Source organism: Bos grunniens, chromosome 19 (genome assembly GCF_055505025.1).
Source record: "Bos grunniens cultivar Pamir isolate PY7600 chromosome 19, Bosgru_T2T1.0, whole genome shotgun sequence".
Classification (NCBI taxonomy): domain Eukaryota; kingdom Metazoa; phylum Chordata; class Mammalia; order Artiodactyla; family Bovidae; genus Bos; species Bos grunniens.
In genome coordinates, this window is record NC_141183.1 from 27,082,111 (window position 1) to 27,151,250 (window position 69,140).

The window sequence follows — 69,140 nt, forward strand, 5'->3', positions numbered from 1 at the left end:
GGGTAAGAGTGAGGTGAAGCCACTCATCGAGATCTAGGAACTGTGACAAGCACCCTGGACTCATAAGCTGGTGCACTGAACGATTCCCGGAAGTGTTTGTGTATATTTACAAATGTCGCTCGCTTCCAAGTTGGAATCAAGACTTATTTGGCAAAGAATGTTGTCTTGGGGAAGGAGACTGATTGCCCGGAGACAGGAACATGTAGGTAAATTCGTTTCTCAGAGCTCTCGAACGGCTTATTTGTCCGTGGCTCTGGTATTTTTCTAAGATAAGTAATTGAATTGTTGAAACTGTGCAAATGAGCACTTGTGTAAACTTTGGAAGACTCTTAATGCATAAGTCCGGGGGTTTGTGTCAGTTAGAGCTTGTGTATATATATCTAATTTTAAATGTGATAAAATTGGAGTTTACATAATTTCTGTGTGTGTGCCAAAAGATATTCTTTGCAGAAAATACAAATGTAGTCATGCAATATAATTTTTAATTGGAAGAGACTAGAAATATGACCTGTATTAATAGATTTGTTTTATTTTAATTAATTAATAAAGTATTTTTAGAGCAGTTTTAGATTTATAGTAACATTCAAGGGAAAGTACAGGAAGTCCTCACATGCCCTGCTCACTCCCCATGCCTGCAGTTTTCCTCTCGTTAGTATCTCGCATTATCAGGTGTATTTGTCACAACTGATCCAAAAATGGATGCATCATTATTCTCTGAAGGGTTCACATTATTTACATTAGGGTTCACTCTTTGTCATACATTCTATGGGTTTTGATGAATGTATAAAGACATGGATCCAACATTATGTTCTATACAGAATAATTTCACTGCCCTAAAAATCTGTGCTCCACCTATTGTACATAGATTTTTAAATGGAAGATTTTAGATTTAAGATATTTTCTCCTCCACTTTCTCCTAGAAAGTAGAAATTATATTGTGTCCCCTACCACGCCATGTCTACCCTCTCCCCATTCTATTAATAGGAAGCAGGACAAAGTGATTCCTCACCTCAGAAGAGGTGGCCAGGATATACTCAACCCCTCAATTTCATATGGCCACTTGGTGGACCCTGAGCATGAATACCGTCGGATATTGTAACGGAAGACAGTCACCCACAGTTTCAGCTCAGGGGCTCCTGGACGGATTTCACTCGGTTCATCCACATGCTGGTGTTGCTTTCGGTTGAAAGCCACAGAAATCCAACCCAAACTTCCTTTAGCAGAGAAGAAAGTTAAGTACAACACTGCAGCCTGGATTTAGAGCTGTCCTCTACCAGGTAAGTTCTCTGTGGAGCCTGGCACTTAGGGATGCCGCCCCCAGCAGCACCTTGATCTTGCTGAGGTGATAATGCCTTTCAGCTTTCATGAGCTGAGTGGTTTGACTTAATCTGGGAGAGCTGCATGCTCTCCAGCTGGGTTTGCCTCCTGGTAGCAAAGTCAGGTTCTCACGTCCCTCCTTCCTTCTGTACATTTCCTAGTTGAAACTGCAGTTCCCTCGCCTAATCTCTGTTAAATGGCAGTTGGGTTGTCTTGCAGGGAGGGGCTGGCTCAGTGTGCTATCTCCAAGAGCTCTGGTGGATTTTGACCTAACAGCCTCATACTTGCCACAAAGAAACATTTAACTGTCCCTGTTAAGCTGAAAAAGCAGGGCTCCTAATGAACAGTCATTCTAAAGCAGCTTAACTGTGGTTTCCTTTCAATCCTCCCACACTAGCTCTTCCCACCTTGGCTGAAAACCGACCCTGACAACTCTGGTCATCCTTTCTCCAGTCCCTTCAAGTCACAAAAAAGGTCACTTTAGTTATTAAAAGGTCAAATTCCATAAAATAGTGGAAACACCAATCTTTCTTTTAAGGAGACTTCTCTGCATGAGTGAAATCTGTGTCTGGAGAGAGGCAGGACCACTGGCTTCTGCTGCTTTAAGAAAAGACTTGTTGCCCCACCTGCTGGGCACCCCATCATCTCCTCAGGGTTTGTCTCGATGCCCACTGCAGCCTCACCAGGAGCAGGCCCCACAGCAGATGTCTATTGATGTGGGGGTTGAAGGACTGGCTGTGGGCACGCCAAGAGGTACCGCCCCTACCTGGCGCCTCTGCCCACCCCGGCTCCCTCCCCTGCCCTTATTCGTGTGTAGGCCAAAGTCCACTGCCCCCTCTGCTTCCACCCTGAGAAGCCTTTTCCCTCTCCCTCTTTGCTAACTGAGATTTCCTTTCCAACCCCTCCAAGGGGTGGAGCTCAAGGTGACCCCCAAACCTGGGTTGTACCTCAAGATGACCTCCTTAACCTTCTCACTGGGACTTACAAGGGTTTTTTGTGGTTGGGGCTCAACACCCTTCCCATCTAGGGGACTCTCCCACCTTAGTGGAGGGTCTGGCTCCCCAGCCTCATCCACACAAACTACTGATAAGACAAAGCTGAACTTACTGCTTCACCATGACCTGGTCAGTCACCACCTCGCACAAAATTATTGGAACCAATAAATTTAGCAAGGTAGCAGGATATAAGATTAATATACAGATATCTGTTGCACTTATTTATACTAACAGTGAGATATTAGAAAGAGAAAGTAAAAAAAAAAAAATCCCATTTAAAATCCCATCAAAAAACAAAGACTTCTCTGGTGTTTAAGAAGCTTGCCAAAAGTATCATGCATCTTTGGCTTCAGAGGCTCTGATCAAGAAGATCCCATGAATCCTGGGTCCAGACCTGAATAAGGCTGGCAAGTTCCTCCCTTGCTGACCCACAATGAGAATATTGTGGGTCAAAGTTGATGATGTCCACAGCCAAGTTCCAGATGAAGAGGGTGCTGTGTCTAGCACTGGTTCTTGGCCATGTGAAGATGACAGATGATGAGCTTGTGTACAACATCCACTTAGCTGTCAACTCACTGGTGTCATTGCCCAAGAGAAATTGGCAGAACCTGCAGGCTTTATTAAGAGCACCATGGAACTTTCCTGGTGGTCCACTGGTTAAAAATCTGCCTGCCAAGGGGGGGGCATGGGTTCAATCCCTGGTCCGGGAAGATTCCACATGCCACAGGGCAACCAAGCCTGTGCGCACAGCTACTGAGCCCACACTCTAGAGACTGCATATGGCAACAAGAAAAGCCACTTCAATGAGAAGCCTGAGCACTGCAGCTAGAGAGTAGCACCCACTCACTGCAACTAGAGAAAGTCTGTATGCAGCAATGAAGACCCAGCACAGCCAAAAATAGATAAATACATTGATTCATCAATTAAAAAAAGAAGACCACAAGAAAGCCCCAGCACCTGTACTAAGGCACAGCTCAATAAACCATACTGCCTCCATTACCCAAAAAAAAAAAAAAAAAACCCCTATAGAATGAAAGAAAATATTTGCAAATAATGCAACTGACAAGGGATTAATTTCTAAAATATATAAACAGCTCATACAGCTCAGTATCAAAAAAACACAAACAACCCAATCAAAAAATGGTCGGAAGACGTAAATAGACACTTCTCCAAAGAATACACCTAGTCAACAGGCATATGAAAAGATGCTCAACTTTGTTAATAATTAGGAAATTAAAACCACAATGAGGTATCACCTCACACCATTCTGACCATTATCAAAGTCTACAAGTAATAAATGCTGGAGAGGGTGTGGAGAAAAGGGAACCCTCCTACACTATTGGTGGGAATGTAAATTGGCATAGCCACTGTGGAGAACAGTATGGAGGTTCCTTAAGAAACTAAAATTAGAGTTACCATATGATCCAGCAATCCCACTCCTAGGTCTGTACCTGGAGAATACAAAAACTCTAATTCAAAAATACATACACCCTAGTGTTCATAGAGGCACTATTTACAACAGCCAAGACATGGAAACAGCCCACGTGCCCATCAACAGTTGATTTGTTTAAGAAGATGTGGTATACACATATTAATAGATATATGATGGAATATTACTCAGCTATAGAAAAGAATGAAATGTTACCATTTGCAGCAACATAGATGGATCCTAGAGAATATCATACTAAGTGATGACAGAGAAAGACAATATAATATGATATCACTTATATATGGAATTTAATACAAATTAATCGGTATACAAAATATAAACAGGCTCACAGACATAAAACAAACTTATGTTTACCAAAGGGGAAGGGAGGGGGGAGGGATAAATTAGGAGTAGGAGATAAACAGAAACAAATTACTACACATAAAATAGATAAGCAACAAGGATTTACTGTATAGCTCAAAGAACTGTGCTTTCAAACTGTGGTGCTGGAGAAGACTCTTGAGAATCCTTTGGACTGTAAGGAGATAAAACCAGTCAATCCTCAAGGAAATCAACCCTGAATACTCATTGGAAGGACTGAGGCTAAAACTGAAACGCCAATATTTTGGCCACTTGATGTAACAGCCAACTCATTGGAAAAGCCCCTGATGCTGGGAAAGATTGAAGGCAGAAGGAGAAGAGGGCAACAGAAGACGAGATGGTTGGATGGCATCACCGATTCAATAGACATGAACTTGGACAGACTCCGGGAGATGGTGGGGGACAGGGAGGCCTGGCGTGCTGCAGTCCGTGGAGTTGTAAAGAGCTGGACATGACTTGGGACTGAAGAACAACAGAGAACTATATTCAATACCTTATAGTAACCAAACGTGTATACACATATACACATACATTTGAATCATTTTGCTGTACACTTGAAATTAGCACAACATTGTAAATCAACTATACTTCAAAAAAATTCACTTGCAAGATTATTTGCTATGGCAGAAATAGGGGTGGGGCAGGGCAGGCAGTGGTAAATTACAAAGGGAAAAGTAGATAAAAGAGAATAAACAGATGATTAAGAACAGAAAAGGCGGGCTGGCATGGAATAATGATCATAGAGTGCCATGAACAGCAGTATATGATTAACTCAAATTTCTGCACCTAAAGCTTAAAAATGGGGGGAAATAAAAGCAAAGGAAGGAGGAAGGACACATGGAAGGAAGAAAGCTGGTGTAGGAAAGGAAATGTATGAATAGGGGCTGCCGAAGGGTGCCCAGCCTCTAGTCCAGACAGACCAAGCCTGTATGGGGAAGTCATTGTCTCAAGGAGTTCCTCAGAACCTTCTTCACATTTTTATGAAAATGAGAGACACGTCAAGAGATTGTACAAGGTCCTCATTTCCCAAAAGGATTCCAGAATTTTAAGGCCACTAAACTTGACACCTTTGATTTTGGGATGAATTCAAGTCCAAAGACCCAAATGGAGCCCTGACTTTGCATTCAGCCAGGCGTAAATCATCCAACAGATGGTGGGTGCACATTTAGAAATGAGCCCGGTGCACCCTTGGAGCTACCGAGGCTCCTAAGATGAGCCCTGCCAAGCTAAGCTGCCATCTTCGGGGAGTGGCTGGGGGACCAGGCAATGATTGAGTTCAAGTTTTCTGGCTGCAGGAAGATGTGATTCTGCAAATGCAAGTAATATTGGAGGAAGGGGCATTATGTGGCTACTGCCAGGAAATGAAAGCAGATACTGGGATCTAGCTCAGCTTCTCTTCCCCTTGCTGGGTCCCTCAAAGTCTTCCCAAGCACCTTCTTGTTGTCTCTCTGCTTCTCACCTTTGACCTTTTCAAAGACAGAGGCTTTCATTGGATTGTTCAGTTACCATCCACAACATGGTGACTTCTGACTGAATTAGCTTTTGGCTCAGTCATGTTGGCTCATCCAGGCAAACAGTCCTGCTGAAGCACAAGGCTATTTTCTTTTTTTAATATTATTGATTATTTCTGGCTGCACTGGGTCATTGTTTCTACGAGCGGGCGTTCTTTAGTCGCAGAGAGTGGGGCTACTCCCTAGCGGCAGTGCACGGGCTTCTCATTGCGGTGGTGTCTTTCGTTGCAGAGCACAGGCTATAGGGTGAGAGTCTCCATAGGTGTGACACATGGGCTCAGTTGGTCCAGGCATGTGGAATCTTCCCAGACCAGGGATCGAACTTGTGTCCCCTGCATTGCAAGGTGGATTCTTAACCACTGGACCACCAGGCCTTGTGGTGGTCATTTTCTTATGCATGGATGCCTGGAACTGGGGCTTTGTGGTCTGTCCAGGAGATATATGATGGAAATAGTGGTTCTTAATTTACTAAGTATAGCTCTGTATTGGTCCTGTGCCGGATGCTTGGACACGGCATAACTGGGTGCCCAGGCCACACACCTCTGGAACTCCAGTTAGTATGAAATGAATGCAAACCCTTGCCCCATGGCTCTGCCCCAAGTCAGCCATGTGTCATCACTTTCTGCCCCAAGGCCAAGTCTCAGAGGGGAAGGCTCACAAGCACATGTACTCCTGGTCCCCACTTGCGGACGGACCGTCAGTGGGTCAGGCCCTTCCACTTTAAAGCCTTCTGGGGACTTCCCTGGTGGTGCAGTGGATAAGAATCTGCCTGCCAGTGCAGGGGACACAGATTCAATCCCTGGTTTGGAAAGAGTCCATAAGCCATGGAGCAACTCAGCCCGGGAGCCACAACAGCTGCGCTTGTGTGCCACAGCTACTGAAGCCCAAGTGCTTCACCTACTGGAGCCCACACACCTAGAGCCTGTGCTCCACAAAAGAGAAACCACTGTGATGAGAAGTCCACGTGCTCTATGAAGAGTAGGCCCTGCTCACCACAGCTAGAGAAAACCTGCAAGCAGCAACGAAGACCTAGGACGGCTGATAAATAAATAAGAGTAAATTAACCCCCCCGGACGGAACTAGACTGTTCCATCTAACATCTCATATTAGTAAATGTTTGGGCTTCATTGACTTCAGATTCTCTCCTCTGAGCCCTTGAGAAAAGTAGAATAAGACACAGATGATGGAATCAGTGCTGGTGATAATTTTGCCCAACAAAGTCCAGAATAACTTGGCACAAAGTGAGCTTCTGACTGGTCTCCTTGGTGGGTACAAGCATGGGGGGAAAGGCAGACCCTCCCCAGAGGGGCATGGGGCTTGATGAGGTTCTGTAAGCCTGCTGACTGTGTCACCCTCCTAAGAACAGAGCATAGGGCTTCCAGGACTATATTAAATCACAACAGTGAAATGTCTCCTTTGAACAGGGTGTTCAAAGGGATGAGATTTAATTTAAAATTTTAAGGGGGGTGGATTTCTGTTTTTATTTGCCAGTGTTAGAGGTTACTGCATCCACGTCATCAGTCCTATGCGATCCGTGTTGCTGCCCCATACCAATCTTGCATTTTCTTGAATTAGTGGTCAGTGTAGAGGTTTTTACATCACTTGCTCCACAAGAAACTCTTCAGATTCTTCCTCTGCCATGTCTTCTTCCCAGGATCTTGGCAGGATTCCCTTTTGGGCCTTCTGAGGCAGTCTGCTGCAATGCTCAGCCCCCTACCCTTTGGCCTTGGTTCTGACTCTCACTGCATCTCCCCTGATTGATCCTCTTCCTTCTGTGAGATGGTTTGGCTTCTCTCTGGGCTTCTGACCACAGTCCTCTGCTTTCCATAGCAATGTTCAGGAAACCCCACCTACCAAGACTTACCCTCCTCTTGGAACAATCACTGGGTCCAGGAGGATATACTGCTAAGTCGGGTCTAGAGTCACATGGCCATGACCCACAGCATTCTCACCAGGACTACAGGGAATTGGGTACATTTGCTCCAAAAGAAAGGGGTACTGCTGGGCACACAAAATCAGTAGCTACCCCAGCCCTCAAGGGTCCCCTTGGGAGTGGGAATAGGATACAGGGAAGGGGGGAAAGAATTCCCTTTCTTATTTTGTACAAAAACAAACATTTTTGGTTATTTTAATCCTGCATTGCCCTCTATGCTGGATTTCTATCCCATGCCATCAAAAGAATCTCAACTGTTACAGAAGCATTGCATAAAAAAAAGCATTTTTACATTTATTTTTAATAAAGAAGGGCAATGCCAAAGAATGTTCAAACTACTGCACAACTGCGCTCATTTCACATGTAGGTAAAGTAATGCTCAAAATCCTTCAAGATAGGCTTCAACAGTACATGATCCAAGAACTTCCAGATGTACAAGCTGGATTTAGAAAAGGCAGGGGAACCAGAGATCAAACTGCCAACATCCCCTGGATCAAAGAAAATCAAGGGTATTCTAGAAAAACACCTACTTCTGCTTCATTGACTAGGCTAAAGCCTTTGACTGTGTGGATCACAACAAACTGGAAAATTCTTAAAGAGATGGGAATACCAGACCACCTTACTTGCCTCCTGAGAAATCTGTGTGCAAGTCAGGAAGCAACAGTTAGAACCAGACATGGAATAACAAACTGGTTCAAAATTAAGTACATCAAGGCTGTATATTGTCACCTTGCTTATTTAACTTCTATGCAAAGTACATCATGTGAAATGCAGGGCTGGATTAAGCTCAAAGTGGAATCGAGACTGCTAAGAGAAGTATCAACAACCTCAGATATGCAGATGACATCACCCTAAAGGCAGAAAGTGAAGAACAAAAGAGACTCTTGATGAAGGTGAAAGATAAGAGTGAAAAAGCTGGCTTAAAACTCAACATTCAAAGAACTAAGATCCTGGCATCCGGTCCCATCACTTCATGGAAAATAGATGGGGAAAATTTGGAAACAGTGACAGATTTTATTTTCTTGGGCTACAAAATCACTGTGGACAGCTACTGCAGCCACAAAATTAAAAAAACGCTTGCTCCTTGGAAGAAAAGTTATGACAAACCTAGACAGAGTATTAAAAAAGCAGAGTCATTCTGGGGACAAAGGTCTGTCTAGTCAAAGCTATGGTTTTTCCAGTAGTCATGTACAGATGTGAGAGCTGGACAATAAAGAAGGCTGAGCACTGAAGAATTGATGCTTTTATACTACGGTACTGGAGAAGACTCTTGAGAGTCCCTTGGAGATCAAATCAGTCAATCCTAAAGAAAATCAACACTGAATATTCATTGGAAGAACTGATGCTGAAGCTGAAGCTCCGATACTTTGGCCACCTGATATGACGAGCCGACTCATTGGGAAAAAACCCGATGCTGGGAAAGACAGAGAGCAGGAGGAGAAGCGGGCAATAGAGGATAAGATGGTTGAATGGTATCACTAACTCAATGAGGTGAGTGTGAGCAAACTCTGGGAGATAGTGAAGGACAGAGAAGCCTGGCGTGCTGTGGTCCATGGGGTTGCAAAGAGTTGGAAACAATTGAGCAACTGTACCACAACAACAAATGTGCTTTGCTGAAACTGTTTTAAGGTTGTTCAATTTGAGCCTTAAACAACACAGGTTTGAACTGCGTGGATCCACTTATGCACAGATTTGTTTTCTAATAAATATGTCCACAGTACCACATGATGTGGAACCACGGTGATAGGGCCCACTATGGGACATGAGCATCCCTGGATTCTGGTATTGGGGGCAGGCCTGGGAACCAACCCCTCAACAGTTACTGAGGGACACTGGCATTTATTTCAAAAATTTTCAGGTTAACTCTCAATTTGATGTGCATTTAAAGAGATGTTTTCAGTGGTTTATATTTTATCTCTTCCACATAATACTTTTGAATTGCTTATGGTAAATGTGACTTGTTTAATGAGCTAAGTTAGTGGTTTTTCAGGATGTAGATGGAGCATGACAACTTGCCAACAGACAGCCAGAGAATTTAGGTCCTTGTCACTCTGACGAACATGTCCTGGCCTGGTTTCCCACAAGGAAACTTCTTGCTTCATCTGATAACCTTGCTTCTATAGTTTGTTTTTAGCTTCAAGTACTTGTCTGAGCATGCCTGTTTTTCCATAGGTGACTGAAAACACTTTTTGAAGAGGTATCCTTCACAAAAGTTAATAACAGAAAGCACTGTGTCAAAATTCAAGACATGAATATAATTAAAATCACGTTGTATTTCCTGTTGGTCTCTGAAGCAGACATTTAGCAAGTCTTATCTTCAACAGGACATTGAATACCTGTCATAGAAAATTATCTTTAAATGATTGCTCAGAAAGGAAATACAAAAAGCTCTCGTGTCATTTATTATTAATGTGATTTATGTTAAGCTTCTCAGTAGAATGCTGAAAACATGCCAATAAATTAGTTCAAGAAATGATGCAAAATTAAATATTAATGAAGTGCTCAAACAAGCACCAATCACACTGCAGTATAAGCTTGTAAATATTTCCATAAGTAATTCTCACTCCATATTCAGGTAGCACCACAGTCCAAAAAAGAAGAATCATCACTCATTTATACAGAAACCTTTTTTATTAACAAATTTTCCAATCCACCAATTTAATCCTAGCTTCCGGTTTTTTAAAAGGCAATAAGCTTTACTATTTGTGCTTAGATTCATAGATCATGGATAGATTCTTCATCTCCTCTCTGCTTTCTGCTGGGTCAACCTCTCCCTTGGAGTGATGGACACTGGAGGCACGACCTCTCTCTCGCCCCATCAGGACCAGAGCACTTCATACCCACAGCTGCTGGAAGGACTGAGTGAAGGCTTGCAGCTGAATTCTTCAGGCATCGTCTCATTTTAGTAAATGCTCAGCCCTATATATTCCCCTCCGAATACTAGCCTCTGTCTCTCTCAAGGTTACATGGCCTCCCAGTGATTGGTTAGTACAGGGGTGCGAAGGCCAAGTCCTCTTCCCTAAATCTAAGATGACTCTGCAGGGCCCCTCAGCCCCAGAGCTTCTGTGGGACCGGCTGCAGCCTCTGGGACAACTGCATTGCAGGTCACCGCTGCTCAGCCCTGCTTCATTTACCCTCTTAACATTATCTTCCAAAAACCACACCCTGATAAATTTCTGGCATGAAAATCTCTACCACAGAATCTATTTCTAGGGACCCAGACCTATGACGATTGGGACTAGCAGTGATTTTAGGGAGCAAACTCTAAATACAGGAGTTTGAAGCTAGAAGTGAAGTGGTGCAATTGGTCAGACTTCACTGGGGATGTACTGGGATGGGAGAGTGGTGGAAGAGAAGGCACTGGCGGAGGCAAATTCCCAGCATTTGAGGGGTTTAAGAGAAGTCGTAACATAAAGACCGTGGAATCACATGGCTGAGGTTATCAATGCTTGAAGAAAGACAATGAAAGCTTGAGGATGCCTAATCTAATTTAAGGCAAAGCATGGAAGTCTCCTTGGCAGCACACACAGAGACTCTCATCTTCTGCAGCTGGAGGGTCGGGTCCGGAACATAACTCTAAGCGGAATGGAGCTCAGGAGAGTGTCGTCTCAGTGAAGACAAGTCTGCTCTGCCAAGGTCATGCCCTGATAGAGAAGCAGCAGGACTCAGATACTTGGAATGGGAACATCTGGGTCAACGCACTTGAAAACCTTAAATCTCCAGATTCCACTGAACCCTCTAGACTGCAGAAATACCCTTTCCTCCCTGCTGAGGGCTAAACCACCATCTTGCTTGAAAGTGATGCCGGAGCCTCTGCTTTGTAAGACAGGAGACATCTCCTTCCAGGCCACCAGACAAAGAACTAGAGTCAAGTCACAATAACATCCAAGGAAAGAAGAGTTGTAAGAACTTGCCAATATGCACTGATAGGAATCAGAGAGTAAATATGGAGATGGGTCCTCAGGATAAAGACCAAGGAGGCAGAAAACAAAGTTCGATTAGAGAGAATTTATTAACGTGGAGCACTGTCCTATGATACAGGACTTCACTCCCTGGCAAGAACCCCAGGAGAAGTGCTAGGCTAGCTCTTTGAAGCCTGCAAATAACAATGGCCCATGAAGTTAAAAAGCCCAATCCGCCACAGTGGTGGTAGAAGAAGGGATCAAATGGCTCAAACAGGAGGGCCTGCTAGACAGGGTTATCCTATGGAGGGCTTGCAGGCTCCCCAGCTGACTGTGTTCTCTGGGAGAGCACACCGGATACTCTTAGCCAAGCTGGTAGAAGGAACACCAGCATCACTGAGAAGTTCACTCCAGTTGTATTCTCCATAGGCCAGGGCTGGGGGTTGGGAGATGCTCTTATAGATCAGTGCTCCTTGATAATAACGGGGATAAGAGGAATGTAGAAGAATAGAGGCCAGCGGGTAGCACTTACCTATCGGAAGTGGTTATGATTTTCATAAAGAGCAGGAAGATCAGAAAATCAGTAGGAGAGCCATGGAAACAGTTAATAGGACATGGTGTTCCTAGAGGCAACATATACAGCCAGAAATAGTGCTGCTTCAGTTCAGTTCGGTTCAGTCGCTCAGTCGTGTCCGACTCTTTGCGACCCCATGAATCGCAGCACGCCAGGCCTCCCTGTCCATCACCAACTCCTGGAGTTTACCCAAACTCATGTCCATCGAGTCGGTGATGCCATCCAGCCATCTCATCCTCTGTCGTCCCCTTCTCCTCCTGCCCCCAATCCCTCCCAGCATCAGGGTTTTTCCAATGAGTCAACTCTTTGCATGTGGTGGCCAAAGTATTAGAGTTTCAGCTTCAGCATCAGTCCTTCCAATGAACACCCAGGACTGATTTTCTTTAGGATGGACTGGTTGGATCTCCTTGCAGTCCAAGGGACTCTCAAGAGTCTTCTCCAACACCACAGTTCAAAAGCATCAATTCTTCGGCGCTCAGCTTTCTTCACAGTCTAACTCTCACATCCGTACATGACCACAGGAAAAACCATAGCCTTGACTAGACGAACCTTTGTTGGCGAAGTAATGTCTCTGCTTTTCAATATGCTATCTAGATTGGTCATAACTTTCCTTCCAAGGAGTAAGCGTCTTTTAATTTCATGACTGCAATCACCATCTGCAGTGATTGTGGAGCCCAAAAAATAAAGTCTGACACTGTTTTCACTGTTTCCCCATCTATTTCCCATGAAGTGATGGGACCAGATGCCATGATCTTAGTTTTCTGAATGTTGAGCTTCAAGCCAACTTTTTCACTCTCCTCTTTCACTTTCATCAAGAGGCTTTTTAGTTCCTCTTCACTTTCTGCCATAAGGGTGGTGTCGTCTGCATATCTGAGGTTATTGATATTTCTCCCGGCAATCTTGATTCCAGCTTGTGCTTCCTCCAGGGCAGTATTTCTCATGATGTATTCTGCATATAAGTTAAATAAGCAGGGTGACAATATACAGCCTTGACATACTCCTTATTTAAAAAAAAAATCAGCCACCCCAATAAAAAGCCATAATCCCTTGTCTAGCTCCCAATTTAAGGTAATATCTGGAACCTGCTGAACAAAGAAGGACCTTTATCTGCTGGCAGATGTTCAGGGTAAGGTTCCCCCAGGTCCTCCCCAGGAAGATCTTGGGTGATTACTTGAGTGATCGCGTACTAGGGAAAGAGAATAACCCAGACCTCTTTCGAGAACTGTTGGGCACAAAGTCCAAGTTGACATTGATACCCAGAGATCTGAAGAATCACCATGGCCCTTGTTAGAGTGGGGACATACAGGGTCAGGTAATGAGTGTAGTGTAGCCCATGGACAGCTTTACAGTGGGTCCTCTATGTTCATAGACCACCTATAGTTATTTTCTTGGCCTCTTAATCTGTAACTGGAACAGGCACAGCTGAGGGTTGGCAGAATCCTTGCACTAGTTCCTTGGCGCATAGGGTAAGAGCCATGATAATGAGGCAAAGGAAAGGCAAATGTCTGACACTGCCTCCCACCCAGTCAACTGAAAACTATGTCCTATCCTGGAAGGAATGGCAGAGATCAGTGCCGCAGGGAAGACCTAAAGGGCAGTCTTCACCCTTTCTCCCATTTAGTGCCCCAATCTGACCCTCTTTCATCAGCCGCTGCTGAGTTGTGCCTGCTTAGATCACATCTATAGATGCCACCTTCCCTGGAGAGGGCATGGCAATCCACTCCAGTATTTTTGCCTGGAGAATCCCACGGACAGAGGAGTCTGGCAGGCTACTGTCCACAGGGTCATAAAGACTCGGACATGACTGAAGTGAGCACGTAGATGCCACCTTGGGATAGAGGCTTGGGGGCTTAAAACCAGCTGATGGAGGAAGCAAAAACCAAGTTTGGTTCGTGGGTGAGTTGACTTGTTATGTGGGTCAATGGACTACTGCTGCCCTATAGCTGTACACAGGGATGGTCTTGGAAGAGCAGGGAGGAGAACTCTCAGCTTCAGGGGTAAATCCAGTAGTCAGTCCACTTTGTGTACAAAGAGAAAGACCTGAAGTAAGAATGTACATGGATTCAAGGGTAGTGGCAAGTGGTCAGGGACCTCGAAGGAGAAACATTGGAAGATCAGGAAAAAGGAAGTCTGGGGAAGAGGCATGTGGATGGATGGATGCACGGGAGGGGCACAAAGTGTGAAAATTTTGTATGGTGTTAATGTGATCAGTGAGAACTCGCCTTCCTCCCACCCTCCACCACTAGGGGCTGGGATGCAGCCAATCCTTCCCCAAGCCAGAGGGAGCTCGATGGCAGAAATAGCAGATACCCACTAAAGTGACAAAGTTATTTTTGGAAACAAATAGTCCAGAAAAATTTCCCTAGGTTTATACTTCTAAGACAGATTTGAGGGGTTGTTTTGTCCAGGTTCTCACCAAGAGGTAATTAACCAGTCTCCACTGAACACTTTCAAACAGGCTGCTCATTACCTTTCCAGGTAACCTGCCTTCCTTTAGGACAGTGCAGGCACTCAGCAGTTTCTCCTCCTATATCAGGTTGGGATTTTCTCCTCCTACCCTCTAAGGAAGGGTACTGCCCCTTCCCATCTTTAGGCTCCAAGCTAAGCTAGGATCTAAAAGAAAGTATTTTGGTAGGAGAAGTGACAGATGCATTGTTAGCAGAATAACCAGTGAGGTTATGCTTGGAGAAATGATCCATTTTAATAAGAGAAAGAACTGTTTGATTGGTCAATATTTCCCTTGGTGGGAACTAAAATCCTTTCCCTTATACACAAAACACCTCCACTACCATTGAGAGAAAAATTCAGAAGCAGATAGATAAAATGACCCTGAGACTGGTTGGGGACAGAGGGTGGAGAGAGGGGAAGAAAACAAGGAGAAACCAGAGAGAGTGAGCTTTCGGATGCTTATAGGGTTGTGCTCAATGGAAAAAGGAGTAAATTTTTCTGAAGGTTCCAGTAAATTTTCTGGACAATCTGTAGGGTAGATTGTCTAATGATACAGTTTTACTTTCCCAGACTTTCAAATTTGAAGGGTTATACTTACCTTTAGCTGAAACCAGCACTAATTATTTTTGAGTGCAACCCGAACATCTTTTGGTGGAGCCACACTGAGAGGGAGGCCAGCATGGCAGTTCCCTGGGGGTAAACTATTGGCATTAATCAGAAAGGTGGTGCCGGTTACCCGTTTCTCCAAGTGCCCTCTCACATAAGAGGCAAGGTGTAAATTATCCCCTCTCTGGGAGATGCCCTTGGATATCAAATTTTAAAATACTGTTCATCAGGCCCAAACAGTTTCTAGTGAGTATTTCTACAAACATTACAAGGTGCAGCCACAGGCATGGCACCAACTCCAAACCAGCTGGCAGCTCTGATGGGCCTCCCTGAAGCTGGCTGCTGGAGTCAGCTGAAATTGTGAAACCAAATCACATCAGAGGAAGACTGCTTACCCAGAAGGAGAGATTTATTTTATTGTTTAATATTTAAACACTTTAACATGCCTCCCAATAAATTGTCCGAATGGTTCAGAAAAGAGCGTGTAAAAAATAACATGCAATAAATCCCTCCTTTTTAACATAAAGAAATTTATGCACAGATTTTATTAGCACAGCATCTGTTTCTGTCTACAATTAGCAAGTGTTTAGAGAATCCTGGTTTGAAGGGGCATCCACATCTCTCAGTCCCCTGGCCCCTAGCCTCAAAAGCCTATGGGTACAAATGAGGCCACACCATCACTAACGCTCAAACCACAGAAGTCCTTTGCTCTGGCCGGCAGCACCTCAGAGGCTTGGCCACCCTTCCCTGGAGTTTCTGAATGAGGGGCCTCAGCCTCTCTGCGCCCAAGGACAAGCCTTTCTCTGAGGCCTTCTCTGCAGGGTGCCCAGAACGGCACTGCTTCTGGAGCTCTGCGGTGACTGAGGCCTCTCCTGATGCCCTCAGTCAGCTAGTCTTTGCTGGGGGACCCAGAGCCCTCAGGCCATGAAAGCTGAGACCAGGAGATGCAGGAGCAGCGGGACAATGACATCCATAGCTCCACACCACGTCCTATCACCTGGACTTCAGAGAGGCAGACAGGTGTCCAGGAGTCTCCTCACATTCTTGAGCTACGGTCCTGCATCTGTTTCCACCAAGGTCCCAGACCAATTCCTTCACTCGGCCAGGACATGCAGCCACTCCATTCCCTCCCCTCTCCTTCCCCCTCACTTTCTCCCTCTTTTCGATTTTCCTGTGTGAGTGTGTGTGTGTGTGTGTGTGTTCCATGAGGGAAGGGATTTTTTTTTGGCCTGTTTAATTCACCATTGTATCTTTATTGCTCAGAAGAATATTCAGCAAATAATAGATGCTCAAGAAACTCTGTAGCTTGAATGGGGGGAAAAAGTGAATCCAAGAAACCCTCCTGCATTCTCCTTCAGCACAAAAGCCTATACCCCCGTGTGTATCCTTCCAGACAGAGCCCACAGAATTCCCAAGCCACTGATTTTATAGCTCAGCCAGGACGCAGCTGCATGATGATGCTGTGGTCAAAACTGTGTTGTCAGCATGCACTGGCCTCAACAGCCTGGGTCCACAAATGGGCACAAGTCTCAGGGACTCCAGTTCCCATCCCACTCCACTACAGAGGGTCCAGCCTCCGCAGATATTCCATGGGGATCCCCAGGGATCCTTATGCCATCCTGTGCTCTTTGCTGTCTCACCTGGCCTTCTGCCCCTACTGCTGCTCTGCTTTCTACCCACCCACTGCCTGTTTTGCCACAGCCTCTTCCCAGCCTCTCCTCGTGCCTGGCACTGGCAGGGCAGCTGCCCTCAGGTGCACGGCTTGGCCTTGGCCACCACTCCAACTCATTCCTCTCCTTGCCCATCAACCTGCAGCCCCTTGAGCCTTCATTCTGTTCCAAGAATGTAGCTGGGTCACTTCTGCTGCAGGAATTTTGCTCATCCTGGGACACTTAGCTTCAGGATCTTTGTTGGCTGGCTGGTGTCTTCTAATCTAGTGATCCTAGCATTGCTCCAGGAGGTCTTCTCTGAATGCACCATCTACTAGAGGCCCCAGCCCGTCTACTAGGGGCCCCAGTCCCCACAAAACCTCAGCCTTTTTTATGGCCCTCATAGTACGTATCACTGACTGACTAGTTCTCGTTCATTTATTCTTGCTTGTGTATCATGTATCTCTCTTTGGTAGACTGTGGTTTGGTTTTTGGTTTAGTCGCTAAGTCGTGTCCGACTCTTGTGACCCCACGAACGGTAGCCTGCCAGGCTCCTCTGTCCATGGGATTTTCCAGACAAGAGTACTGGAGTGGGTTGCCATTTCCTTCTCCAGGGGATCTTCCCAACCCAGGAATTGAACCCGGGTTTCCTATATTGCAGGCAGATTCTTTACCACCTGAGCTACGAGGAAAGCCCTTGGTAGACTATAAACCCCATGAATACAAGGGCTTTGTTTGCCACTGTATCCCAACTTTTAGAATGTTGGTGTTCAATTAAAATTCACTGGAAGTTGAATGCTGAATATCCTCCCTACTTGGAGTCCAGGTCCAACAACCGTCCACCCCAGAGAGAAGAGGTTTCCCTCTTCCCAGCTTTAGGCCTATCTCTGAGGCTCTGGTATTCTATGACAGGATCTGGCTCTTCCCAGCCTGCCTGATGGTGGAATTATTTACATCCTCTGGGGAGACCCCACAGCGGTATTGTCTAGCCCTTAGCCCCAGCCAACCCAGACAGAATTCTCCAACGTCAGGACATTTTCTAGTGATAGTCATTAGGCATGGAGATTGCTCTGTGAGAGCATCAGCAGTCTGGTCAAAATCAAGCCATGCCAAATCCAAGCCAGTTTCCTTTCAGTCGGTCAGAGTGAAGACAGGGTCAAGCCTGTGAGCTTCCTCAGAGCCTAGGTGTCCTGATCTGCGGGCATATGAACCACATACACACATACATACACAAGACACAGACCATCACAATCCATTCTGAGAAACTGAGGTTCAGTTCTACACAAACATGTACCTCATTAACATTTGGAAGCAGACCGCCTACTTCACCTCTGGGCATGGACTGGTCACTGACTTGAGGGGCCTCCCCAGGAAAAACAAATGGGAACCTGCGGGTCACTCATGTAACTCATATCCCCTCTTGTGTTTTGCCAAGAATAGCAATCAGCCTTGGCCCAAAGGTGATGTTAAGTGTCCAACTCAACTGCTTCTACTTTTCAGAAGGCAGTGTTTTCAGGTCCTGCCATCAAGGTTTCCCAAGGCCTCCAAGCCTCCGTGCCACCTCGTCACAGCCCTGGTCCGGCCTTTCTGTCGTGAAGTACTCTTCACCTGCATCATTTCCTCGGGTACACAAACTCCAGGGACGCTTGATGACCTGGGAATGGCTTTAGCTGTTTTAGCCTCTCTATGATAATTAATCAAATGCTAAAAGCGCAGAAGATGACTCTTTGTTTTCACAGTCAGAAATCAAAGGGGAAGAGGAAAACTTTTAAAATCAGAGCAGACCAGAATAAGAGATGCTGGCTGCCCGGAAAGTCCCCTCCACTCAGCAGGCAAGGGCTGGAGGCCACGTGACCTAGGGAGGATGGGGTGAGAGTGCATCCCTGAAGCTTTCGTACCACCGCAATGCACTCTGGGTGCCTGGCTGGTCACACCTGGGCTCAGCCTCCCAGAAGCCCTGAGAAGCAAGCTGGTGGCTCCAGGAAGTAGAGAAGCATGCCAGCACCCTGCAGGAAATTCCCTAAAGCCTTTCATTAACGTATTTGCAGCAGTTATGTTTTCTTGAGAATTTAAAAGTGATAAAACTAAAAAATGATAAAAAAATTTTCCATTTTTCCCCTTTTCTAAAAATCTATCAATGGAGGAGGCACTGAGTCTCCAGCAGTGGGAGCTCAACTCCTGCTTTCTCCTATTCCTCTGGCTTATGACATCGGAAATGATCATCCCCAATGTGTTCCCTGTCAACTTCCTCCATGCCTTTAATCTGAGCCTGAATGATCCTCTGAGAAAGATTCACCCAAGAACTCTTCCACATAACATGAGTCCCTTGTTTATAGGAAAAAAAAAAAAAGGTGGTAACTCCTTCTCCTGAGTACAGAGTCATTTGAGGAAAAGGTTACAGGAACTAGGCAAGTGGATATGAAACGGTCAAGTTTCTCACTGAGGAGGGACTGGAGAATGCGGTGTTAGTTCCTTAGGCAAATGGGCTCCCTAGTCATTCACACCTCAACTAGACTTTGCCAGCAGGCCCCGACACATTGCCTGCTTCAGGGCCAAGCCAATTATTGCCAGACAAACAGCAGCCCAGAAAACATTCTGAGAAGGAGCTGAGCCACATTCACTCATCTGATTTCTCTGAGAATGAGTGGAAGACATTGTCCCCCCACTGCCACTCCCACTTCTCATATCTTTCCACATGGAAAAGAGAAATCAAGATTCCACCTTCACAGTCACCTTGGGCAGACAGAATTTCCTCTGTAAAGATGAGGTAGAGAAACCTCATAAGATCTGGGAAGATTCTGCCGCCCAAAAGTTAAACAACCCCCCCTCCCCAAGGTTCTGAGGAAGCTGCCTCCCTGGTAGGAAAACCAAAAATATTTACTGCTGCACAAGGTTTTTAAAAAACGTTGAGTATCTGATTCAGATTCTCAATAAGATTCCAAGAGACTCTGGAAAAGATCAAGAAAGTAGAAAAGATCATAATAAAGAGGCAGAAATCTGAGAGCAGGAAATACAGCAGAGAGACAGAAACCACAATAGCTGGGTTAAAACCCAAGATGAACACTGTAAATAGCAGACAAGACACTGGAGAAAATAAAATTAACATGGTCACGGGTAAAATGGTAAAGAGATGAAAAGGAAGAGACAGGTAGTTAGACACAGGGGATATACCTGGGAATAATAGGAATTCCAGAGAGAAAAGGATACAGCAAAAGCAGTAATCAAAGACACGAGAAGGAGGAAGCCTTTCTAGGGCACAGAAAGAACTCAATTGGAACTGAGAGTATGTTCTGAGTCCTGAGCTAAGTTAATGAAAAGAGGACCAGATTCAGACACACTATGGTGGAATTCTCCAAGTAGAAAAAGTTAAGAAAATTTCTGAAACACAGACACACAAACACACCCTTAAAACAGGAAACTGAAGGAGGAGATCTAACTTTTAGTTTATATCCTCAGTTCTGTTGTCTGCTTGCTTGTTTTTTTAAAACAATACGTCCTTAAAAATTTTTTTTAAAACAAACTTAAACTGGGGAGAGGGGTGATAAATAAGGATCTTACAAACAAATGGGCAATAAAAACAAACAGCCTAAATTAAAATGATTTCAGATTTCTCACAACATCCAGAGAAGTAAATGTCAATTTTTAACCTCAACTTGTTAGAAATACATTTTATTTTGTTAACATACATAAATATTATATATAATATTTTAACAGGATAAAGGATATAAAACTTTAATTTTCTCACTCAGATTTTTGGACATTCATGATACATGATAATTATCTTTACTACATTCAATGCACTTTAATGTCTTCTATCCTTGTCTGTGTCATTTTATATATTTTTTAAATGCACTAACAGTTACTAACTTGAGTGGATTGTGACCATAGTTTGAAATATACTGATCTAGAAAAACCTAATGGAGAAGGCAATGGCACCCCACTCCAGTACTCTTGCCTGGAAAATCCCATGGATGGAGGAGCCTGGTGGGTTGCAGTCCATGGGGTCGCTAAGAGTCGGACACGACTGAGTGACTTCACTTTCACTTTTCACTTTCATGCATTGGAGAAGGAAATGGCAACCCACTCCAGTGTTCTTGCCTGGAGAATCCCAGGGACGGGGGAGCCTGGTGGGCTGCCATCTATGGGGTCGCACAGAGTCGGACATGACTGAAGTGACTTAGCAGCAGAAAAACCTAAAGGAAAAGCCATGTTGTCATTCATGATGAAGGTAACAAAAAGACCTTCTCAGGTGCAGATGTTGTTTAAAAAATAATCCCTTCCAAGTACTCTTCTTGAATAAATGTATTCTTCTTGAAAATGTATACTAGGACACAGGAAAAAAAATCAGATGCAAAAATTAGTAAATGAGAAAACATCCAGCTTGAAGCACCTTCTTAGAGGTTTAGGGGGAAAACTTTCACACATTGTCCCAGAAAAAGTGACAGTGTGAATCTAGCATCTTTTTTGGCAATATCTTGAAAAAATTAAAGTGTACACACTCAACACAATCTTGGAAATCTAAAAATAAAGACGCCAGTATGTAAGGATATATGAACTATGATGCTTCTTGTAGCAATAAGTACAGTGGCAAAATAACTAGCAATGACCTATATGTCCAATAACAAGTCAATGGTTCAATAAACTATGGTTCATCTACGCTAAAGTAAGGTGGCACAGTGGTAAAAGGATCTGCCTGCCAACACAGGAGATGCAAGAGACACGGGTTTGATCCCTGGGTTGGGAAGATCCTCTGGAGAAGGAAATGGCAGCCCAGGCCAGTATCCTTGCCTGGAAAATCCCGTGGACAGAGGAATCTGGTAGGTCACAGTCCACAGGGTTGCAAAGAATGGGACACAACTGAGTGTAGACAAACACACGCACGCACACATGCGAAAGTGATAACTCTCACGGCGATTTCTAATAAATTAGCTATCATTTCATTTCTGTAAAATAAAGAGGGGGAACTTACTAAAGGGTTTGCATCTGACCATTTATGTGAGCAGAGAGAAAGATGTAGAAGGAAAAAAAGAAAATTGTCAAGGCTGATTAATTCTGAGGGGTGGGAGCAGTAAGGAAAGAAAGGGAGCCACTGGCTCTTCGGAAACTGGCTTGTTTCTGAAGAAACTCTTCTTTTCAACTGGCTTGTTGCAATAAATATGCCTTACTTTGAAATTCCTAACCCACTTTAAAAATCATCAGGCTTCCCAGGTGGTCCAGTGGTTAACAATCAGCCACACAGTGCGGAGGACACCGGTTCGATCCCCCGTCTGGGACAATCCCACATGCTGCAGGGCATTTAAGCCCAAGTGCCACAGCTACTGAGCTCACACGCTGCAGCCACTGAAGCGTACTAGATTCTACACGCTGCAACCAAGACCTGGCACAGCCAAATAAATACATAAATTTTAAAAAAGTATCCTTTTGGTAAAGGACATTAGATCTAACTTATAACTTAAAGTTATAACTTAGTTATATAACTTAAAGTTAAAGCATATACATTAAATCATTTTTTTAATAGTTTCAAATTGAAGATTCAGAAAAAGTAATTTTCTTTCAAAGATATTAGCTACTATAAACAAAAATGATGGGCTTTATAATCCCAGATAAAATTAAGAAATAGTGGGAACCAGTGGGGGAAAATTTATTTTCCACAACAAGGAACAAAATATAGAGTTCTATATGGACTATGATCATTGAAAGAAGTGAAAGTGTTAGTCACTCAGTCATATCCCACTCTTTGGTGGACTGTAGCCTGCCAGGCTCCTTTGTCCATCAAATTCTCCAGTCAAGAATACTGGAGTGGGTTGCCATTTCCTTCTCCAGGGGATCTTCTTGACCCTGGGATCTTCTTGACCCCGCTTTCTTGCATCCACAGGCAGATTCTTTACTGTCTGAGCCACCAGAGAAGCCCATGATCATTGAATATCATATCAAAAACCTCTGAAAACCTTTAGGGTAAATACAAGCAGAATTAATAAAGAATTCTAATTCTTGCTTTCTAAATTATTAAAGATTACAGTAAATAATCTATACAGCACTAAAAACAAAATTAAGAGCAAAATGTGTTAGGGCTAAAACTAAGACCCAATATTAAGTGCTGCCTTGATTCCTGGTGAAATTGAGAGGGCCTTGAATGGCCTAAGTTCCCCTCCCCACTGTGCTCCCTCCAGTAAGGTCCCTAGTCAAACAACCCTCCTTATCAAGGGGAGCAGGATAAGGTCCTGATTAATACCCAGAAGTAGGCTTCAGTTCCCTCTCACCTGCACGATTATTCAAATAAGCCCATAACAGCCTCTCGTGAAAACCAGGGTTCATCTCACACTTTTGATACTATAATGCCCGCCTCCCCAGGCTGTTCACTCTGGCTCTGAGTATAACCCCCATATGGCCCTGCAGAGTGTGCTGTGCCCGCCTCTCCTGGACAGTAAGTATATGTGACGAACAAACTGCCCAGAATTGGGCATCAGGTATTCAGCCATCCCCATAACTCTAGAGTAGTAATCTTTCCCTCACCAGTGGAGTGAATAGGAGGTGATTAAAACACAAGTTATTTAAAGAAAAAAAAAGCAGAAGGCATCAAATAAGTTGACAAAAGCTGTCAGAGAGAACTGCAGAGAGAAACAGAAAATAGGAGATTTTATCAACTCAGCAGTAGGTAGAAAAGTAGGAAAAAAGTGGAGAAAAAGGATGGTAAGCAGAAAATATAGCATAATAGTAAAAGAAAGTCCAAATACATCATTAATAGCAATAAATGTGAACTGCTTAAACACACTTAGGAAGATACACATTACCAGATTGGGTACTTTTTTCTATATCTGGAATAATCTCAGCTATTATATCTTCAATATTACTTCCCTGCCATTTTCTTTGTTCTTTATTCTGGAAGTCCTATTGGACATATTTTGGAGTCTCATCCTCCTGCTCATTGAACTGCTCTCTTTCACTTTCAATCTCTTTATTTCCCCTTGCTGCATTCAGTGTAGATTCTTTAGAACTATCTTCTAGTTCACTAATTTTATCTTCAACTATATCCAGCCTAAAACTCATCCTATCTTTGAGATTTTTTAAATTTCATGACTATGTTTTTATTTCTGAGATTTATAATTGCTTACATTTTGTATCTATATGTTCATTTCATTCTCATCTGAATTTGAGCATCCTTATTTTCAAATCTTTGCAAGTGTAGTCCAAAAAATAACTTTCATCTAAATTTCATACTTAGGTTGTTGAGTTGGCTGTCCTTTTTGGCATTTGATTTCTTCATGAGTTTATGCGCTTTGGAATTTTGGTTTTCAGGCTCATGATGGCTGGGAGGTTTTGATTCTGCTTTGTGCTCTATTTCTCTTCTTTCTTGTCTGGTGGATTTAGTTTTACGGTTATATCCACAAGATTAGTCCAGAACATGACTTTTGAACACAAGGTCACTGTGAACTTGTGCTCTTCATTAATTTGAGGGTCTTGTAGATTCAGGCACAGGGTTGACTCAGTTCTTGGTTATGAGGGTATCTTTCCTCTGCTGCCTCCTTGGGCTTACAGTTCTGGCCACAGTTCCTGAGAGCTGGTTGGTTATCCTTTTTTTTTTTTTCAGCATCCTTTCACAAGTAAGGGGGCCTCACTCCAATCCCTGGTTTCAGCCAGAAACCAGGCTGGTTTTCGTGTGGCTCTGTCCTCTAGTCCATTGCAATATTTTAGCTCCTACTACCCCCACAGGTCTTTGGTTTTGGTCTTACCACCAGTTGGTTCTCCTTCTTGTCTCCTGAGATGTTTATCCTATTTTTAGCTTGTTTATGTATTTTGAAACTTTTTCTCTCATTTTTATATGTTTGGAACATAATGGCTATGTCAAAGCATGAACTTTACACTTTCTTCTTGTTAATGTTTAAGTCACTTGGAGATAGAGTTTCTACTTCTCACAATGGAAACACTAGCAGATGGAGTTTGGGGGTAAAAGAGCTGAGCTGCTGCTGCTGCTAAGTCGCTTCAGTCCTATCCGACTCTGTGTGACCCCATAGACGGCAGCCCACCAGGCTCCCCCGTCCCTGGGATTCTCCAGGCAAGAACACTGGAGTGGGTTGCCATTTTCTTCTCCAATGCATGAAAGTGAAAAATGAAAGTGAAGTTGCTTAGTCGTGTCCAACCCTTAGCAACCCCATGGGCTGCAGCCTACCAGGCTCCTCTGTCCATGGGAGTTTCCAGGCAAGAGTACTGGAGTGGGTTGCCATTTCCTTCTGAGCACTGATACTTAAATCCTGGGAGTCCAGGTAATGGGCATTTTGTCTGGGCTTAAGGGCCTGGGTAAGGCTTCCCAGGTGTTGCTAGTGGTAAAGAACCCACCTCTCAATGCAAGAGACATTAAGAGATTGGGGTTCAATCCCTGGGTGGGGAAGATCCCCTCCAGGAAGGCCTGGTAACCCACCCCAGTATTCTTGCTGGGAGAATCCCATAGACAGAGGAGCCTGGTGGACTACAGTCCATAGGGTCGAAAAGAGTACGTCATGACCGAAGTGACAGCACAAACACACCACAAGCGCCTGGGTAGGGATGTGGAAAACCCCATCAGGACTTCTAATTACAGACCAGCTTCAACAGCGACCCCATGTGGCAATAAGATGATTTGCAGGAGTAGAAGGTCCTGCCCAAAGTGCTTTCCTACTCCCCAGCTTGGAGCCAGGAGCCTAATTGACACCTCCTTTGTAAAATGCATGTGGTCACCACAGGCTTTTTAGACAACTCAGAGGACTAAAGAGAAAGATAATACTGGATATGGGCTCTCAGCTGGCTAATTAGAAAACTGAAAGAGCTATGACCCTTTCATTTCGGAATAATCCATACTGTTGACATGCAATACATACAAAATAATGGAGAAAGGAAAATAATAGAGATGTAGTGGAGCATTTAAATTCTTCTTCAGAAAAAGACTCATAAATTCCAATATTGACCCCCCAAAAAAGAAGTACAAAATTCTGAATAGATCAATAACCAAGAAGAAAAAATAAAATAGAAGTTACTGAAGAATTAGCTCCCTAAAAGACTCCTGGGTTTTATGCTTTTGTTGGCAAGACTTTTCCAATGTTAAGAGACAGCAGTGTCTATTGTTGTTATTATACAACAATCCCTATTGTTGCATAAATTATTTCAAAACACAGAATAAAGAAATAATGCACCTCAATTTATGTTGTAAACTCTAATTCTTAAGTCTGGAAAAGAAAATCATAGACCAGACCTTGCAAATTCAAGTGTTTATAAGCACCAGAAACTAATATAAATGGGTGAAGTTGACTGATGTGTGAAATGACAGGGAAAGTGGGAACTACAGGAACTGGAGGGTGTGCACGCCTTATTCAAGAATTCAAAATCAAATGCTTCAAAACACTGCTCTGGTCACATAAACAAGTCCCATGGGTCACCAGTTTGCAGCCTCTGGTATAGGTCAATCTCTATTATAAAATAGATGTTAAAATACTAGCAAGTTAAACTCAACCTATACTACAATTAAAAAAAAAATCTACTAGGACTGTTACATTTACTCTAAGGGATGCAAAAATCTTTTAATATGTGGAAGTCATTTTTAAAACAACCATCATCTCCCATTAGAAAAACACATACATTATTTCAATAGATGTTCGAACTTAATACCTGATAAGCGGAGGCCCAAGAACCCAGAGCTGGGTTGTGTGTGAGTTGGCCAAAGATGTCCCAAAGGTTGCATCTAGGGGTAAAACCAGGATCATGTGCAGCAGACAGACAGCCCAGCCAAGTGTCAATCCAAAGAACTGAACAAAGACGCAGAAATTAGATAAAGGCAAGAAGACAGGGCCCATGGAGACGCTTGGGAAGCATAGCCCAGACATATTACTGCAGGGACCTCCCTGTGGTCTGGTCCTGAGCCAAGTTTGAGCTCCAGCTGCTGAAGTTAAAAACATCCAGCATCCACGTATCATAATATTTCTCCTAAAGCTAAGATCTAAGGATAGTGCCAACATATGAGAAAAGACATATCATAGAAGCAGCCCACTTAAAACTAAAACTGCTTTCCCGCTCTGATTTTCTGAGGAGCCATTTTGTATTTTCAAGATTTTCTACAATAAAAGAAATAAAATGCACAGAGAAAGTTATAGGGGAATCTGATAGAAGAGGGGATGGTGGGAAGCAATGAACTTCGTATATTATATGGTCAAATCTAAATCAATCAAGGCATGTTATACCACAATAACCAATTTATCCTATTTTTTTATTTTCTAATATTTTTGGCTACATTGCACATCTTGTGGAATCTTACTTCCCTGGGCCCCTGCAGTGCAAGTGTGGAATATTAACTACTGGACTGCCAGGGAATTACCAGTAATCTATTAAAAAACAGTAAAATCTATACGGGTACTGATAGAGTGAAAAGGAATAAGTGCTAAGTCAGGACTCTACACCTCTACTTCATACCATAACACAAAAAATTTCAGATGGATTAAAGACTTAAATGTAAGATGTAAAATAAATATTGTAGGAGAAAATATGTGAGACCGTGTATCTTATCAAGAATCAGAGAGATCCACCCAACCTGAAGGGAAAATGAGAAGCTATAAAAGAAGAGGAACATAACTGATTCCAAGAAAAGTCTTCTATTTTTAGATCTTAAAAAATCAAAATACAGTGATAAATTGAAGAAAACTTTCCATTTCAAAAGGATGAAAAACTCTTAAATTGATAAGAAAAAAACAAACAGTGTAATAGCAATAGATAGACTCATGAAGATTATGAAGAAGCAATTCTGGGAAAAGAAAATCCAGTCAAGAAACCAGTTGAGACACTCCTCAGCAGAAAATCACAAATAAACAACTAAGGCACTCACTTCTCACCTATCAGATTAGCAAAAATTCAAGTGATAATAATTGCTGTTGGAAGGGATGCCTGAAAACTATACTTTCATGCAATGCTGTTGGAAAAGTGAATTGTCACAACTCTTTGGAAAAGCAATCTGGCAATAGCTACTAGCATTTAAAATTCCCTTTTCCCCAGTAATCCCATTCCTAGGAAACACTAAGACTTCCCTGGTGGTGACTCCAGATGGTGAAGCGTCTGCCTACAATGCGGAAGTCCCAGGTTTGATCCCTGGGTCGGGAAGATCCTCTAGAAACACTGCAACAGAAATGAAAACATTAGTGCATAGGGATTCGTGTAGAACCATGTAAGGGAATGGCTACCCACTCCAAGGAAAGGCTGTATCAACAGGTGGTTTTCTTGGGGCTTCCCTGGTGGCTCAGATGGTAAAGAATCTTCCCACAATTCAGGAGACTGGGGTTTAACCCCCGGGTCGGGAAGATCCCCTGGAGAAAGAAATGGCAACCCACTCCAATATTCTTGCCTGGAGAATTCCAAAGACAGAGGAGCCTGTCAGGCTACAGGCCATGAAAGAGTCTGACATGACTGAGGGACTTTCACTTTCGCTTTTCATATTTATTATAGACTTGTGGTAGTCACAAAAACTGGAAATCAAGTGAATGTTCAAAAAAGGAGTGGCATATTATGTAATCATTAAAAAAATGGACCTGTCCCATCCATCCTGGGGAAATTTCTACCATGTGTTACGATCAAGGGAGAAAAGCAAGATACAAAGTGTATGTAATATGATTCAACTTTTAAAATATAATGACACATATCACCCCCAAATAAAAAACCCATGTGTGTGTGTACGTGTGTGTATGTGTGTGTGAACTGCTGCAAAACTGGAAGGAAGAAAGGAAAGAAAGAAGGTAGGAAGGAAACCAGACTGTTAACATAGTGGGGAAGGGGAAAGAAATACTTAAAAGTAAGTTTCTATATTTAAAAACCCTATGTGCAATGTGATGCCATTCATGGAAAATTCTACACACGTAAAGAGATGTGAAAGGATCTTCACCAAAATATTAATGACGATTGTCTCAGGGAGTGGGATTGCAGGTGACTTTTATTTTTTTCCTTATTTTTTTCTATGTTTTAAATGATATATAATGAGTACGTATCATTTGCACATCAGTGGAAAATAGGCCTTCCCTGGTGGTCTAATGGGTAAGAATGCACTTGCCACTGCAGAGGATGAGGGTTCAGTTCCTGGTCTGGGAAGATCCCGCATGCCATGGGGCAAGTATGCCTGTGAGCCACAGCTACTGAGCCCAAGCACCCTAGAGTTCATGCTCAGCAACAAAGAATATCCCCCACTCACCACAAGTAGAGAAAGCCCGAGCACAGCCACGAAGACCCAGCACAGCCCAAAATAAAGAAATACATTTAAAAATCAGCGGAAAATAAAGTTATTTTAATTGTTGGGTGCAGGGGGACTATGGACAGGTAGACAGTCCCTGGGAGACCTGATTGAATGAACACACAGATCTATATTTAATTAACCTATCAATTGCTGGTATGCCAACTGATGTTTTCCAAAATCTTGAAGGGTAGTTTCTCTTAAGTAGTCTGTCATCTGAAACATTGTTTACAATTCTCCCACTTAACTAATGGTGAGGAGTGCAACCATTACAAATACCAAAAGGGCAGGAGATAATTAAAGGAGGTTTTACTTAAGTGCCATCAAATAACTACATCTCCTGTATTCAGAATTTCCTCACCAAGCTTATCTCCTGACAACTCCCAAACCCTTTTATCATTGCCTTCAAGCTTTTTTTTTTTTTTAATCATCTCTTTTTCCAGACCTCTGTGTAGTGATTCTTAAAATCTTCATTATAAATCGTCAACCTTCGCTTTGCTCTTTTGATCGTTTCTTTCTCAGGGAGCTTGGCTTCACCACCTGGCATGGACCTGGTTATGCTGGGCATGCCCTGCTTCTTATCCCCTTCCCTCTCTCAGTGGACCTGACACGTTTAGGGGAGTGCTGCAGGGGTTCAGGCCTTTTCTATGCCCTGCTTGAACATGCCAGGCTTTCCAAAAATGTTAGGATCAGCTGATGAAACAGGAAGTTGGGCTTCATTTGCTCTTTCTTTCACAATATTCATTGAGCATTGCTGAGTGTCCATCGCCGAGCTAAGGATTCAAATAAGAGGCCATGATTCCAGAGAAATTACAACCATGTATGTGGGCAGTGTTGGACTGTCCTGTGCCGGGGAAGCACTTGGGAGGATGCCACGGATGGGAAGGGAAGTGAAGTTGGGGAGCGGCTGCTAAGGCCGAGACGGGGGAACAGCACGTGCAAAGGTCTAGCGCTTCTTCAGGCGTGCTCCCAGACTAGCAGCTCAGCATCATCTGGGAACTTGTTGAAAATTCTGAAACTCTGGGAGCGGGTCCAGCGATCTATTTTATCAAATCCTGCGGATGATTCTGACACACCCTAGAATTCAATAACCACGACTCAAGTAGAAGTCTGAGGATGCTGAGGATGAGAGGGAGAGGAGAGAGGACACAAGGCTTCGTGAAGGGCCTCAGATGCCAGTCAAAGGAGTTAGACTTTGCCCCGTAGGTGCGGCTTCCAAGGCTTTTAAGCAAGGGCTGTGGGACTCACACAATCGCTTCCAACTTAGGCGTTTCTGGGCGCTCTAGCATTCTCTGCGTGCAAGAGGGCCGAGAGGGAGTTGGTCTCGGCGAAGCTGAGTTTCTCCACCCCACCTTCACCCCACACCCCACATCAGGCGGCGAGTCAGAGACAGGTGAGGCCACAGACCTCTCTGCACTCTGGTTCCATGGGCTTGCAGTTCGGAAGGAGGTGAGAACGCGCAAAGAGCTGGGGCACTGACCAAGACAAGCAAGGAACCACTGCGCGAGAGGCCGGCGGCCGGTGGGACAGCTACGTCGGCGGGCCCAGGCTCCGCCCCTGGCCCGCGGGGCGCGGCGTTTGGGGCCTTCGGGCCACGCCCCCGGCCCCGCCCCAGCGCGCGCCAGGCCCGCCTCCCTCGGGAGAAGCCGGTTCTGCCCGCGCCCGTGCACGCGCCCGCGGCCGGGTTGCAGGGCTGGGCGCGCGCCCTGCGTCCGGGGCAGGAAGATGGTGGCGAGCGCGCGGGTGCAGAAGCTGGTGCGGCGCTACAAGCTGGCGATCGCCACGGCGCTGGCCATCCTGCTGCTGCAGGGCCTAGTGGTGTGGAGCTTCAGCGTTCTGGAGGACGACGAGCCGGGCGAGGTGCTCCGACGGCCGGGCGGGCAGGCGGGCAGGCCGGGCGCGGGGACGCGCGGGGTCCTGGCGGGGAAACGGATGGCCCCCGCCGGGGAAGTGGGGCACGGGCCGCTTGCGTGTTGCGCACGGGCGGCCGCCTGGCTCGGGGCCTCGGACCCCTGGCGCCCGTTTCCCAGGCGGACCGGGGGCCTGCGCGCGGGGACGGTGCATGACCCGGAGGACGGGCCGCGGGCTGGCAGGGGCCCCGGCCGCGAGGAGCGGGTCTTGGTGGGGTGGTCTCCAGCTCCGCGAGCAGTGAAGGTCAGGCGCGGGTGGCGGAGAACCCGGCCAAGAGGCGCGGCTGGGCCCGAGCCGGCTAGGAGGCGGGGAGCCCCAGGCCAAACTTTCTGAAGTTGGGAGGGGGTGGGGGTGTGCGCGCCGTGGGCGGAGGAATGGGGCCTAGGGACCCCGGGCAATCGCGCCGACCCGCCCCTCAGCGGGGCACTGGCCAGTTAAGAAGTGGAGCCTGGGGGTGGAACTCAGTCTGGCAACTGAGGAGAGGGAGGGAGACCCCGAGGGAGAGAAGTGGAGTGCCCCTGAGGCGTGGCTTTTTCAACCAGGGGTCTGAAGCACCTGCATGGGTCTTCTGGACAGGATGGCAGGGGAATTGAGCTGGTGAATTAGCCTCAGGACATTAGGGAATTGGGGACTCGCCCTCTCTGACCGTAAGAAAATGGGACAGCAGCAGCTGGTTTAGCAGAGCCGAGGCTGTGGAGCAGGGGCAAACCCTATCCTTCTTAGTGCCCCAGGTCCTCGTTCTGAGAGTCTCCTGGCTGATGTGGTTTTCCCTGGAGGATTAGACATGTCTCCCCCAGTGTGATCAGGAGGGTCCAGTGGGGTCTGAGACCATCCTGGAAGGTTGAAGAGGATAAGTCAAACCCTGACCCTAAGCTGTGGACCAGAAGACAGGGCTTCCCTGCCCCCACCCCTGGGTTTTGGTGGACTCTGAGTCAGACTCTCTGCTCTGCTTGCCCCATCCTCTTGGGCCTCTCCTCCTGGCAGGGTGAAGGCCAAGGGAGCCCTGATATCCATTTTTCCTTCTTGCATCTGGGCAGTATGGAAGGCCTAGTGTGGAAATTGGAAGAATCACTGCTTTTGCCTTTTTTGGGGAGAACCAACAGACTGGGATGGTGAGGGGAGCTGGGACAGAGTCACATGAGATCATAACTCCAAAAGGAGCTGAGCTTAGGGGTTAGGGGAGGCTGACTCTGTGACATCTGAAGGGAGTGAGCTTGTTCTCTGTGGTCCAGTAAGTAGCAGGAAGACGAAGAGATGATTTTGGGGGCAGATGAGACATTCTAACATGGAATGGGCTGACAAGGAGTTAAGGAGCCTTCTGACCCTGGAATATATATGTGAGTAGGGGCTGGTGACCACTTTGGGGAGGGGCATGGCAAAGCATCCAGGGCTTCTCAGACCCTCTGCTACACGGCTGTGTGAATCTCTGGAAGGGCTGAGAGACTGTTCAGGCCTCAAGGTCTCTGCTGCCCTACCTCCAGCCTGGGGTGGGGAACTGGTGCAGTGCTTGGGATCCTACCTCCTCACCTCCTCCTCCAGCTTCCTAGCAGAACCAGATAGGGGAATCCCTGGACCAGAATGGAAAAAAGATCCTTGATAACCTAGAGGTTGTGCAGTCCAAGCAGCCATTAGTGCTTGGAGCCCTTCGGCAGCCACCTCAGGGCAGCCCGGCAGCATAATAAGTATTTAGGAAGATGGGCGCTGAGTTGGACCACCCCAACTCACCGTCCTATGTCCTATTCCAGCACTGCTCCTGGTGAATAGTGTGACCACTGTCTAATCACCTAACCTCTTTCGCGTGCATCCTCAATGGTATCTGCCCCCCACCCCAAGATGGGGGCAATAATATCACCTCTCTCATTGGTAATGCCTGTGAAGTATTTGCAGGAGTTGCTGGCACATGCTAAACCATCAGTAAATATCTTATTATTTCACTACTGCACAATGGTAATAGCGACTCATTCATTCATTCATTCAACAAATATTACGTCCTACTTCGTACTAGGCACTGTGCTAATACTGGGGATACAGAAATAAATAAAATAGATGATGAGGTCACGGCCCTGTGGGCAGACAGTCTGCAGGGAGAGACTGACAGTGAAAAGGAAACTCTGTAACAAGAGGGCTAATTTAGATAGGTGGTTGGGGAGGGCTTCTGCAGGAAGTGGCCTGTGAGCTGAAAGCCTGGGGAAGCAGTAGGCAGAGTTCAGGCAGAAGGCCCCGAAGAGAATGGGCGTAGCTGGCTCCTCTCAAGAAGTGGGAAGGAGGGTGTGGTGGGATCCCTGGAAGAAGTTAGTCCAGGGCACATCCTGCAGCCCGCAGTGAGGGGCTGGGGTTTTATTCTAAGTGCAGTGGGAGAGCGCTGAAACCAAAGGGGTCTAAGCAGGGATGAAATGAGACATGCACTTAAGATGCACACTCTGGCCTTGCGATAGGTTGGAGACCAGAGATGACCATTAACATCCAAAGAGCCATTTTATGGTTTTCAAAGCTTTCACAAACATTGTCTCACCGCTTCCTTTAAGCACAGTCTGAGAAGTCCAAAGGTGGTGGATCAGCATTGCTGTGTTCTATGTCTCTGGGACTCAGAGAAGGATTCCAAGGAGAAGCTACAGAGCCAGGAAAGGGCTTTGAATTCCTCCTCAGTGAGGAGAGGGGGCCTCGGAGGCCAGAATGCATCCAGGCGGATGTCAGAGGGCCAGTCCCCGTCCTCAGTACTTAGAGGGAACTCTGACTTAGGGGCACCTTTGGGCAACTCCTGTAGGGGTACGAGTATGGGGCCCTGCTGCTGCACATATAAACATCCTTGGGCTGAGGCAGCGGGAAGGGGCTGGCTGCCTACCAGGGACCCCCACACTTCCTCCCTGCTGCCTTCTGGTCCCCCAGCCCCCTCTGAGATTGTCCTTCTCAGGGTCAGCCAGCTCCTGCTGCAGTGCAGGACACCAACGTGCCCTCTCCTCCCACATCCTTCCCCCACCACAGCGAGCCTGGCCCTGTGCCCCAAGCCCTGCCCTCCTGACCAGCTTCCTCACTCACTGATACTGGCTTCCATCTTGAGAAGCCACAGCTCCTTTGCCATCTCCACCCACCTCAGCTTGAGAATGTCTTTCCCTGCCCCGTGTGTGTCCAGGTCCCACATCACCAGTTTACATACGCTCAGTTCAGTGGGACTGCAGCCACCTTTCCTAGGGGCTTCCCAGTGCAGGGTGCCCTCCCCAACATGGGTACAGAATGGAGCCTGTTGCCTCCTCCCCACTCTGCCCTCCCTCTTGCAGGTGTCTCTTCTCAGATGGAGACAGACATCCCCAGTTCTCACTGGGCACCTCCCAAGAGATCAGAGGGCTGGCTGGATGCTGGGCACAGAAGGCTGGGGTCCCAGGGTATAGCGCTGGGGCTCTGGCCCTAAGGCATCTGCCATGCTCTGACAGAGGAGGAGAGGGTGGTCCTAGGGAAGGAGGGGACAGGGAAAACTCGACCCAGTGGTCCAAAGTATCTGAAGGCCTTGGCTTCTCTCCTGACTTCACATTTGACTGTTTCCCTTTCATTAATTTTAGTGAGGATGACAGCATTTACTGAATGCTGAGCCTGTGCCAAGAGCTTTTCATTCATTCATTCAACAAATATTTACTGAGGGAATTCCTTGGTGGTCCAGTGGTTAGGACTCTGCACTTTCACTGCCAAGGGCATGGGTTCAATCCCTGGTCTGGGAACTAGGATCCTGCAAGCTGTGTGGCATGGCCAAAAATTTATCTATCTATCTATATATATACATATATATATAGAGAGAGAGAGTCTCCCATTGCCAGACATTCTTCTGGGCTCTAGGAATACATCAGTGAACAAAACAACAAAAAGCTCTATTTTCGTGGACATGGCACTCTTGTAAGGCGAGAGACGTAGAATAGCACCATATAAATACATTTATACAGGGACTTCTCTGGTGGTCCAGTGGCTAAGACTTCCAATGCAGGGGGCCCGGGGTTTGATCCCTGGTCAGGGAACTAGATCCTACGTGCTGCAACTAAGAATTTCGTGCCGCAACTAAAGATCCCGCATGCCACAACTAAGACCCTGTGCAGCTAAATAAATAAAATATTTTTTAAAAATACACTTATACATATTACATTATACATTATATATATTATACATTGAAGGGTGGACTGGCCCTTAACTGAACCAGTTAACTGGTCATTAACTGAAGAAGGAGCCGACTGAGGGAAGATCAGGAGCTCACTTTTGGATTTGTGGCTTGAGAGGTCTATCAGACTCCCAAGAGAGGCATCAAGGAGGCTGGCAGTTAGACAACTGAAAGTTCAAGGGAGCCCCTCTAGGCCACAGAGAGAAATTTGGGACTGAGTGAGGTCACCTGGAAAGCCCAGACAAGGAAAGTCCCCAAAGTGGTCTTGGGAGATAAGGCAGGGTCAGCCAAGAAGACAGATGAGGAGTGGCCACAGAGGCTACACCAGGGGAACACCAGGAGGGCATCCTGAGGAGGCTGCTTCAGAGGCTGTGGCCCAGTGAGTGCTGCTGCTGGAAGGCTAGGCCGGAAGAGGACTCACACAGAGAGTGGTGAGAGAGAGGGGACAGCTCTTTCTAGTTGCAGTATCTCAGGCTCTATCTCTTGGACACTCTTCCCTTCTGTATTTGATGGTTGAGGGAACCTGCTCAGAGAGGGTATGTAACTGTGGGGGAGTGACAGAGCTGAGGGGGAAGCCCTAGTGACTCCAGAGTAGTCACACGGAGCCTCTCACTCCTCCATCCAGTCTGTGCCTCATCCAGCAGACACCAGCCAGACACCCTACATGCCAGCCACTCCGCTGGGCACCGGGGAGATGGAGCTGACACGACAGCCTCTTCCCAAGGAGTTGGTCAGCTAGAAGAACGCCCCACCCTGAGGCAAATGGGACGGGCTCACACATGGAGACTCCGCTAGATCTTGAAGGATGGATGGAATTTGGTCAGGCAGGGAAGAGGGGGATCACAAAAGAAGGACAGGGAAAGCTGGAATGAGTGTGGCTATACATACTTTCAAGTGTGGCTGGATCATTAGGGAGGTTCCTAGGTTTGAGAAGAGGCTGCAGAAGCCGGGAAGCAGGCGTGGAGGCTTTCCCTTATCTCGGTTTCCCTTCGCAAGCCGCCCTGCCACAAGGAGCGATGAGTCGCCAGCCTGCACGTGCAGGCGCCTTCGCGCCCTGCCTCAGCCTTCCAGCCATGGCCAGACACCTCCTCAGCCACTCCCAGCAGTAGTACCAGGGCTCCCATCTCTAGGCTGTCTTTGTCCTGGAGCTTCCCACTAGCTGGTCAAGGCCCTCTCCAAGCCAAGCTGTTGTCTGAAGCTCTTTCATCCCCCTCTGCCCAGATGTCAGGCCAGCTTGGCCATCTGAAGGCTTTCCCTGCAGCTGCCTGCTCCTGCTACCCCGTCATCCAGAGTGTGACCCCCAAGGGAGTCTCCTGCACTCTGTTAGTCTCTGCTTCCCAGAGAACCCAACCAGCAATGGGGTCTCAGATATCACCTCTGCTCTCTCCACCAGGCAAGACCCCTTTGCTCTGTTGCAGCTGCAGCACTCCCATGTGGAAATACTGTAGATGGCAGAATGCTTTTTCCTTCTGAAGAGCATCATTTTGTCCCAGTGAAGCCTGGGTGGGAGTGCTGGATGGACACTGTTGTCTGTAGGGTCTCTGCATGTCTCTCTTATTCATCTTCCTATTTGTGGAAAAAGAAAGTGGTATCTGAATCCAAAGGAGGCTCAGTGCCCTGTGATCTGTGTGATGGAGGGGATGTGGATGTGATGGTGCCTTGGGGGAGGGCGACATTTCCTCCGCCGGCTGGTCAGGGAAACCTCCCAGCAGAAGTGCAGAGTACTCAGGCAAACAGTACTTTTCTAGATAAAGGGTGGCGGGGGCTTCTAGGCCTGAGCCAGCCAGAAGCTGAAGGAGCAGGAGCAGGAGGAGACTGACTGTCCTGGTGACTTGTGTTTGCCTATCTTTTACAGAAAGGAAGGCAGAAGAAGCCACGGCCACTCGACCCCAGCGAAGGCTCCAAGGACACAGACAGTTCAGCTGGGCGGCGGGGCAGCGCAGGCAGAAGGCATGGGCGCTGGCGGGGCCGCGCTGAGAGCCCCGGTGTGCCCGTGGCCAAGGTGGTACGGGCAGTAACTAGCCGGCACAGAACCGGCCGGCGGACCCCCCCCACCCCACCCCCAGAGGCCCCAGGCCGCCAGAACCTGAGCGGGGCAGCGGCTGAGGAAGCGCTGGTTGGGGCGGCTGGCTTCCCACATGGAGACACGGGGAGTGTGGAGGGCGCCCCCCAGCCCACAGACAACAGCTTCACACCCAAATGCGAGATCGTTGGCAAGGACGCTCTGTCTGCACTGGCCCGGGCCAGCTCCAAGCAGTGCCAGCAGGAGATCGCCAACGTGGTGTGCCTGCACCAGGCCGGGAGCCTCATGCCCAAGGCTGTGCCCCGGCACTGCCAGCGGGCTGGTAAGAGACAAGCACAGGCAGAGAAGTGGGGGCCCAGGAGGGTATTCGGCAGGGATCCCCGCCCCCATTTCTCAGGGATGAAAGCCTGGAAGGGCACGCCTCGCTGCCCAAGTTGGGGATGAGTGCACTAAGTGGCTGAGGTGGACCCGGGGCCCGGAGCATCGGGCTCTACGTCCGGGGTTCCTCCTTTGGACAGCAGGCGGCTCCCTCTTCCCATCTTGTCTCCACCCTGTGACCTGGGGCGGGACCTTACTGATGCCTCTGTTTTCTACTCTCAGGAAAGATGAGCCCTGGCATCCCGTGGGACGAGGTCCGGGCCCAGCAGCCCGCAGATGGCCCCCCAGTACGAATCGCCTACATGCTGGTGGTTCATGGTCGTGCCATCCGCCAGCTGAAGCGTCTCCTCAAGGCTGTGTACCACAAGCAGCACTTCTTCTATGTCCATGTGGACGAGGTACCTGCTATGGCCAGGGAGACAGGGCATCTGAGTGGGGAGGGCAGAGACCAGATCGTCATGGACAGACAGTGTCTCTGACTTGCTCAGTGGCCCAGAGATAGGAGAGCAGGGAATGGGGGAGCAGCCAGCACCAGGTGACACGGCTGCTCCGGAGCTGGAGCCCCAGCCCATGCTCTGTCCGTTTCATGTCACTTGTCCTCCGCCCTGGGTGGGGCCAGGTGGGGAGGTTGTAATGCTGGGGGTTCATCTTCCACCGCTGAGTTCCCACCACCGCCACCCCACCTCCCACAGCGCTCCAACTACCTGCACCGAGAGGTAGTGGAGCTGGCCCGGCAGTATGACAACGTGCGGGTAACGCCCTGGCGCATGGTCACCATCTGGGGCGGGGCCAGCCTGCTGAGGATGTATCTGCGGAGCATGCAGGACCTGCTGGAGGTGCCCGGCTGGGCCTGGGACTTCTTCATCAACCTCAGTGCCACTGACTACCCGACAAGGTGTGGGGTGGTGCTCTGAGCCCTGCAGATGGGAGGTGGGCCTCCTCTAGGACTCAGGGTTCCAGGGTCCCGATGGACTTCTTCCCTCCCCAAAGCCTCATTCTGGGATCTGCACACCTCAAACATGATTCCTTGGCCCCAACAATGTTTTAGAGGAGTTGTTGTTGAAAGATGATATGAGGGTTGCAAAGGACAACAGATGGGGAGGAGAAGCAGCCAGAAGTCTGAACCAGGATCTTGGGTCAGACAGGAAGGGGGGAAGAAGGATGAGGTGGTCTTTCTCAGGGACCTCAGATACTCACCACCCCAGAGCATCAGCTTGGAGTAGGTCAGTTGGCCAGAATGGCTCTCAGTAAGAAAAGAAGGGGCCAAAGAGTGAAGGAAAAGAGTGCTGGAGAGGCCTGTCTGCTCTGGGCTGGTGGCTGAGCCACGCTCACACACGCTACCCGCACGCCATTTTCTCTCCAGGACCAATGAGGAGCTCGTAGCTTTCCTGTCCAAGAACCGGGACAAGAATTTCCTCAAGTCTCATGGCCGGGACAACTCCAGGTAAGGGGATGGTGGAGGATGCCCTGGTCCTGGGTTCTCACCACAAGCCCTACACACAGGGGGCTTGGTGGCCTCAGCCCTGGGTTGCAAAACCTCCAAACCAATCACAGATTGAGGAGTGCAGTGCTGACTCCTGGAAAGATGAGAGCCTGGATTCCACCCTGCAAGATCCTCAGCCACAGGCCCGTGTGCCTCCCACAGGTTCATCAAGAAACAGGGCCTGGACCGGCTCTTCCACGAGTGTGATTCGCACATGTGGCGTCTGGGCGAGCGGCAGATCCCAGCAGGCATTGTGGTGGATGGCGGCTCAGACTGGTTCGTGCTAACTCGCAGCTTTGTGGAGTATGTGGTGTACACAGACGACCCGCTTGTGGCCCAGCTGCGTCAGTTCTACACATACACGCTGCTCCCGGCCGAGGTGGGTGACCGGGCCCGCACCCAGGTTGGGGGCGAGTGGCGGGCTCGACGGCTCACCCTCTACCCCGGCCTGCCACCCCCAGTCCTTCTGGGCTGGATGGCTCACCCTCCACCCTGGCCCGCCCCCCCGCAGTCCTTCTGGGCTCAGCGGCTCACCCTCCACTCCGCCTGCCCCCCGCAGTCCTTCTGGGCCCGGCGGCTCACCCTCCACCCTGGCCTCTACGGCTACCCCTCCACCCTGGCCTGCCCCCCGAAGTCCTTCTGGGCTCGGCGGCTCACCCTCCACCCCGCCCTGACCCCCCAGTCCTTCTGGGCTCGGCGGCTCACCCTACACCCTGGCCTACCCCCCCCAGTCCTTCTGGGCTTGGCGGCTCACCCTCCATACCTCCCTGCCCCCCGCAGTCCTTCTGGGCTCAGCGGCTCCCCCTCCACCCCGGCCTGCCACCCCCGAGTCCTTCTGGGCTTGGCGGCTCACCCTCCACACCGCCCTAAGCCCTGCAGTCCTTCTGGGCTCGGCGGCTCCCCCTCCACTCCGGCCTCGACGGCTCCCCCCTCCACCCCGGCCCACCCCCCGCAGTCCTTCTAGGCTGGAGGGCTCACCCTCCACCCCGCCCTGCCCCCCGCAGTCCTTCTTTCACACGGTGCTGGAGAACAGCCCAGCCTGCGAGAGCCTCGTGGACAACAACCTGCGGGTCACCAACTGGAACCGCAAGCTGGGCTGCAAGTGCCAGTACAAGCACATCGTGGACTGGTGCGGCTGCTCACCCAACGACTTCAAGCCGCAGGACTTCCTACGGCTGCAGGTGCTTCCCCATGACCCCCAACCTCTGGCCCTTGGTAGAGCCTCACCCCAGCTTTTCGCTGGCTGCTTTCTGGGGTCAGAAACAATCCTGGGTGGTCCAACCAGAGGATCTGGGGGACCCTCACCGGGAGCAGCCCCCGGGGGCAGGGGCTAAACTGGCGGCAGGAAAAACCCTCGGCAGCTGATCTCTAGGCACTGCTGGGAAAAGGCGCCTCCCCTGCTGTGCTCTCTGGGACCTCCAGACCCCTTCACCCTCCTTGCCTCTCCCACTCCAGCAAGTCTCCAGACCCACCTTCTTCGCCCGCAAGTTTGAATCTACTGTGAACCAGGAGGTACTGGAAATCCTGGACTTCCACCTATATGGCAGCTACCCCCCCGGCACCCCAGCCCTCAAGGCCTACTGGGAGAACACCTATGACGTGGCTGATGGCCCCAGTGGGCTCAGCGATGTCATGCTCACTGCTTACACCGCTTTTGCCCGCCTCAGCCTGCGCCACATCACCACTGCTGCGTCCCCCCTGGCCAACCCACTCTGCAGGTGAGACCTCCTTTTGACATTGTGCAGACTCTCAGGATGTAATGCCCTATAAGGAGGACAATCAGAAAGAGACAGAGCCTCTCCCAGGGAGCCCCCAGCTGAGGCAGGGAAAAAATGCAAATCGAAGATGGCAAAAGCCAGGCACATAGGATCTGCGGGTGTGAGATCTGGGCAAAGAAAGCACCTGGGGATGGGACTCCCCCAGAGCCCCCTTCCTGGGACTCCAGGCCAAGTCGGGTGTGCTGATGGCATCTCCCTTTCTCCCTGCTGGAACCTTCTTAGGTTTGAGCCCAGGGGCTTGCCGTCCAGCGTGCACCTGTATTTCTATGACGACCATTTCCAGGGCTACTTGGTGACGCAGGCAGTGCAGTCCTCAGCCCAGGGGCCGGCAGAGACGCTTGAGATGTGGCTGATGCCCCAGGGGTCGCTGAAGCTGTTGGGGCACAGTGACCAGGCCAGCCGGCTCCAGAGTTTGGAGGTGGGACAGGTCCTCCCCTTGCTTTCTCCTGATCCCCAGCAAGACTCAGGGTAGTGGGGAGAGAGGGACAGACACTACGGGAGGGCTGAGGATTGGGTTGCCTTTCAGGACTGGATTCCTGGGTCTTCTTTCCCAGTGATGGCAGCCTTGGGATGCACAGAGGACATGCAGTCAGCGGGGAGGGGACCGTGGTTCCACTACAACGCAAGCCTGTATTCTACACTCAGGGATTTTCTTCTGTAAGGAGCTGGACATTCCAGTCGGGCCAGAAGATTAGGCTTTTGAGTGTCTCCTTGGTCTCTTTCTTGGAGGCCTTTGCTCCATGTGGGGATGGTCTCTGGGCAGGACTTCGAATTTCATTTCTGCCTTACTGCCCCCAACACTTCAGAGCAGGTCAGAACAGGAGCCTAGAATGAATCTCAGAGCTTATAGAGATGTTAAAAATCCCAGTCGGAGCCCATCATTTTGTAGAGGGGGAGACTGAGGACCAGAAAGAGACAGTGATGTCCCACAGGAGTTAGAGGGGGCAGCAGGTAGAGAGGAGGACTTTCCTTCGCCTCCTGCCCAGCTGCCTCCTTCCCTCCAGGTTGGCACCGAGTGGGACCCCAAAGAGCGTCTCTTCCGGAACTTTGGGGGGTTGCTGGGGCCGCTGGACGAGCCTGTGGCCATGCAGCGCTGGGCCCGGGGCCCCAACCTCACAGTCACCGTGGTGTGGATCGACCCCACCTATGTGGTGGCCACATCTTACGACATCGTGGTAGACGCGGAAACGGAGGTCACGCAGTACAAACCCCCACTGAGCCGGCCCCTGCGGCCAGGGGCCTGGACTGTTCGACTGCTTCAGTTCTGGGAACCCCTGGGTGAGACCCGCTTCCTCGTGCTGCCCTTGACCTTCAACCGCAAACTACCTCTCAGGAAAGGTAAGTTTTCCCAAATGATACCCAGGAGTCAGGCAGGATAGGATTTACAGACAGGTGATCCCAAGAAGCTAACCATCAGAGTAGGGGAAGGTGGCAGATTGTGGCTTTGACCATCCCAGAGCCCTGCACTCCGGTATCACGCTTCCCAGGCAGGCAGACCCGGCTTTAGAACCCAGCTCTGACACTTTAATTGGGCTTTTATTCTTGGCAAATTACTTGGCCTTCCTGAACCTGTCTTATTACATGTAAAGTAAGAGAAATACAATTCTTAGAGACCTCCTGGGTGCGTGGAACATAGATCCACTCAGATTGCTCCAGGGGAAAGGGGGAAATTATTGGAAAAATGTGGGGCTCTCCCCCACAGAACTCAGGAAATGACTCAGGTCCCACTGGGACTCAGATGTGCTTTCTCTCTCTCTGGGGCCACCCTGTCCCTCATCCTGTGCTCTCTGTCTGTGTCAGCCTCAGGCTTCTCAATACGTGGCCTCTCAGTGCAATGGAGACTGACCAGGGCCCCTCAGTCCACAAGTTCCACATTCTTAGGACAGCAGATCTGATGTTGGTCATCTTCCCAGTCCACTGGTAGCCAGGTGGAGAAGGTCACATAGCTGAGGCTAGGAAACAGACTCTAAACTAGGCGTAGGCTGTAGGTTCCTGCAGGGGGCCCAATACATGTGACTGCCTTCTGGAGGCCATCGGGTGAATGTCTGGGTAAAAGTGGCTGGTATACAGTAGGTGTTCAGTAAGCAGGTAGATGTTTTCTTCCTCCAGCCATGTCCCATCACTGAGAAGGTGGGTCAGAGCAGAGGTAACCAGGAAGAGGACGGGGTCCAGGGTGGGGCAGTGGCTGTGGCAGATCAGAACAGGCACCCCTGCTCTCCTAGGACTCACAGTCTGATGGAGGAGACAAAGGGTGGGGTGGTGGAGGCAAGCTTGATAGCAAGTGCTACTGGAGCTGAGTCTTGGAGGAGCTGATTTTTATAGACAGTAAAGGATATCCTAAACTGAGGGAACAAAGTTAGCAGGTGTCTGGTGCATGAGAAGAACAGAGGGTGGAGGGGAGCCGGATGCCAAAGGAGGTGGGAAGGAAGGCCGGCAGAGTAAGCAGGGCCCGCAGCCTGAAGGCCTGAGTACCAGGCTTCTGAGGGCTCTGGAGACCACCGGAGGGGGCTGGAAAGGGCCATAGGTGACACACACCAGACCATTATCAGAAAGTAACCCTACTTCCTAAAGTACCTGGAGCCCACTGTTTTATTTAATTCTCAAGTTAGGAATTAAGGGATTACTGTCTTGATTTTATAAAACTAAGTTTTACAAGCACGGAAAGTTCTGTGGATTAGCCTAAAGTCACTCAGCAAGATGCGACTCAGTGGTAGAGTTGGGACAGGACTAGGGTGCCCAGACCTGATTCCCAGGGTCTGGCCTTCATGAGATCATTTGGGTGGGGCATGCTTACTCCTGCTCTGCACCCCCAGATGATGCCAGCTGGCTGCACGCTGGACCACCCCACAACGAGTATATGGAACAGAGTTTCCAGGGCTTGAGTGGCATCCTGAACCTGCCTCAGCCAGAGCCCGCGGAGGAGGCTGCCCGACTACATGCAGAGCTCACGGGCCCGGCGCTGGAGGCCTGGACAGATGGAGAACTAAGCAGCTTCTGGTCTGTGGCCGGAGTGTGTGCCGTGGGCCCCTCCGCCTGTCCCTCCCTGGAGCTCTGCAGACTGACCAGCTGGAGCTCTCTGTCCCCGGACCCCAAATCTGAGCTGGGGCCTGTCAAAGCGGATGGGCGACTCAGGTAGCAGGGTCCCCGCCAATGCCTACGGAAGACCTGGGAAATTGCACCTTACAGATGACGGAGGGCTGTCTCCCTCACAGGCAAGAACCAGGGGCCCAGGCTGTACACCCGTCAGCCATCCAGAACCCACAGACGGCAGGGAAGGTGGGCATAGTATTTACCACTGAAATGGCTCTGCTGGGGACCAGATGTTAGCAGGAACATGGGGAGAAGGGCTCCAGCCTCCTCACATTCTCCTCTAATTTTTTTTTTTTTTTTTTTAAGAAAAATGGGTGGTGGGGGATGAACTGGAAACAAAGATGTGCAATAGGGCCCAGAGCAGCCCCAGGAAGTGGGCCAAGGCTCTGGGGAGCAGAGGCCAGACAAGCCCATCTGCTGCTGCTCTGGAGGAGGCTGGGCCTGCCTCACTCTCTAGGGCCTCACCCCCCAGCTTTGGCCTGTGGTGCTCACAGCTGAGGCTCTGCGGGGCTGCAAGTGCTGTGGCAGGCTCTGAGAGCTAGAGAACAGGTGATCAGGGAAGCACTGCAGAGCTGGACTGTAATGGGTCAGCCTCTCTTGTAGCCAGGGGACCATAGAAGAGGGGGTGGGGCTGGCCCTAGGGCTTTCCAGCATACCCTGCCCCTTGATGGGAAAGACAGGGCACCAGGGCCTGCGGAGACCACTGCAGTCTCCCAGGTACCCAGAACTGCAAGCAGGGCCTGGGCTTCTGCCCTGGAGTGGTGAGCCCTCAGGAGCGACATGGGAAGAAGACTCCTCCAGGGCTCTCAGAAGAACCTGGAGCAGCATTGTGCCTGAAGCGCAGTGTGAAGCCTGAAATATGCAACAGAAGAAATATATCTCTATCTCTCTCAGCAGAGCCTCTTGTGTTTTTCCTCCTGGGTGTCAGAGAGCCAGCACTGTTGGGCCATCTTCTAAAAGTTTTGGCTGGCACTTTGGCAGAAGGTGGAGGGTCTAGTTGCCCCAGAGTGAGAACAGTTTAAAGTCCCATCCAAGAGCCAGAAGGGACACAAGAACCCATAATCCAGATCCCTCCTTTATGAGGGGTAAACAGGCCCAGAGAGGCTCAGAGACTTCCTCATTGCCACCCAGTGGGCCACCAGGTGAGCCAGTTCAGTTCTTCAGGGTCCTGACCCAGCACTTCCTCCCTTGCTGCCAGGCCGAGGCAGAGGCTGACTCGTCACCAGGGCCCATCCCAGAAGCCTTTGCTCTGTTTCCTGCCCAGCTCAGAGTTTTGTATGGGGCAACCTCAAGAACAGAGGCAGCCAGTTCCAGCCAGGACCCGGTGGCTACCACTGCCCCCTTTAGAAGCAGGCGCAGCAGTGGCATGGATTCCTAGGTGCTGCCTTAGGACCTAGGAGGGCCATACTGGAAAGGTTGGTCCAGCCTCCCTCCTTTTCTCAAGCCCTTTCTCCCTTCCTACATTCCTGCCATTGTTAGCCATGGCTCAGTACCAGTCCTTCACAGCTTACTTAATGTGGGGAGGAGGGTGAAGTTTTCTCAGAATCTTTAAAATCACCCTATCCAGCCATGCTGGCCCAGTCAGCTCAGCTTGGGAAACAAAGGGCTGTTTGAACCCAGGCCGCGAACCCAGGCCGCCATATGTCAAGTTTTTCAAGCTGCCAGGAGAGGGCACCACTGCCCACCAATGGCAGTGGTGGGATTTTCCGTCTGTTCAGCCGCTGCACTGACCTTGCGTAGAGTATGTCACTTAATCCTCACAACTGTCTGATGCAGGCAATGTTTAGCAGGCCAGGAAAGCTAAATGAACCCAAAGTCAAAGCTATTAGGTGGTGGCTGCAGGCTTCAGGAGGAGGCAGGAGGACTCCATGACACTCTGTCACTACATTCTCCTACGCTGCTAAGGCAGGTAAAGAGGAAGAAGGTAACAGCAAGAACTGCAAGGAAATAGTGTTTGGGTTCAAGGGCTGAGATGATTGCTTTTTTCTGGCTCCTAGTGAACATCTGAAGCTCTCATTTGGTTCTCTAAAAGGCTTTGTTATACATCAACCTTTAGCTCTTAAAAACCGTGTAATAACTAGGTGTAGAGTATCAGGTACAGGCAGCATTTAGACTCTGCTAAAGGTGCACAGGCCAGGCTGTGGCTATGCTGTCGTTGGACTAGCACAACTGTTTAAAGAGTCTTATTTTTTTGGAACTTAGGTGGGACGTGTCCTGTTTCAGCCCCTGCCACTCCTGTCCAATTACACCAAGTCCTGGTTACTCAGTCACCCACTGTGAACATTTTGAGCTTAGCTCAGTGGATAGCGATCCAAACTGAGGGTTCTGAGTTAGCCAGTCTGAGGTGGCAGCTCAACACTGGTATGGGTTCAGAGCTCCCCCTGGCAATTCTAATTTGCAGGCTGGCAGAACCAGAAGTCCCCTCACCTCCGGTGATCTGGCTGGTTTGTCTTGGCCCTTGAGTTAGAAGCAATGCGGGACCAGGAGTAGGCTTCACGACTCCTGACAGCTTCAGAGGGCCTCCCTAATCCTCTCCCCTGTCCAGGTCACTGAGGCAAGTTTGAGTGCAGCTTCGCTGACTAAACTGGCTAAAGTGTTCTCCACTCTCATCCTTCTGTAGGGATAGCTCAGCCTCAAGGCTTGAGCTTTACAAGGCTTTGAAATATTCCCGATTGGACCCCTGGGGTCAAAATTAGGGTAACAACCAGGTGGAAGTGCGGTGGGGGAAGGTGGCAGGGCCCCGAGAGCTGCACAAGAATCCCTTTGGAGGGAGGGATAGAAACTGGAAAGTCTTTCCTGTTTTGTGCCTGGTTTCCAGGACAACCATGGACACTTCTATTCCATTAGAGATGGGAGCAAAGACCAAAGGACAGCCAATTGGCATCTGCAGCCCTGTTAGCTGGGCCATTGGGAAGCGGGGGGGGGGGGGGGGGAGGGGGGCAGAGTAGGGCTGGGAGGGGATCCTGACTGAGAGGTGCATATATCTGGGTGAGTGGAGCTGCCTTGGCTGTCTTCTGGGGTTAGCAGAAGCCTAGCCTGTCCCTGCCAACCCCCTCTGCAGGTTGGTGAGGGACGCTCGTGGCTGCCAGGCCTGCAGAGTGGAGTATCATCTATGGGACCCTAGGTCCTGGCATGGTACAGATCAGGGGCAGAAGCTGAGAACCTGGAAGGTTGCTCACAGATACCCTGGCTTTGAATGAAGCTGCTCCTCTGGATCAGGGGTCCTGGGTTGGGGGTTGGCCCTGTGGGGATGGTGGGTTGTGGGTGTGTGCAGGGGAAGCCTGTCTTGTGGCTATCCTTAAGACTGTTTAAGAAAGTGCCCTTTCTTGGCACCCCTCTGCCAAGCTGCTCCCTGTGCAGAGGTCACCATGGAGAACAGTCTCCTAGCCATAGTTGTAGCCACTGGTGAGTACCACTTGCTGTCCCAAGTCACAGAGTTGGGGCAGATGCACCCTTGGCCCCTCAGCAGAGGCCAGAAGTCCAGCCTCTTCATCTGCAGGGTCACCTAGAGCAAGCCACTTGGGAAGAATGCTGTGTACAGTTGGTATATGAACCCTGAGGTTCCTTTTCTGCTGAGTTCTAGAGGCTGGGTGCCAGGAATCTGACTTCAGACGTTTGAGCCCTCCCTCCCCTGATTGAGTTTCTAAGGGTGTCTAACCCTGCCACAAGCTCTTTCTCCTCCCTGAGTCTGTCCTCTGTAAACTCCCTTACACTCCTTTCCTGGGCTGAAGGAAGACAGGTATAGCTGCTCTGTCCTCCTCACAAATCTCTGCCATAGGAAATGGATGCAGCAGCAAAAAGGGAGCTGCCTGCCCCTCAGTTTCCCATGCATGTGAAGCTGATCCTAGTCCCAGCAGGTCATTCCTACCCCCACTTCTGGAGTAGAATTACAGTCTGGGGAGGTGAGATGGGTTTGTGCATGCCAGCACCAGGCTGAACCCAATGTCTGGTGGCTCTGCGGACGGAGTTCCATGCTGGTGTTTATCATGACCATCCTGCTAAGCGGCTGTACCCATAAGGCCCCAGCGCTGCCACATCCCCTGCTCTCATCAATTCTTCTGGAGCCCCAACCAATATGTAAACATGCCTACCCACTAACCCCTTACTTTCAGGGCCTCCCACCCCAATCACCACAAAAAGGCATCCACTCTCTGCTCAGTATGGACGGGGCCTCTGGGTCTACTCTATGGACACTGATCTTCCAGTCTGGGTTCCCTCTGGGCCAAGGAAGTAGTGTCGAAAAGGTTAACAACATCCTGGCCCGCTTACTCCCCAGACACTTTGGCAACAGGACCCTGTACTGGGAACTGCTGGTGAAAACACTGGTCTTCCCAGCTCTCCAAGCAGTTGGAGGCCCACACTCTCCCTAGCTCCCAAGGGGAAGCCCAGAGCTAACTTCTGTGGGTGGGGACTACTGTCCAAGCAGTTAGAGGCCCACACTCTCCCTAGCTCCCAAGGGGAAGCCCAGAGCTAACTTCTGTGGGTGGGGACTACTGTACTGTCAGCCCTCTTCCCCAGTACGGGGCACCACACGGGATGCTGGGTACAAAAAGCAAAAGAAATCTTTGGACCTGCAGCCTCCCCAGTTCCAACCCCAACCCTGAACATCAGACAGAGATGGAAAGGTGAGGACAGGTATTCTCTGACTTTCCCACAAGTGTCATCAGAGCTGGCCACCCAATTGTGAAAGAATGAGCGTGTGGCCAGAAAACAGTGGAATTTATACATGAGTGCATTTCCGAAATGCTGTGGGTCTGGGCTTTGTGCTTTGGACTGGTGGAGGAAGAGAACAAACAAGATGGGGGAAAGGACATGGGGACAAAAAAGGTTTGGGTTCTGCTCCCTTGCTCACTGACCCTACCCTGAGCTTCACTCTGAGGCATCCTTCATGGTCCCTAGGAGTACACCTCTCCCTTTAGCACCATGGGACCGCCCCACCAAGGTCCAGGCAGTGGAAAGATGCCGAGAGGCCCAGGGGATGCAGGTGAGATAGGACCCTTGGGGCTGCCCCTTGGGAGTTGGGGGTGGAGGGGGAAGCGTGTGCCACCTAGTGGCCAGAGGAAGGAGGGGAGGAAGTGTAGAGAGACTTCTTGGAGAGAAGGGTGTGTGGCACTCTGATCTTAGGTTCATCCTGGTGGAAAGGACCCAGATGGAAGCTGGAGAACAGCTGTGCAAGCCTGCCTGGCTCCCTCAGTCACAGGGCTAGCCTCAGGGTGGTGGGCTCGCAAAGCAGCTACCAGCTACCCCTATGGGAGCCAGCTTCCCTGTCCCACTGTGAAGTTCAAAAGGACCAGCAGCAGCAGATGCTCCAGCTGACTGACTGCACAGTGCTTCTGGCTCTGGGCCTGCAGGGAGGTTAATGTTCAGTCCTCCCACCCTTGAGTGCCCTGGAGAACTCAGCATTTTTTCCTTATTACTTTTTAATTGTTATGTAAATGCCTAATCAGAGCCCCTGGGACAAGGAAAGATCACAGATACAGAGCCTAGGATTTGGCTAGAGGCTAGAGGCTCCACTTCACCTCTTTGGTAAAGGATGGGAGATCCTAGTCCAGGAAAGTGATTTTCCTGGGCAGGAAAATTTTCCATGGAGACAACAGCTCTAAAATTCAACTTGTCTCCAGGAAGGACCATCACTGGGGGAGAGGAGACACAGAAAGCAAAAGCCAAAGATGGAGTAGGAGTATGTGTGGGCGGGGGTGGGGGTGGGATTGTAAGGAAATGGGTAATATCTTTGCTCTACCTCTCCCAGCTGCCATCCAGCTATAAGGAGGCCCTAAGGTCATACCTGCACCACCACCCAACCAGGGCTCTGCTCAACCACCACAGGAAGCAGCCAACTGCTTGCTCAGGGAAACACTATAGGAGGGAGCAGTTCTTCCATCTTGCCCCTTCCTGCTTCAAGGTACTGGCAGGGACAGCACCAAGCCTATAGAGAAGCTCCCAGTAATCTCCTCCAGCTGGGCCTTAGTACTAGACCTCAACATACCCTGGGTCACTTTTGCAGGAGGTAGGAAATCTGGGGTCATGCCCCGAGAATCAAGGTGACAAATCCAAAGCAGACCTCCAGAATTAAGACTTCTCAGCCCTCTACGCCTGAAGCTCCTGCCTTCAGGACAGAGACTAGTCCTTGGGAGGAAGCCACTAACTGTGCAAGTTCTCTCTGCGACTGCAGCCAACATGGCCTGCCTCTAACACCCAGGATGACTGTCCATCCCCACTGAGACTTCCTTCTTCACCCTTCCACTGAAGCCAAGATTTTAAAGGTCTTGGGTTGACAATGAAGGCCTGTTCTCAGCCCACTCTAGGACCAGAGTGAGTACTCCTGAAGACAGATTCTTTGCTGTAGTTCACAGTTTTCGATAAACCAAGAATCAGAAAACAATGCCAGTGTGGTGTGTCTCTGGGTGAGAAGAAAGCAGCTCATTTGTCACCCAATCTGTCTCATCCCTGGAATCGTATCCAGTGATATATCTTCCTCATCCCTGGAAGGACCCTAGTATTCCAGGCCAGATGGGGCCTCTCTGCCCTGGACCCATACAGTCAGGAAGGGATGTGCCACATGGCCATTTCTGGGGCTGTTACTGCAGTTCCCTCTGAATGTGGCTCCAGGAAAGAACACGACCACATTGGGTTTCCCTATTGGCCTCTTGGCCCCTCCTACCTACTCTTTCCAGCCTGACTTCTGTGGGATCCAGGAGGGGAAGGAGCTATGATACCCTCAAGTACAAGCTCTCCTCTTCCTTGTGGAAGAAGGCAAGTCCTTCCTCTGGAGTCCCCTCTTCTCATTCCCGTGTACACCTGAGAACATGAATAAACAGATCAGTATGCCGCTCCATCCAGGTTTGTCCACAAATAGCAGAAACTCAACTCTAGCTAACTTTATTGTTGGCCCCAGATCAGGTCTTCCAAAGGGCTTCCACCAGTCACTTCAGAGTCTCCTGCAGTCACCATCAAGCAGACTTCTTCACTGGGAGACCTTGTCATCACTCCAACTCTTGACGTCTGGTACCATCCTCTCCTGTGACCTGGGCTCCAAAGGCCTCAAACAGGAAGTCAAAGCATAGCTACCAGCTTGAAGGTGCCCTCAGGCTTGGCAGGAACCACGTGGACAAAAGTCTTGTAGAGCACAGCCCCCTCGGGCAGCCTGGTGACCAGATCCACGGCCTCCGAGTTGCTGGGACTGGGCACGTAGACCTCCTTAGTGTAGCGGACTACCCCCTCCTCCAGGGCATACAGGCATTTGTTCTTTCCCAGCCCCACCTGCAACACACAGAGCAGTCAGCTGGACAGCCAGGGGGGCCCATCCCGGGGCTCTAGGATAGACTCTTCACAAAGATTCAGGCCCTGGGGCCAAAAGGGAGGGCTCAGAAAGCTCCAGCTAAGGCTCCCTTTCCCTCTGGGTTTGGTAATGATTCCCTGACAAAGGTGGGAAAAGAAAACAGCCAATCCTAGTGGTTATTCAGTCCCTAAGGGTAATGCCTGGACTTCTATCTGTACAGGTGGCCAGAAGCCACACTGGACAGATGCCCAAACCAGGCCCAGGAATAGGTCTAATCACTGCTCCTGGGAGCCTGCTTCTGGGAGGCTTAACATAATACTAGTTTGATGCAACATTTTCATCTATATGGTGAAGTTTAGGCTCAAAGCTATATAAATAATGCATATGCTAATTAAAGAAAAGTAATGATAAAAGCTGATACTGCGTCATACTTACTGTGTGTAAGCACTATTCCAAGCACTATTATACACATTAACTCACTTAATTCTCACCTTGTGAAGTAGGTACTATGTCTAAACCTGATTTTCAGGTGAGAAATATGAGTGAAGAAATTAAAATAAACTGTTTATTAAATATATACATATTATTAACTATACATATCTTAGCTTTTTTCATTTATTGAACTTGAGATTAGATGTGTGGCAAGTTTTATCCAGGCAGTCCTGCATTATTCAGTATCTCTCAAAAGAACAGACTCTGGTTCAAATCCCAGAACTACTACTTACTACTGTGTGATCTGAGCAAGTTAATTTACTTCACTGTGTCTCACTTTTTTCAACTGCAAAGTATGGATAAATATTAACTACTTCATAGGGTCATCTTGAGAATTAAATTAATAATCAGAAAGAGCTTAAAATACTGCCCAGGTAAAAACATATTAGTTTTTATTACTGTTGTCATTATTTTAGTAGAACTAAAATGAACATTGCCACATACTGAATGTCTCGAGTTCTTAAAAAAAAAGTTACTACACATACAGTCAATTCACATACAAATTAGCATTTTTGAAATAATTATAGGTTACTATCAGTCTTCCTGTGTCTACTCAAATTGCCAAAAAAAGAGGTAAGAAGGGAGGAGGAAATAGATTACAGAGGAAACTAAACTAACATTTTAAACAATGTAAAGAATAGAGCATAGATCTGTGTTAAAGAACTTTCCTACCTTAGCAAGTGATACTAACTTGCTGATGCTGAAATTCCTGCCTGGTATGGACCTAATTTCTGGCCTATATACTGAATCCTATTTTATTAAATTCAGGTTATCTTTCGGGCACCTAATAACAACTTTATGCAAAGGAGGAATTCTTAAAAATAAGAAAAAATGAATGAACTGAAATTAGTTTCTCAAGATTAAAAAAATACCTTAAATCACTAGAAATCTCCTCTTCCAAGAAATGGGGGTTAGGCAAAAAAGTGACCTGTGAGTCAACAGACCTGGTTCAAATCCCACCTCTGTCACTACCCTACCACCCCCTTTCTAAGTTTTTGGCATCCCACCTATAAAATACAGATGATTCCTACCTACCGTCAGGATGGGCATAAAGATGAAATAAGATAATGCAGGCCCAGGAATCAGCATGATGCTTGGCATTTGGTATGCACCCAACAGATGCGACTGTTATAATTACTGTGCTCAGGAGCACGGAGAGGTGAAGAAAAAGTGGGGGTGGAGGGAAGCACAAAGCAACTTACATGGGCACCTGGGTGCCAGCGGAAGTGGCGCTGAGTCGCAAGGATGTTGCCAGCATGAACATAGTGACCTAGAAGAGAAGTCCACAAGTGCGTTGCCTCGGTGCCAACAATGAGGCAGACAGCAAGCTGCTAAGAAAACACAGTAGCCCCCACTTTTCCTGGCCCAAATGCTGCATACCAACCTCTAGACCCGGCCCTGGAAAGGACCGACTCCCAGAGGGTCTGACACAAGCAGTCCGCAACCCCTCCCTGGGAACCTCCACTCTAGTCACACGGCCAAGGTTCCCACCCATTTGCTCTTCCTCAGCCCCTCCACCTTGCTTCAGGTCTTATCTGCTTCTTTAATTTGGAACTACATGTTCTGGTAAGCAACATGGAGAGTACAGGGCCAGGCACTTGTGTGGTTTGCCTGCTCTTCAGAGGAACATCAGGGTAGCAAGGGAGGTTGCTAAGTGGGAAGGGGAAGGCAGGCCCCACCCTTACCCTCCATTTTCCTGATGCCAAAGCGTTTGCCTGGAGACTTGCCACCGAGGTTCTTGGAGCTGCCACCTGTCTTCTTGGATGCATATCTGACAGCAAGAGCTGCAGCCTGAGGAGGGCTCAGCAGGGCTGTAACTGCACAGAGAACAGAAATGCTGCTCAAACAGAGAGGCTTCCCAGGAGATTCTCGTTCTTTGCCTCAGTGGGCCATTTGCTAAGCTGAGAGGCGGCAGGGAGCATTTTCAGGGGAAGTGAAGATGTGTGAGCAGAAATGCCACTGGACTGTGTGGGGCTTCAGGCAATGTCTGAAGTCCTTGTATTGCCCACAGTGTAAGCGCTACATGAGTTGTGTGTGTGGCCTAGGGTTTGGGGGAGGGAGTAAAATATTAATGGAAAAAAAAAATACCGTGTCCTGGGTTTTGACACATGCAGTCCTACTGAGGAGAAACAAAACCACAGAAACAGAAGCCAGCAAGAGGACACCACAGAGCTGCCTGTTTCAGTCTCACTCACCATTACGCCCTCAAGATTCCATGCACTGTGGAGGGGCCAGACCACAGAGCCCAACAACAGAACACCCAGAGAGAGGCTTCAGCTTTGACCTCACCCACCACTTTCTTAGCCATCCACCCATCCATACCACACCAGATACTTGTAAACAAAAAGGGCAGCCTCTCTGAGGGTGGCTTCCACAGGCTCCTGTGCAGTTCAGAAGGCTGGTCCCTTTGTTTGGCAAGCCTATTAAGCATAGGGAAGACTGACTGATAACCATGCCCTTGTTAATCTGACCTCTCCGTACTCATTCCAACGTGCTCAATGGTATTTATTTTAAAAAGGAAAGTGAACTAAAATTCATGCTGACCAGGATGGAAACCCTGTGCTAGGGACAAGCCCTTGCCAGGACAAGCCCAGGATTGGTAATCCTTGCATTCAGGTCTTCAGATACAGCTGTGTTAATCAGGGTCATGCGAGAGTCTTTAGAGAAGCCCTGTGTGACCCTGGAGCCTGTCGGTTCATAGTTTCTAAAACCTAGGTTTCTGAAGTTTTAATTAGAACAGAGACTAGCTGGGGCAAAAGACCAGAGATAAAGACTTAGAGTGACATCATATTAAACGCCCAGCATCAGGACCTACCTACCTTTAAACACCTATACATCTGTTCACTCGCTAAAGTTAAGAAACTGGATTTTGGCTTTACCTACCTTATCTCATTCACAAATCTTTCCCCTTCACCCTATACCCCATCCTCCTCAAAGAAAATGATGCTATCACCTACACAACTGGTCAGGCAGAAGTCAAAGAGTCATTGTAGATTCCTTCCCTTCACTAACCTCAGGTACGGAGGGAGTCCATCAGCAAGCTCTGGATTCTATCTCCAAAACAGATCTCAAACTCACCCATTTCCCTCCCAGTTCACTGACACCAAAATCCTGACTAAACCATCTTTCATCAGGTCTGCTGTTACTGTTTCCCATCGGGCTTCCTCATTTCTATTCCTACTCCTTTTAAGCTCGTAGAGGAGCAAGAGCTTCCTTCTCAAAATGGAAAATTGGGTCAAATCATTCTCTAGCCCCTCACTCTCTTGCAAAACTAGGCTTCCTACCATCCTTAAGGTCTTAACTTGTATGTTACCTCCTCAGAGGGCTTCCCTGACTACCCAACCTAAAAGAAAAGACACAAATTTTTCCCTCTAGGTCACAGCACCTGTAATGATTCACAGTTTTATTTATGTGCTTATTTACTGGCTTATCTATTACAAGTAACTCTCCTGGGGCTAGAGACTGACTTCATCTTCTCTACTGAGAGCTTCAACACCTATCAGCGTCTGGCACAAATGCAGACCTCTATCTACTGAACGAATGGATTAACTTTTTGAGCGCCTATGTACCAACGATAGCAACCTATTTTTGTAGATGAAGGGATCCAAAGAAACCCAGAAGAGGCGACAAATAACAGCAAGGGAAACTGTAAGAGCGAGCGAGTCCAGGTAAGGTCACGTGCTCCACGCCCCAGATGTCACGTGATCAACGACTGCCCCGCACATTTCCCCCAGTCTCCTTCTTCCCCCAGGCTCCTCCACGGGGTACTGCCTCCACCCTCAGGCTCCCTGCAAGGTATCCACTGCACTTCTACCCCTCTCCCCGCAACGGCCACGGCGTCCGATTACCAGCAGTCCGGGTCCTCCACGCCAGCACCGCCAACGCCATGTTTTACGTACTCCCGCTTCCGGTGTTAGAGTTGTGCTTCCGCTACCGGGAGATCTATTTCCGGGTCCTGCGTGGCAGACGAAAGAGTGGCGCGACAAGCTACTGGTGAGCGCTCCCGGGCTGGGCTGCGGGTGGGCCGGCCGTGCAGGGCCTACTTCCTGAGCTAGGGTCGGCCGGGGCTTGGTGGCCGCGGCCTTTGCCGCCGCGTGTGGAGGAGCTGTCCGCCCTGTGCCTGCGGGAGAGACGTGGAGCGAGCTCAGCAGGGGCCTGCTTATCCGATACCCGCATTTTGCCAGAGTTACGGAGGCTGACGCCTCGGACGGTAAAGAAACTGCCCGTAATGCAGGAGAACCGACTTCGATCCCTGGGTTCGGAAGAGCCCCTGGAGAAGGGAATGGCACCCACTCTATTATTCTTGCCTGTAGAAGTACATGGACAGAGGAGCCTAGCAGACTACAGTTCATGGGGTCGCAAAGAGTCAGAAACGACTGACTGAGTGACTAACACTTTAACCGAGACCTGAGCAGGGATGGGGGACCCCTCCCTAGTTGTTCAGCTTTACAGAGCACTTCCTGCGTGCCAGATACAGTACTAAGCACTAATTACTTAAAAAAATTTTTTTTTAACTTCTCACATCGTTGTAAAGTAGGTAATGTGACTATCCCCGTTTTACTGAAAAAGCAGGGCCGGGACAGGTTACATGGCTCATCCTGCAGTGTTAGGGAGTATGTTCAGATTGTCTTGCACACCACCCATTAATTGAGACCCTAGATATTTCTTAGAACTGAAAGCATCCCCACAAAAACTAGGAGGTGAATGTTCATGGCAGCATTCGCAATGGTCAAAAGTGGAATCAAACAACGTCCACCAAATGAATGGATAGACAAAATGTGGCACATCAATGGAGTGAAGTGTTACTCAGCTATAAGCAATGAAGTCCTGACACATGCTACAACATAAATGAACCTTGAAAACATGCTTAGAAGCCAGTCACCAGAGTTCACATACTTAGGACTCCATTTCTGTGAACTATCTAGAATACATAGTAGATTTGTAGAGACAGGAGTAGGTTTATGGTTGCCAGGGACTCGAGGGAAGGGGAAACGGACTGACTGCCTAATGGCTATGGGATTTCTCTTTGAGGTGATGAAAGTGTTCTGGAATTAGATAGTAGTGATGGTGATACAACCTTGCAAATATACTGAAAACTGCTGAATTGTGTACATGTTAAAAGGACGGAATTTTATGGTATGTGAGTGATATCTGTTAAAAAAAGAATGACTCTGGAAATCTCCATTTTACATGCAGAGATCAGTAAAGAGGTGGTATTGGGTCTTGTTCCTACCTCATTAACGTTTTTTAATAGTAACCTCCACTTTGTTTATACCTCACAGGGATGTGAGGAGGGTTCCTGTTAGACTACAGACATAGCTGTTCTGAGTTCCAGATTGATCGTATAGGACCATGTCCTGTTTCTCTGTTTCTTCATTTCTCTGTATATCATTTTATTTCCGTAATGCTTGGCCATAGAACACAACAGCTGGACTGAATTCAGTGCTACAGTCTGCGTCTCATCTCTGTCTTCATTGCAGGGAGTTACCCTGACTGCACGGACTGATGGCTGTAAACAAGTCCTCACTCTCACTGGATTCCAGTTACAGTGACTCTGAGGAGCTGCCAACGTTTGCCTTTCTGAAGAATAAACCATCTTCAATAAAGAGGAGGCAGCCTCAGGAGGATGAGAAGATTGTAGTGGTTGACATCTCAGACTCTGAGGCCTCCTGTCCATCACCAAAATTGAAAGATCCACCACCCATTCCAGAGGCCGCTGAAACTGTCATACAAACAGAGCCAGTCAGTGTGCTAAGCAGTGGAAGTGAGAATGAGGAGGAATTTATGCCCCTGGCTAAGAGGCTTATTTGTAAGTTTTTGACTCACAAACAGCAGAGCCCTGAAAAATCCAGCTCCCCATTTGAAAGAGTTTGGGATCATCAAAAAGCATCACATGACTGGCAAAAACAGCCATTTACAAAGATCCGTGATGTTCCCCTCTGTGGTACCTCAGAGAGGCATGCATCAAATAACAAGGACCCTGTGGTAGACAGTCCATGCCATCTGCTGCCCGCCTACCAGACTACCTGCTCTGTCCAGAGCAACAGCTTGACAATAACCAAAACAAATGCTGAGGTGCCCCTGCCTCAGAAGAGACGCAAGTATAGTCAGAAGGTCCAGAAGAGCAGCACACAGGGATGCCAGCAGTGGGGACGAGCAAGCCAGAAGGAGAGCACCCAGAGGCAGCAGGAAGGGAAGAAGAAGGCAGCTCTGGTGAACAGGCTGAAAGCTCAGAGGCCAGAGGAGTGCTTAAAGCACATCGTTGTGCTGCTGGATCCAGGTCCTACAGGAATCTTTCTTTCTCTTCTGCTGGGTAAACTGCTTTCTGGGTCCCGCTGACAGTCCCTTTCCCGTCTGTTGCAGTGCTCTTACAGATGGAAGGTGGGGGTCAGCTCCTCGGAGCCCTGCAGTCCATGGATTGCTCCTGTGTGATTGAGGCGCAGGCTGTGCCTTGCAGCCTCACGTGGAGGAGAAAGGCTGGGCCCTCTGAGGTAGGGGTTTTCTGACTGCTCTCTCTCCTCCTCAGAGTTACAGGATAAGTATGCTTTTATTCTAAAGACTATATCTCAGTCAAGGCCCCAGCTGGAAAGCAGATGGCACACTCAGTATAAATTTGAGGAGGGTTTAATAAAGGGCTGTCTTTCGAGGTGTGGACAGGGTGCAAGGAAACTACAGGGGAAGCACTGCGCCTCATATAATAACAGCTTTTACTCGGTTTCGCCATCTGGGGTGGTGCTGCCATTTCAGATTGGTTAATACTGCACTGTAGGATGGTGGGCTGTTACGGGACCTTGGCTTTGTTTGATTATACCTTAGTGTGGTGAAAGAGAGGTGCTCTCACAGACTGAAGTTTTCCTTGGTGATTCTTATCTTTGTCACACAAAACCTATTCCTTTCCAAGAGCCACTCAGCTCATACTTCGCATTTACCCTCAAAGCCCAAATTACATATTTGTCCCTGATTCTTCAGAAGAGTTTCCTACCCTCCATCCCCCACTTCAAAATGCATAGAATATTGGCAGTTACTTCTCAGCCTATTTCATATTCACTACTTCCAAAGTGTAGTACACCAAGGTTGAACCATTGAGGACTGGGAGGGACAGAATCATGGGTTCCTATTTCTTGCCACCATGATTTCACTCCAGAAGAAAAAGGATACTGCAAAATGGACTAGGCCAATGGGGATGAAGTCATTCACCCAGAAGGCCTGGGTTTCTCTCCGGTGCTGAGCACCTGCTGACCTGCCTCCCTCTGTGGGGTTCTGTGTCCTTTAACAGGATGGCGAGGAGGGCTGGGTGGAAGAGCCCATGGTTCTGGTGCTGCTCCTGGCAGAGGTGTTTATGTCCATGATCTACCACTTCAAGCAGGTGGGTACAGCCAGAGGGGTGGGTGCTGAGGCCAGGCAGAGGGCTGGCTCTAGGGAGCAGGCATTCATGCCGTTTCTGCCCCTCCATGCAGGGAAGTCTGGGCAGCACTGAGGAAGGGAAGGAAACACTTCAGAGCTTTGTGACTGACATCATAGCAAGGACAGCTGGGAAAGATCTGTCACTGGTGATTGTGGATCCCGAGAAGTGCTTCAGGTTTGGATTTGTCCTCCAGACTTAGTATTAAAGGGGGCAGCTCTTGGGCCAACAGGGGTGGATTTATTCATCCCAGATCTGGGTCTCTCTGCAAAACAGCATCCCTACCAGCCCTTTGTGACTCTCTGGTCCAGCCTTCTCACACCTCTTCTGCCTGAGCTCAGCCTGGAGCTGCTGCACTTTTGATTTCCTCCCCTGCTCCAGTGCTCCAAATCCTCTAAGAAGGAAACAGAGGGCGGCAAATAGAGAACAGGCCAAGGAAAAGAAGCAGCAGCAGAAACAACCAGAGGCCAACACAGGGGCCATGGTGACCAGGGTAGATGTGGAAGAGGTAAGAACTTCTGTTGCCTGAATCAGCGTGGGCGCCCACTCTCATCTAACCTGAGTTGCTAAAGAGTAAAATGCCTGCTGGACACTGCTTTCTGTCCTGGCACTAGGTGGGAAAGAAGGGCCAAACAGGAAGCCAAGGGACTGGGGTATAGCTGCAGTGAACAGTGAGAGAATAGTTTCAAACTGGTCTCTCCATACTCTTCCAGTCCATCGTGCTTTGGGGTTTCTAGGCACTGGTAGATCTGCAGCTGCACACAGAAGCCCAGGCTCGAATTGTGCAGAGCTGGAAAGAGCTGGCTGACTTGGCATGCGCGTTCACAAAGGCTGTGGCTGAAGCGCCCTTCAAGTGAGTGCCCCTGTCAAGTCCTGGCTCAGTTGCTGGGCCTTGTCCTTTACAATGATTCTGGTACCCAGAGAAGATGTCTCCTTCCCCTAACTCTGCTGCTAGTCTGTTGTTGCTCAAGCTTGAGGCAGATGCAGCTGACTTAACCCTGGGGATTCTTGGAAGGAGCCTTCAAGCACGGTCCCTTTAAAATGTTCTCCTTTTGCTTATATGTGTTGGGATCACCTGGTGGCTCAGATGGTAAAGAATCTGCCTGTAGTGTGGGAGACCTGGGTTGGGAAGATCCCCTGGAGAAGGGAATGGCAATCCACTCCAGTATTCTTGCCTGGAGAATTCCACGGACAGAGGTACAGTTCATGGGGCTGCAAAAGAGTCGAACACAACTGAACAACTAACACTTGAGCTTATGTGTAAGTTTATGTTCTGCAGATTCGTACTGGGTTATCAGTGGGCCAAGTTACCAGGGTTCATTTTGCAGATCAGGTCACAATCAAACAGGCTTTTGTAAAACAATTTTTTAGCCTACTTAGCTCAAGGGCTGTTCATAGTCAGAACTTAAAATTAATGAGACCTGAGAGACAATGGAGTCCTTCATTTTATACCTGAGGGAACTGAGGCCTGAAGAGACCAACTTGTCAAAGTTCTGAGCAAATTAGAAGAACCAGAACTAAACTGCCTGATACCCAGTCCCCTGTGCCTACGCCTGTGCACACTGTCTCCCCAAATGGAGCCCAACCTCAATGTAAGCAAGAATCTGGTACCTTTCTGGTAACTTCTCTTTTAATGAAAAGGATTAAATGTTGTTTTTAAGGGAATCTAGTTAGTTTTTAAGCAACTAGCATTGCTTGGGTGGAACATTGTATACACCTCTTCCAAGGTCAGTGCAAGGTTTTTAAGTTCCTAGTTAAAGGGACAAGTGCAGCAGAGAAATGCACAACTTTTAGCTCCTCAACTGTGTTGTCTGCAGGAAGCTCCGAGATCAAACTAGTTTCTCCTTCTGCCTGGAGAGTGACTGGGCTGGAGGGGCCAAGGTGGACCGCTCTGGCAGGGGGCTTGCACTGGTCTGGAGGAGACAGATTCAGCAGCTGAACCGGGTCAGTCTGGAGATGGCCAGTGCCATTGTGGACGCCTATCCATCCCCACAGCTCCTGATCCAGGTATGCCATTCCAGGGGTCACTGTCCAGTGTGCTGTGGCCTTGGCGGACTCCCGGTTTCCATGGACAGCACTGGTGAGGGCCCAGGAGTGCCTTGTAAGTCAACAGTGTGGGTCTGAGATCAGAGTCAACACTGACCAGGGAAGGAGGACAGATTCTCATCCTCCAACACAAGCTTCCCATCCCTACTCATAGACGAAGAATGGCTGTGGGTGGAGTGGTATTAACAGGTCATTTACTACTTTCAGGCTTATAAGCGGTGTCTTTCTGAGCAAGAACGCCAGAATTTGCTCGCAGACTTACAGGTGCGCCGTGGGGAAGGCGTGACAGCCACCTCGCGCCGTGTTGGACCAGAGCTGTCCAGGCGTGTCTACCTTCAGATGACAGCTTTGCAGCCAGATCTCTCCTTAGACAGTGCAGACTGAAGCCAGCCCTCAGGATGAGCTGCAGCACGACTACAGTGTAGCAGTCAGGAGCACCTCCTGCGGCACAAGCCTGGGTCCTGCCCACTGCAGGCTTTCCTTGGTGTTGCTATTTGTGATGGTGTCTCTACCTGCCCACCTGGGGTGGAGGCCGAGATGCCTTCCTCTCCTAGCAGGTCGACTGCCATGTATGAACCGCCCCTGTGCTTGCCCCCGCCAGCCCTCAAAAATACAAAGAACAAAGACAGACCACTCAGACATGTATTTAATAATTGTAGAAGTCCAAAAGTACCCCAGCATCAAATCTCCAGGCCACAAGTGAGCTGTCCTCAGCTGGTGGCCTGACGAGGCTGGATGTGCTCTTGCCTTCCCCCCACCCACCGGAGCTCCCTCAGCCAGCCAAGGAATGGGGATCCAGTCACTATGCCGACTTCTGTATTCTCTTACTCATTTTATGTTCTGTGTTTAATTTTAATAAAGCATTTGTACCATTGGTTCTGGAGCTTAGAGGAAAAATTAAGGACTGTGTAGTGATTCTGAATAAGGTGTGGGCCTATGCAGCAGTTCTCCCTGAGGGAGAAAAGAATAAGTCTTTTCTTCCATTATCAGGACAGTCACAAGTGCTATCCATGGGCCACTAGTGCTGACAAGCTGGACCCCACTGTCTCTGAACATGACAGGTTCTCTGTCTCCCTGGGGAAAGGCAGGGAGCTTTCAATCACGAGTATTCTGCGAATGAGCACCATGACGGCCATTTCTGATGTAGTGAAAAGAGGTAAAGGAGGCCACAGAGCAAGAAAATGCTGACTCTGGCAGATAAAGGGAGTGGACAGTGCTGTCCTTATTCATGCTAGTCGTTAATATACCACTTTTAAACTCCATGATGTCTAGGATCAGTTCTAAACATCAAGTCTCTTATGAAGCTTCGTTTTCAGGTTGCCCATGTGGTATTCAGTCACACCAATTATGTCAGAGCTGTCACAGACAATGTGGCTTTGCAAGGATCCACCTTGTTTATTGGCAGTCAAGGGATTAATGCTCTCAAACTGACGCCAGGAGCCTGGACTGTGCCCATTTTATAGAAGCCACATAAGTTGTGGCAGGACTTTGCAAGAGCTGCCCAAGACCCTTGTGGCTATGAGATTTCTATTTATAGGTCATAAATCTGTTTCCCATGAGAGACTCTATACTCCAGCCAAGAGACACCCAATTCTGGTGTAAGTTTTGTTTACTCAGGACATTATAAAGAAGATAAATTGATGGAAAAAGAAAGATACCAGGGTGGGAATCCAGTTCTGCCCCAAACGAGCTGGAAGACCATAGGCAAGTCATGGAAAGCCTCAGTCTCCCTGTCTACAAGTGTTACATTGGACTGGATGATCTGGAAGTCCTGTCACAGCCCAAGATTTTGTATGGCTGTTAAAATACCAATGTCTGAGATCCTTAAAAAATAGGTATGCCCCTCCCCCCCAATTTAGATGAGATTTGCCAAGTATGGTGTTCCCCTAGTCCCCAATAACACACTGCCTCCTGATCTGCCCTGGCTCCCCAGGGAGGAATGAAAGAAAGGGTCTGTGACATACAAAAGTATAAATGTAGTGACAGCTGACCTTTAGTAGAAACGCGTCTTGCCTTTACACAGCTTTGTATAACAACTAGAAAAGGCTCTCTCCCTACCCCAAGCCTATTCTCTTAAGCATGCAGGTAACTGTCCCCACCTCCTATTTCTCCTTATTCCACCAGGGAACCCTGACTGAGGAACAAAGAAGTCTTACAAAGAGGAGGTCTCAGGTACCAAATGGTAGCCATTTGATGATGGCAGGTAGGTCTGACACTAAAAAGAAGTTGTGTCCAGCAGAACCCAATTCCATAGGAATCCAAGCTCCAAGGCTGGGAGGCAGCAGGTGTTGAGGACAAGCTCACTGTTGAGAATCGGCCTGCAGGACCCACTGGAGGATGTCATGGCTGCGCAGGCCCCGGACGGCATTGTCGTAGATGGTGTTCACACTGGTGCAGAGGGGCTGCTGCTGCAGCTCGGTCACCCGACAAGCAACCAGCCCACCGGCCACACACAACAGCAGCAGCAGCAGCAGCTTCAGCACGGCCCAGGATCGAGTGTGTTTCCGGGGTGGTGGCTTACGGGGGCGAGAGCTGGACTTAGATTCTGGAGGGACAGAGTCATAGTAGACAGAGTTCAGGCAGTTTAAAGAGAGGCACGCTATAGTCAGTGCTAGTCTCCTCCATGCACATCCACTCACACCCCTCTGCTCTGATGAAAACTCCCCAGGTCTTTAGGAGAACACAATTACAAGAAGACTTGAGCTCTTAAAAACTTTGCTATGCAGAGATTGAAACATGAACTTTGTCCCTTGGATCTCAGAGACTAGACTGAAAACGGATTCATTCTGGATGTCTCATGTAGCATACAGTCCTCAGGGTCCTAAGTTCTCCTCCAGAACATGCCAGTGATCCAGGCCCCTAGGGCCAAGGGCAGGGCTTTATCAGGAGGTGTCATGCATGGATAGAATGCTGCCCATTTGGGGAAACAGGTTCAAAATTTATAAATACTTCTAATATATAAAATAGCCTGACACATATTGGCAACAGTGATGAATGCTGGAAATGGGATTATAGGTGATTGCCATTTTCCGATATATACAGAAATTCTCTGCAATGAATATATTTAAAATTAGGGGGGAAAACTGATTTTGAGATTTTCAGGTAAATTTTTAAAAAACCTGTCTCAACACCCATATGCCAAGAACTACATGATCCGGTCAGAGGTTTTTTTCAATCCTATCACAACCCTGTAGGGAGGTATGATCCTCATTTACATGAGGGAACACAAAGGCGGTGAGGTTGGGTGGCCTGCTCAAGGCCAGTGCGGGGCAAGCAAGGACGGGCGCAGGCCTCCCCTCCCCACAGAGCTTCCCTGTTCAGGTGCCTTCCCCTCAGGGGCCCCTTTTGGCCCAGAAGATACAGTCCTCACTTACACATGGAGCCACGCTGCTACACAAATCCAGCAGGGCATACTCAGGCAAAACGCTAATGTGTTTTTACATGACATGGCTTCCTGAATGCAGGCCACAGAATTCTGGTGCTCACTATAGAGTGATCTGGTCCAACTTGGAAAGAAAATCACAGGCCATGCTGGCACCACTGAGACAGCACCACACACTCAGGAGCCCAGTCCACTTGCTGGATGATGGAAGGGTCTTCTAAGAGTAATGTGACCATACGCAATCTTCACCTTTCTGACTGATTTTAGAATCTAACCTTTACAAAAAGTGCAACTCTCTGTTCTGGAAATGTTCTCAGCCACATCTGATCCAAACACGTGACACTGGGAAAACAAGCCAGTCAGGGCACAAGGAGGGTTCCCATTCCCTGTAAGTGGGTCCTCCAAGTTACTCCCAGACTTTAGAGTATATTGTACCTGACAAGGTCTGTAAGCTTGTTCGCTCGCTCACTCAGCTATGCCTAGAAATCTAAGCCATCTTCTCACCACACCCATCCTTGAACCCTGCAACTGACAGAAAAACCTACTCGGGGCCTGATTTGTTTCCTTCTTAGGTTTCTTCTCCTGCTCCCGCTTGGCTGCTTTGAGGGCATCATACTCCTTTCTCCGGCGCTCCTTCTCTTCTGCCTTCTCCCGCTTCCGCAGTTCCCGCTCTTGAGCCTCCTTAGCTCGCTGCTTGGCCTCCCACTTCTTCTCAGCCTCTACGAGAAAGTATACCCCAAAGTGGCTTCTCTCAAACCTCCAGTATCCCAAGTAATTCATATGGATTCGGCTCCCTTCCCCTAATGTGGTGGATCACATGTCTTTCTGTTCACTGGGAAGTAAGCCCTCTCTAAAATACAATAAGCTGCTCTTAGGGTTTGCCCAATGGATTCTTATTAAGGGGTTCCTAGCCACAAGCAGCAGAAAGAGTAGGGTGATATAGCAAGAGGGGCATAAGAAAGGTATGGGTGATGAGTCTGGTGCTCCTTTAGAACTGTGAGACAGCCATTCGCAGCCTTGCACAACTCAACTATGAGCAGAGGAAAGAAGGGAGGTGTTGATTCTATGGGACTCTCATCTTTCCAAGCTTTAGAAAGAAATGTGGCATGGCAGGGCAGGATGAAAAAGTGAGCATTCAGGTTCAGAGTTAGAAAGGTTGGAAATGTTTTCCTGAAAATTAAAACTAGTAGCTTGTCAGAGGGTACTCTAGACTTCAACTCAGGAGTCTATATAACATTCATATTTATCCCACAGCTCAAGTATGTTTACATACGACACCCACCTTACAAATAATTGGTTTCTAAAAATGCATTTCCAAATAAGTTATCTGACAGACTGAAGTACGTTCTTCCACAGCCAGAATGCCACAGGTGGTGGTTAAATGTCCTGTTAGTGCTCAAAAGGCCATTTGAACTGTCGTGTATCTGAATGGCGGTAGTGTTAGCACTGTAGCTTCCCACTGCTTTTCTACGTGTAAACAAACTCCAAGTTCCAGATGGGCACCAAGAATGCTAAGAACACACTCTGCCCAGCCTTAGGAGAACATGTGCCATTCAGAGGCAAAAGCAGCAGCAGTCACAGTGAACACAGGCCGCACAGTAGCCATGCAGGTACACGGGACTGTCACAGCGCGGGGCTTCTGATCTCAGGGCCCGCCTGCAGTCAGCACTACACATGTCCCTCTAGCCATGGGAGTCCTCCAGTAAGGGGGCTCAGGAGTCAGCCATCGACAGGGCATGTGTGTGTGCCGGGGCTTGTTCTAAGTGCTTGGATACAGCAGTGAAGAAAAGTCAGGCTCTAGTGCCTAAGTCATCTGCTTTCTAGAGAAGGAGACAAACAATGAACAAGTGAACAAACAGTAAAAAAAGATAGTGATGTGTGCCATAAAGGAAATAATCAAGGATGTGATAGAGTGTGGCAGGTGGGCTGGCAATTCTAGTTTGAGTGGCTCTGAAAGGGTTATGGTTAACCTAAGGCAACATCTGAGCAGAGATAGAGACCATATGAAGCCAGTAGACAGCCACATAAAGATCTGAGGGAAAAGGAAATCAAGCAATGCCCCTAAGATGATACTGTACTCGGTGTGTTTTGCAACAAGAGAGGCTTGTGTGGCTGAGGGTAACTGTACTCTCTCCCTGGCACGTGGAATGAGGACAGAGAAGCAAGTAGGCCGGGCCATGGCAGGCCTTGTCAGCCATGTTACTGAGTTTGAATTTCATTCGGAGTTCAAATGGAAGCCATGAGAGGGTTTAGCCGAATAGTAGCAGAATTGATTTATGTTTTAAAAAGATCTCCCTGGCTGCTGTGTGGAAAGGGCACAAGTATGAGCCAGGGCATGGTGCTAGGAGGTACTGTGGCAGTCTACCGGAAGGAGACTTGACTAGCACTGGAGGTTCCACAGCTCACAGACTGGACATGGGACTAACAGAAGAAAGCAATCATGGACACTTTCCCAATTTCAGGCTTGAATAAGGATGGTGATTTCCCATTATGGGGGAACAGTAGGAGGTACTAAAGGGGATCTGGTTTCAGTTCAGTTCAGTTCAGTCGATCAGTCGTGTCCAATCTGGGGTTGCTAAGAGTCGAACACGACTGAGCGACTTCACTTTCACTTTTCACTTTCATGCATTGGAGAAGGAAATGGCAACCCACTCCAGTGTTCTTGCCTGGAGAATCCCAGGGACGGGGGAGCCTGGTGGGCTGCCGTCTATGGGGTCTCACAGAGTCGGACACGACTGAAGCGACTTAGCAGCAGCAGCAGCAGCAATTTGAGATAACTTACTAACCGTCTAAGCAGACAGAAAGACAAGCAGTTGAATATGACTGTGGGTCTCAGTCGAGAAGCTGGGACTGGAGAGATGCTGCCGTCTACCACCACACTATTCCCTACTGCCCTGCAGGGCTCCTTTCCTGGATCCTAGCTCCTTAAGCATGAGAACCAGCTGGCTGGGATAAGGACCAGGAAGATGGCTAGAGGAGGGGTGGCGACCTACCTCGGTCTATTTCCAGTCGCCGCTGCCTCTCCCGCTCCTGATCCGCCTGCACGGCCTTCATGTGCTGTAGCACCTGCAAAGGGAGAGGAGGGTGCTGAACCACTCTGGGTAACTGTCTTCACGTGGGGAATCTCAAAAGAGACTGCCCTTTTCAGCAGCCCAGATCACCAGAGCCCAGGAAGCAGGGCAGCTAACGGAGTGAATCCTACCCCGTGTCCTCACTGCACCAGCCTCAGTCAGAGAAGAGACATGAGCCCAGTTCACTCGAGCTCATGAAAAAAGTTTGTGAAATACAATAGCAATTGGAATCTGTAAAAAAAGTTCTGCCATTTACAATCACTTCTTACAATTCTCCCAGCAGCTTTTGTGTTGTGCAGGGACAGCACTTTCACTAAGACATCTTCCTGTCTGACCCCTCCTTTGGCCGCCTCAGGTTTCCCTCCTCCCACTTATGGGGAGTTTTCTTCCCCATCTCAGTCCTAGACTGTAAATGGGTATGGACTGTTGTCCTTAGCTCTGCAGGTAAGCACAGAGCTTAGCTAATTACAGGCAGAGGTATGATGAACAACCGACTGGATGCCTAAGCAACCGACTGGATGCCTATTGTAAAGGTAGGGAAGAAAGCCAAGCTCTGATGTCATGTGGCTAGAAAGTAGCACAGCAGAGTGCAGGTCTCCTGAGTTCCTAGGCCTAGGCCAGAGCTTGTCCCTCTTACTTCCAGTGCACAGAGGCAGGAGAGTTCTCAGAGAAAGGCATTATATGTGCTCATTAAACACTGTTGCTTTTTTTACCTTATCTTCTTGACTGCATTAATAAGAGAAGAAAATCTAAGGCACTCTAATTTAAGACAGCAAATTGTCTCAACTGTCTGTTTCATGAATACACTAGATTATTCACTACTGAATACTAGATATGTATTCAAATGTTAACATCTTTCTTCATGGAAACTTCAGACATGGCTACATCTATCGTAAGAGGGTCTCACGGGCAGGCCTGCAAAAGCCGCTCCCTCCAAGAACCTGGCTTAAAGCCACAGGAACCCTGTCCTGAGTAACCCAGGACCAGCATCAACAGTGCACTGTCTGACCCCTCTCCAGAACAGTCACACTTACTTAAAAATGGCTGCTCAGCAAGGGGCTACAGGATCTGGAGGAAGGTCAAGCGTGACGGGGAGAGGTGTGGCCCAAGTCCCTGTCTCACTCTGAACTCTGAATTTTATATGAGCACCAACCATGCAGTTGGTTTTAGTTGGGTAAAAGCTGGCTAAGTAAGCAACTGGAATGTTTAAGAGCTGCCCCTTTTAGCTTGGCTATAATACATGAGGAGTTAAGTTATCTGACCACACAGCCTGTTCAGAAATGGGAGAGGCTCCTCTGGAGCCTCTGGAGGGTAGATTTTGTCTACCTATCCTAGTCCACAGCAGGTAGTAAGCAGTTGATGATTTCTACTGAACTAACAAATTATGTTTAAAAGGTGCTTTACTATGAACCAAACAGATCAGTTACTATGTAGCCACAGGGTCAGAGCTGGCAAGAAACTCCTGAAGACAAGTAACCTCCTTCTGGTTGGCCTACACCACTCCTGTACGTGCCTAAAGGTGTGGACAGGAGACAGGGCCAGGAACATGGCTTCTCACCACATCCACAATGCACTGTGCTCCCAGAAGCTCTGTCTGGTGAATATCTGTGAATACTAAAGACCTTTACACTCAATAAGAATTATTTTTGTAGGTAAAAAACTAGAATATCAGCATTTCTTTGGTTTAATA

At 48.6% G+C, this 69,140-nt stretch overlaps 4 protein-coding genes across 19 annotated transcripts in view; 2 read left to right on the forward strand and 2 right to left on the reverse strand.

Moving 5' to 3' along the window:
* Positions 1–30,687: 30,687 nt before the first annotated feature.
* On the forward strand, positions 30,688–44,671 carry XYLT2 (xylosyltransferase 2). 4 transcript variants are annotated; one of them, XR_015147696.1, is made up of 11 exons: positions 30,688–30,837; positions 36,882–37,371; positions 37,650–37,825; positions 38,120–38,322; positions 38,791–38,871; positions 39,073–39,289; positions 39,915–40,091; positions 40,366–40,628; positions 40,972–41,106; positions 41,693–42,026; positions 43,502–44,671. XR_015147696.1 is itself a non-coding variant. In XM_086358120.1 (11 exons), the coding sequence occupies exons 1-11, from the start codon at positions 30,703–30,705 to the stop codon at positions 43,822–43,824; spliced, it is 2,595 nt and encodes an 864-aa protein (XP_086214246.1). In that variant the 5' UTR covers positions 30,688–30,702; the 3' UTR covers positions 43,825–44,671. The 4 variants fall into 4 exon arrangements, 2 of the variants coding, with proteins under 2 accessions (XP_086214246.1, XP_086214247.1); XM_086358120.1 differs by having other exon boundaries at positions 40,911–41,106; XR_015147695.1 differs by lacking the exon at positions 40,972–41,106.
* A 5,970-nt stretch (positions 44,672–50,641) lies between these two features.
* Positions 50,642–55,464, reverse strand: MRPL27 (mitochondrial ribosomal protein L27). The gene is made up of 4 exons (XM_086358127.1): positions 55,398–55,464; positions 53,235–53,366; positions 52,752–52,819; positions 50,642–51,038 (listed from the first exon to the last, which is right to left on the reverse strand). The coding sequence occupies exons 1-4, from the start codon at positions 55,435–55,437 to the stop codon at positions 50,832–50,834; spliced, it is 447 nt and encodes a 148-aa protein (XP_086214253.1). The 5' UTR covers positions 55,438–55,464; the 3' UTR covers positions 50,642–50,831.
* Positions 55,465–55,513: 49 nt separating this feature from the next.
* EME1 (essential meiotic structure-specific endonuclease 1) lies at positions 55,514–61,894 on the forward strand. Of its 13 annotated transcripts, none has more exons than XR_015147701.1 (10): positions 55,514–55,759; positions 57,030–57,829; positions 57,913–58,040; positions 58,826–58,915; positions 59,007–59,128; positions 59,333–59,459; positions 59,665–59,804; positions 60,409–60,543; positions 60,769–60,958; positions 61,205–61,894. XR_015147701.1 is itself a non-coding variant. In XM_086358124.1 (9 exons), exons 2-9 carry the CDS (start codon positions 57,055–57,057, stop codon positions 61,379–61,381), a joined length of 1,725 nt encoding a protein of 574 aa, XP_086214250.1. In that variant the 5' UTR covers positions 55,514–55,759; positions 57,030–57,054; the 3' UTR covers positions 61,382–61,894. The 13 variants fall into 13 exon arrangements, 3 of the variants coding, with proteins under 3 accessions (XP_086214250.1, XP_086214248.1, XP_086214251.1); XR_015147700.1 differs by having other exon boundaries at positions 55,514–55,542; XR_015147697.1 differs by having other exon boundaries at positions 55,514–55,542; positions 59,689–59,804.
* The window catches only part of LRRC59 (leucine rich repeat containing 59), a 13,114-nt gene continuing 5,599 nt past the window's right edge, over positions 61,626–69,140 (reverse strand). Inside the window, exons 5-7 of the mRNA XM_086358126.1 lie at positions 67,373–67,445; positions 64,925–65,098; positions 61,626–63,542 (exon numbers count right to left, since the gene is read on the reverse strand). Coding sequence (XP_086214252.1) covers positions 63,298–63,542; positions 64,925–65,098; positions 67,373–67,445 — 492 coding nt within the window. The 3' untranslated portion in view covers positions 61,626–63,297. The remainder of the gene's footprint in view (positions 63,543–64,924; positions 65,099–67,372; positions 67,446–69,140) is intronic.

Excerpts from the sequence above, each read along its gene's own strand:
- XYLT2 (XM_086358120.1), top strand. The coding sequence starts at position 30,703 with ATGGTGGCGAGCGCGCGGGTGCAGAAGCTGGTGCGGCGCTACAAGCTG. Across the intron at positions 40,629-40,910 it reads CTGGCCAACCCACTCTGCAG|GTTTGAGCCCAGGGGCTTGC; the intron begins GTGAGACCTCCT and ends GAACCTTCTTAG. Across the intron at positions 41,107-41,692 it reads GCCGGCTCCAGAGTTTGGAG|GTTGGCACCGAGTGGGACCC; the intron begins GTGGGACAGGTC and ends CCTTCCCTCCAG.
- MRPL27 (XM_086358127.1), bottom strand. The coding sequence starts at position 55,437 with ATGGCGTTGGCGGTGCTGGCGTGGAGGACCCGGACTGCTG. Across the intron at positions 53,367-55,397 it reads GTGGAGGACCCGGACTGCTG|TTACAGCCCTGCTGAGCCCT; the intron begins GTAATCGGACGC and ends TTCTCTGTGCAG. Across the intron at positions 52,820-53,234 it reads TGGCATCAGGAAAATGGAGG|GTCACTATGTTCATGCTGGC; the intron begins GTAAGGGTGGGG and ends CTTCTCTTCTAG.
- EME1 (XM_086358124.1), top strand. The coding sequence starts at position 57,055 with ATGGCTGTAAACAAGTCCTCACTCTCACTGGATTCCAGTTACAGTGAC. Across the intron at positions 57,830-57,912 it reads CGTTGTGCTGCTGGATCCAG|TGCTCTTACAGATGGAAGGT; the intron begins GTCCTACAGGAA and ends CGTCTGTTGCAG. Across the intron at positions 59,805-60,768 it reads GTGGCTGAAGCGCCCTTCAA|GAAGCTCCGAGATCAAACTA; the intron begins GTGAGTGCCCCT and ends TGTTGTCTGCAG.